Below are 72,089 nucleotides of genomic sequence, written 5' to 3' on the forward strand. Positions count from 1 at the left end.
TTAGATTTGAACCATCAGAGAGAGGCCTTTGAAGGTCTTCAAAGCCTCCGACTATTATACATCAACAATGTTAAAATGACGAGTCTCCCAAGTGGTATACAATCGGCTGCAACTTCTCTTCAATATCTCATTATTGTAGAATGTGGAAGTTTGATGGAGCTTCCAGATTGCTTTCATGGTTTTACCTCTCTCCGAGAAGTTTCAATAGGAGATTGTCCTAATATGTGGAGTTTGCCCCACTCATTTCGCCACCTTACTTCACTACAAAAGCTCTACATCGTTGGTTGTCCAAGCCTATCAGAAAGATGTGCTGTGCCAGACGGTGAAGACTACTCTCTCATATCACATTGTGCCAATTTCGAGCTTGATGGTGTTACTTTTACTCCAAGTCATAGTCGTTGAAAAAAGGTTGTGGTTTCTAAGCCCACTATTTGTGTATTTTGTTTCTTCAGATTATTGGAGTATCATTTTTAGTTTTTTATATGACATGATATAATCATAATTCATAAGCTGCCATTGTTATTATTAAGTTATCTTCAATGTTGACACAAAGAATTGCAGCAACACCTTTAAAAAAAAATTGTAGCCACAATTAAATTTCACATCAATAATGTAGGTAGTATATGTTGATCCTTGTTGACAAAAGATACCAATATGTACGTTGTAAACATTAATTGAAACTTATACTTTCTCCGTATTTTTTAATCACATTATTTAGGATTTTACACTATTTACACAATATTGTTTGACTATTTTTTGTGACTTATCTAAATGAAAAATATAATTATGTGGAATCTAGTTAGGTTCATCTCAACGCAATTTCTATGTTACTCCTGGAGTACCATGCTTAAGGTACTTCAGGTTTATAAAATTTAACTTATTTTGATGTTAATTTCTTATTATTTTAATTTATATATATGTTATTTTGAAATAAGTACATGTTATTTTATACTTGTATATATATATTTTTAATATTCAACATCGATCATTCCAATGTACTTCGACTCTAAAGTTCATAAAATTCATGTTATTTTGATATGAACTTCTTATTATTTTAGTTTTTATATAGGAAGTTTGTAATTATTAATCCCAACTTTGGGCCATTTACTTTCATTAATCCCAAGTTTCCGTTACTATTGAATAATTCCAACTTTGGGGGGCATTTTATTTTATCAGGCCAAATGACCGGTAACTTGTTGAAGGGGTAATTTTTGTTTTTTATTTTTATTTTTATTTTTTTATTAAATGCCACATGTCTTATTATTATTGGTTTAAAAATTATAGGAAAGAAAAACCAAAAAAAAAAAATTCAGAAAAAAAAAAAAAAACACACAGCCACCAATAAGAACCATCTGCCCCCACCGGCCGACCACCACACCGTCGCCCAAGCACACCTCTGCCCTTCTCCGGTGCCCAGGTGCACCTCCAACTTTCAATTCACCATTTTAGGGGTCGAGATTCACGTAGCTGGTTGTTTTGGGGGGTCGAGGTTTGTGGGGAATAGTGGTTTCTAGAGCCGCAGTTGCGCGACTGGTGATTTTGAGGATCAGGATCCGCGCGACTGTTGGTTTTGGGGGTCGAGGTTCGCGCGAGATGGTGGTTTTAGGGGTCGTGGTTGTTAGGCTGGTGATTTTGGGGGTCTGGATTCGCGTTGTTGGTGGTAATGGAGGGGGGGGGGGGTCGAGGTTCGCGCGGGATGGTGGTTCTAGGGGTCACGGTTGCTGGGCTGTTGATTTGGGGGATCGGGATTCGCGCTAATGGTGGTAATGGGGGGCCAAAGTTCGCGTGGACTGGTTGTTTTAGGGGTCGTGGTGGTGCGGCTAGTGGTTTTGGGGGTCGAGGTTCGCCGACCGATTGGTTTTGGTGGCCAAAAGGCGGTGGATGACGAGGTTAGGGGTGGGGGTTTAGGTTTCACGGTGGTAAAAGGGTGGCTAGGATGTCAGGGTGGGGGTTAGGGTACGGTAGTCCGGTGAACGAAAGGGGAGGGGTTGGAGTTTTTTTTTTTTTATTTTCAATTTTTGTAATTTTTTTTGACCAATCAGGGCTTGACACGTGTCAACTTACCTGTTATAATAGGTCATTGACTTTTATTGACCGATCATGTTCTAATAGAAGAAAATGCCCCCAAAAATTGGGATTATTCAATAATAATGGAAAGTTGGGATTAATGAAAGTAAATGGCCCAAAGTTGGGATTAATAATTACAAATTTTCCTTTTATATATGCTATTTTTATATAAGTACTCCAACTCTCCAAGTACATATTATTTTTATATATGTTATTTTTTTTATGTTATTTTTTTATTTTTTATTTATTTATTTTATTCATGTTGAAATAACATACTATTTTAGCAAAATAACACAAGATTGAAGCAAAATACACAAGGTTTAGGCAAAAATAACTCAATCATAATTGATATAGAGTACATGATCTAGGAGTATATAATACTAACTCTCAACTCAAAATCTACTTATTAAATAGAATAATTTGTAATTTTTTTTTGAAACAAAATAGAAAAATGTGTATTTTACCACCTCTTAAAACTCTATATTTTAAACTAAACACCCATTTTGGTATTTATTTAGAAATACCTCGTGGGGGGGGGAAATTTAATTTCACCTTTAATTAATCAGATAACACTTCATATAAAAAAACATTAAATAAAAATATCATTGATTTTCGTGCTGAAACTTATACTATCAATGTTTTGCGGGTCACTTACCAAACGAAACTTGCAATTATCAATGTTTTGTGGGAAGTTGTTGAAAATTGAAATTTCCATGAATTTTCAGTTACTCCATGAATTCAACCACCCAAAACTTCAACCTAGTCAATTTGTTGTACTCTGTATTATTAATAATAATTCAGCGAGTATATATTAAATATCCGTACAATTACTTCTTGTTTATTGATAAATTATGATCAATTTTAATTTGTAGAGGTATGTTTAATAAAATTATTTTTGTCGTTGAAGTTGTAGCCGTTTAGAATAAGGTTAATTGTTTGGCAAAATCGAAAGTGAAACCATGTGCGACATGTCTCCATGCTAGCTATTTGCCTTTACATGAATGTATTGACCCACTAATCTTACTTTAATCTCATGTACAAGAATAAACAAGCCCTTAATTTTTTAAATGGCCACTTGTAATTAATTTATAATTTACAATGTTTACAATTCACAGTTCACACACCTGCAAAATAGCTTGCTCAATTAGCGGAAGCAATCATTTTGCCAGTTGCTAAATCCATACTTGGAAAACTTGCTTCGTTTGCCGGCGATGCTGCCATTAGTCATGTTGCTGAAGAGATCAAAGCAGCCAAGTCTGCTAAGAAAGATCTCAAGATAATAGCTGAGAAAATGGAGGCTATTTGTGTTGTCCTTCATGATGCTGAAGAAAAGCAGTTTACCAACAAGGCCATGAAACTTTGGCTGAGAGATCTCAAGAACGTTGTTTATGATATTGATGATCTCTTCGATGAAGTGTGTATTTGTGTGTTATGAATGCTTATGCAGGAAAGTGAAACTAACTTAAGGGAAGTTAGTAGCGCTGCCTTCAGTTTCCCACACTCGATGAATTGCTTAAGAGGCTGTGGCTAGATGCTCAATAACTTGAAAAACAGGACTTTTTGATAATGCCAAAAGGGGAAAAAGAAGAAGCAAACTTGGAGGCTAAAGTTGTTCTGGGTGCCAGTTGAGAAAGTATCAGAAACTTCTCTGATATGATGCTGTAGTAGTTTACTTTATTTCTGTTTTGTTTGCTTTGTTTATTTTTGCTTTTTTTAATTTATTTTAGTGTGCGTTTCCTTCCTGTCAATAAACCAAAAATACAAAAATACGACCTTCTATTTTGTTTAACTTGTTTCTAAAGTTTGATTAAGTTTGTCATCATCAAAAAGGGGGAAATTGTTGAAGCATAAAGGTTTTGATGATGAGGAACTTAAACTAAAGCAAACTCAACTAATAAAGGTTTTCAAGTGTGTGATTAGTTTAGGTGAAGTTGATCTTGGTGATGGAAGAAGTAACTGGAACTAAGAATACATGAAGAGATCTTTATTGAAGGAGTTAAACAAATCAGAAGAAGAGTTATATAACAAGAACTAAGTTCCTTTACAGGAACTTGAAGACATCAAGCTTAAGTTCTTTGGTGGAACTTAATAAGCTTGGAGCCCAAGTAACCTACCTGATCAAAGGCGCGGCGCGGCAATAATATTTAGTTAAGGTTTTTATCTTCTAAATTATTGTTAATATGTTAAGTAGGTTAATGCACGAAATTTATTAGAAGCGTGACAAGTTTGCTTGGTAAATAAAATAATATGGAAAATTATAAAAGATAGATTTTAAAAAAAGATTTTCTAAAAAGATTATTTTTTTTTGAATCAGTTTGTTAAAAAGATAAATCTTTTTAACAAATATCTTTTTAATCTTATTTTCCGGAAAAGATTTTATTCCACTTAATTTACATAAAACCGTGTTTAAGGATAAGTTAAGTTAACTTATTTATATTTTAGAAATCCTACTTTCTATATGAGTAATACTCGTATAAATAGTAGAGAGCAAAATGGTTTTAGGTTTTTTTTTGTGAGTTTATGCGTGGAGAAATCACAGTGCTATAATTGAGTAAGTTTACCAAGCTTCTAACTTGTCATATTAGTTTCGGATTTCGTGCATTGCTTACCTATCATACTAGGTGTTATACATTTGTATTGGTTGGGTTATTAGGGTGAGTTTATAGTTTGCTTTACATACAATTTGTGTAAGATTCTAGGTGAAGCTGTGAGTTTTGTACTTAGGTGGTACAAGTATTTTGTTCTTTGGCAGTACGTGTAGTACTTTGGTGGTACGAGTGAATTTAAGTGTGGTGCTTAGATTAGGTAGGATAGGTACCTATCAAGTAGCAAGTCCAGTGAGGAACTTGTGAAATAAAGGTCCGTGTCTAATAGGTTGTAACTTGGTGTCTGCCCTATTATAGTGAAGTTTGTGTGTTTGAAATCCCTAAGGTAGGGTCGAGGTTTTACTTTCAGTTGGGCCCTGGAAGGTTTCCTCGTAAAATCCGTGTGTTATTGCAAGTTCCTATATGCATTGTTTTATTATTCCGCAAAAGTAGTCAATAAGAACTCTATACAATTCACCCCCCTCTTGTATTAATAATCTAAACTAACAAGACATCACTATAGTAGTTGTGCTTGGTTAAGTTAAATGTGTGTGTTTAACTAAAGTTAATTTGTGTTAAATTTATTTGCTTCGCTTGTGAATGTTATGGAACCAAATTTAATTGTCTTCTCGTTTTTAGTTTTGAGATGTTTTGGTTTACTTTTTTAGATTTATTTTGTTATTTTTACAGATAACATATGTGAAAATCAAACCTACATCTTCTATGTATTTATTTAGGAAAAATTGAGTTTATAAATCCCAACTTTGGACGGTTTACTATGAAAAATCCCAACTATTCATTATCCCTTAAAAATCCTAACTTTGATACCCATATTCTTTTAAAGATCCCAACACGTCACCAAACCTTTTACTTCAAGTTACAATAATCTATGTGTCAACACGGGATTGGTAAAAAAATAAATAAATTAAAAAAAAAACTACCCCCTCCCGGAAAACACCCTACCCCACCCCCGCCGGAAAATTGGCCCCCCACCCCCGTAAACCCCTCCTCATGATGCCGGGAAACGGCGCCCACCCTCCCCCAACCTCGCAAAACCCTCCCACCCTAAACCCTAAATCGGAAAACACCCCCTCTTAAAACCTCCACCCTCGAAATCGCCCCCCTCCCTTCCGGCACCCCTGAAATCGACCCCCCTTCCCCACCCACGTGGAACCCTCCCGGTGGATCGATTTCAGGGGTGGGGGAAGGGAAGGGGGCGATTTCAAGGGTGGGGGTTTTGGGAGGGGGTGTTTTCCGGTTTAGGGTTTAGGGTGGGATGGTTTTTGCAAGGTTGAGGGGGAGGGAAAGGGGTGGGTTTCGAGGGTGGGGGAGGGGTTTTCGGAAGTGGGGGCCGATTTTCTGGCGGGATGGGCTGGGCGTTTTCCTGGATAGGGTGGGGGTTGGGTTGGATTTTATTTTTTATTATATCGGATTTAAAAACAATTAATTTTATTTTTTGGACCACTAAAATTCTGACAAGTGGTAATTTTTTTTTTTTTAAAAAATAGAGTTAACCTTCTTTTCAGGTAACCGGTCATCTGGGTTCTTTAAAAGAAGATGGGTATCAAAGTTGGGATTTTTACGGGATAATGCATAGTTGGGATTTTTCATTGTAAGCCGCCCAAAGTTGGGATTTATAAACTCAATTTATTTATTTATTTATTTATTTATTTATTTATTTATTTACACAGTGATTTACCATATAAGCTAATATGTTTTATCACACTTGGTGCTAAGAATTTAAAATAATGTAGACCAATATAGCACACAATTCACAATATATACTCTATAAAGCCGCACTAGGAGTTAATTCAAAAGTAATAGCAACCTCCTTATTCATGACAAGTGAAAAGCTAAAATTCTATGTATCACCGCTAGAGCCTACTCTAAAAATAATGGCACAGAGACAAAAATATCTGTGCAGGGTCAATACAAGATTTAAAAGACAAGATATTATAAATTTAGGACTACACTATAAGCTGTGAAGTATTGAGGGCTAAACAACAAATAGTTTTACTTCTTCTAACACATAAACTCCCATATTGTTACAATAAGATCATAAAATAGCATGATTATAATCTCTAGACTACCTATTAGTCAAATAATTAAGCATGTTATTGCTATAGCATAAATTTTAAAGTATGTCTACTATACTATTCAGCTCACTGCACATATCTAGTTTGACTATTTCAGCAACACCATCAAATGCAGCATCTATATTACATGCAATTAACCAAACATTGCGTTATTTACTCAACTATCAAACACATTACACTAATTTTTGCTAAAGAACATGCCCTTAGAGTTTGACCTAAGAAAGTCAAATGACAAAAGTCTATTAAAAGAAAATTTATTAGTAATTAAACAAATAAATTACCACCATTCGCCCATTCGTGAATGAGATGGGGATGGCGAGTGATGATCATTCACAAAATTAAAATCTTAATTAGCATAACCTTGGTCAACTTTGCTTGGTGGTGTACGTCCATGATCATTTGGAAACTTATTCAACCACAAAATAAAATTAAACTAGTTTAGAGATTTTCACAAAATTATACAAATATTAAAATAAGTTTTTTTTTTTTCATGTGTCATTGAAGTATTTAACCTAATCGTAAACATATTTTTGGGCCTCCTTTGGGCTTGAAATGTGAATGCAACACAGGCCCACCCATACCTAGTGCGAATTAATTCCACTTTGAAGGAGGGGCGGATGAGATTCGAACTTATGACCTTTGTGTCACGCTGGCTCCGATACCATATTAGTGGATCAACTCAACCAAAAGCTTAAGTTGATGGTTGAGGCCCAGAAATATGTTTTATACTAATTTTGTCTATCTTATTTTCAAGAAAATAGGTCACAAATTTACAAATCAAAATAGACTTTGCATAAAAAAAAAAAAAAACAAATCAAATAAATTATTAAATTTTTTATTTTTCTAAGATATTATTATTTCAATATAGAAATATAAAGATTGATTAAATTTGCATGCATAAGATATGCAATATATGCATTAATAACTATATTTAAAAGAATTTTTAGCAAAGGTAATCATCATAAATCTATAATATTTGTTTCAATACTTTAATTTAGTACATTGTTATTAATGATTCATAATTATACAAAGTATTTTTTAATTAATCATTTTTTTTGTACAGTAGATATTCCTATTACGTTAATACAAAAGATATGATCATGTAAATAATCAATCAATAACATAATAATAAAAACAGACACCAAAAATGACACATTTCACATCTTGGTGCTGTTTTTTTCCCTCCAAAACCACTTTTTTATTTTTATATTTTTATTCATCAAATCTTCATCAAATATACTTACCATATTCCATATTATTAAAATATAACCTTCCTATTTGTTCACTATATTTTTATCAAACACTAAAAAGGATTTACGCCATTTTCCTGTCAAAAAAATATCTAAAATTATCACCAAAATATTATTGCATACATCGCAAATATAAATTTTCAAATTAAATCTTCATATACACTCAAGTCAATAATTTATCTATAATAATTTTTAGTATTATTAATATGTAAATAATACTAAAGTAATTACCGCTGACATCATAACTATTCTTAGTGTAGTTTTTTCCCTCAAACACCTCTTCCCCCTTTTTGTTAAAACCATCCTTGAGAATTTAAGTATAATATAGCTATCTTAATATATTTCAAATATTTTATAATAAATATATCCCTTTATTGGCTTATAGATATTACTTTGTTGCCCATATCTTTTAATAATACAACAATAAATCATAACAAATATAATTGTGTATGCCTTATTTTTAATACATCTTATTTTATTCAAAATGATGAATCTATTAAATAATAGATTCGTATTGCACAAATTATAATTGTAATTATTACTCTGTATTATTATTTTTTGTTATTATAATTGATTTCTCGCCTATTTCAAATATGAATAACATTATAGACACTTTGGGCGTGTTCGGCGTTAGCTTTTAGGTAGCTTTTAGTGGTTTGACCAAGTCAAATCACTACTTAACAAAAAAAGGTGAGTGTTTGGCAAAGTAGTGGTTAAGGTAACTTTTAGTGGTGGAGGTAGCTTTTGTAAAAAGTTAGAAAGATTAGCTTTTGAAATTAGAGGTAGCTTTTCAGGTAACTGTTGAAAATTTAATCTATAGTTTTAAAAATAAAATATTGATTTTTATATGTAACAGCTAGTCAACCACTACTTTACCGAACACTCATATCTAAATTATTTATCTTCAAAGCTAACATCTTATTGACAGCTAACAACTACCTTCACAGCTACAACTATCTTCACAGTTATATTTTGCCGAACACGCCCTTAATCTATGCATATAATAGTCATGTAAGAAAATTTGATTAAAATATCATTTTTAATTTATTTATGGGACCATTGTCTCAATAGTCTTTCAACGTGGACTTCCATTACATGTGGATTTGTTTATGGGATAACACTTCCACACACTCACATATTATCATGCTAGTTTGTTGGGCCCATATTTTGCAAGCCCATTTCTAAAACGACAATCAAGAATGAACCTAGCTGCAATCTACAAGAATAAAGAATGGCAACAGAATATTCAACCAAGGCAACTTAAGGAAAACCAAACAAAATAAAGGAGATACACAATCAATCAAGATCAATTTGAATTATTTGATCGTCGTAATTTTTTGAACAATGTACAAAGTCCCTAAGATCTCATATGTATAATAGGCTAATACATGTTACATGTAAGATAAACTTTTTAAAACAATCGAGTGTACAATAATTATTGTACATCCATTATAAAGATAGGTTAAAGTGATCAAGAGTTACCCCTAAAATGAATAAAAGTTACTCCAATATGTATAAAAGTAACCCAATACAAATAAAAATTATCTACGCTTTATTAGTAAAGAATCACATTTTAAATGACTAAAAATCAATTATTATTGATTGAACGTAATTAAATTACCATTGTAAAACTTTTCTTGTTGTCTATTTATATAAAAATCGTATTATGTTTAAAGTTACCCAAAAAAAGGCAAAAAGTTTCCCTAAAATTAGGTAAAAGTTACCCTTGTACCGCTCGATATACAATAGTACTAGTGTAAACCGGGTGTATACAAAAGTTTTCCTACATGTAATAGCTTAGCTTCATTCATTCACGCATACAATCACTTATATTCTACTGTATTTTCAATAGAGATCGGTCATTTCTCAGTTTAGTTATGTAAATATATAATCAGATTTGTCCCTTATTGTCTTTGATTTTATCCATTTAATTACTCGTTTATTATTGATCTTAGCATATTATGTCGCGTTAATTGGTTTGTTGTTGAAGTTGCATTTTAATCGTTTTTGGAGATTTGATTATTATATATGTTGGAATTTCTTGATGAAAACAAAGAAAAAAAGTGGTATAAGAGTGAGGTAAATGTCCCACATTAAAGAAAGTGAGTGATCTCCCTTAGCTTGTTTCAATATTGTAGTGCCTTTCCCTCAAAAAAAATTTTAAAAAAGAAAATAAATAAATTTGTAGTGCCTTAAACCTGCTTTGTGTATAATTTATGGTGCAATAGACAATGGTCCATAGCAAAAAGGAATAATGACTATTTGCGAGCATTATTTATGAAAAAAGGCAAGGTTTTTTATAATTAAAAATTAATTAAAATTATAAAAAAAATTGTATTATGAAATTTTATATTGATACCAATCAAATAATTTTTTTTTTATGATAAAATAAATTTTTATTATGTTAGTAAAATATTAAAGTCAAAGTTAATACTACGTATATGAGTAGTGAAAAAAGTGGAATATATCACTTATGATGAGATGTAGGGAGTGTTAATTAAGATTTGAACCTAAATTTGCAAGTTAATAGACGGTGTATGATAATAATAGGTGGCATAAATAGCGTTTCTTCCCATAGTTAATTAGAGGAGAGAAATAAGAAAAATCAAGCATATCAATATTTGACTTATCAACGGCTTTGTCAAAAAAAGACTTATCAAAAAAACCCATTTTCAATTCTTCAACGGAAAAACAAGTCAGAGGGCATTTGTGTCAATATAACGATGACAACATTTTGTACCTTGTACGGATATTTTTATCTTCGGACATGATATTGAAGAAATTGTCAGCAAATTATTTCACTCGTTTTTCTTACTTCACTATGTTTTTTTCCTTTACAATAATTTAGTTCAATTTCTCTTCACTATTTCATTGTTTGCTTCACTCGTTTTCTTCTCTACACTTCACTCTTGTTTACTTCATTTCTCTTTCTTTCTTTGTCAAAAATGGCGGAGGCAATCATATTACCGATTGCCAAATCTATACTTAAGAAGATCGGTTCTTTTACCGGTGATGTTGTCATTTCCTCTGTTTCCAAAGAATTAAAAGCGGCCAAGTCAGCTAAGAAAGATATCAATAAGATAGCCGATAAGCTCACTGCTATTTGTGCTGTCCTCCATGATGCTGAAAACAAGCAATACTCGAACGAAGCCATGAAAGTTTGGCTAAGAGATCTCAAGCGTGTTGTTTATGATATTGATGATCTCTTGGATGAAGTCGCCTTTGACGCTTTACAACGCCGTGTCAATAAAGGTCGTTTTCGCCGCAAGCTTAGGTACTATCTTTCCTCCTCAAACCCCTTCATTTTTTCTTTTCATGTGAGTCACAAATTACGAGAACTCCGTCAACAGCTAGAACACATTGTGGCTAAGAAAAATGATTTTGGTTTGACTGAGAATCCGGTTGACTACTCAACCGCCGACATCAGGGATCCTTTTGATAGAAGCTCATATGTCCATGTACCTGATGTTGTTGGAAGAGATGAGGCTAAGCAAGATGTTATAAAAAGATTGGGTAGTGTCAGTGATGTTAGTGAGCTCTTTGTGCTTCCTATTGCTGGGATGGGTGGGATCGGAAAAACTACATTAGCTAAGTTGGTGTATCATGATGTCCAACACTTTGATCTTAAGTTGTGGGTATGTGTTTCAGACACGTTTCACATACCCAAGATCATAGAGGACACTTTGAAGGATGGTACCGGTGATAGTACTCCAAACCAAGATATGAGTATATTGGTGAAAAAGCTCCATAGTTTGTTGAGAAGGAAGAAATACTTGCTAGTGTTGGATGATGTCTGGGTCGAGGATTTTGCAAGTTGGAAAGAGCTTAAGGATGTGCTAGTTGTTGGTAATTCGGGGAGTGTACTTTTGATCACTACAAGAAACTCCAAGGTTGCTTCTATCACTCAAACATTTGAATCGTCTTATGATTTGGACAGTCTTCCAATGGAAGTTTGCTGGTCAATGTTCAAGCACCTTGCATTCAAAGATGGCGAGGAAGGCAAATATCCGAGACTTTGTGAAATTGGCAGGTCTATTGTTAAAAAATGCCATGGCATCCCACTTGTTGTGAAGACTTTGGGGAGTGTATTAAGAAGTGTGAGGGACGAACAGGAATGGCAACGAATTAACGATATGGAAAGTTTTACAAAATTGAAGCAACATTATGGTAATGTTTTACCACTACTAAAATTAAGTTATGATAAATTACCATCTCACTTAAAACCATGTTTTGCTCACTTGTCCTGTCCTTGTATGTGAAAGATCATAAATTATATTCAAATTTTGTACCATCGATTTGGTTATAGAATGAAACATGTAAGCATGTCCTTTCTAGAGGGTATTATATCCAATCTCAGCTGCTTACGCATCTTGGATCTTGAGGGTCTTTGGTTTGAAGAGCTGCCAAAGTCGATCGGGAACTTGAAGCATTTGAGATATCTTGACTTGTCATTCAATCCCATCATGAAATCACTTCCAAATACAATTTGCAATCTATTGAATTTGGAAACTTTTAATATCAATGGATGTGAGCAATTAAAAGAGCTACCAAGGGATTTATTTTAATTTTTAAATTTTTTTACTTAATTATTTCTATTATACCTAAATATTACTAACAACTAAGGTAATTGGGGAAGAATTATAAATCATGATTTTCATTAGTTCTAAGAGTATACTCTGTAACTATGATGTGTTGTTGACGTTTTTGCAATTATTTGTTTTACAGATTTTGGGACGACTTTTTTTTTGCTATTGGAGAAAGTATTAGTCTGATTGTTAATGGCTCATATCTATTTGAATACTCAAGGCCTTAAGGGCATATATATATATACGTCTAAGTCGTTCTTTTGTATGATATAATGATTGATGCTATGTATCTATCCTTTAAATGCTTTATAGGAGTTATATGGTTTTACCTTACTCTTAAAGTGAGGGTTTTACATGTAACAAACTTTTTTTTTTCATTGTACGTTGTTTATTTGATTGTGGCTGGCCACACGGTGTGGTCAGCCACATATGAAACTTTGTGTTGTTTATTTGATTGTACTTTTAAAAATGTTTGAGTTATTGTGTTAAAATATCATTGTACTGCATAATTTTAGTTATAGCCAATTAAAATAAAGAAGAGATTTATAAATTCGTTTAGAACTTTTCAAATACCACTTAGGCAAAATTAACGAATAATATTTTAAAGCTTCAATTAATTAAATATAAATATTATCTCTTAAGATTAATAATTTTATCTAAATATTATATAACAAATGAGAGGAAATTCACCAAATACATATATATATATATATATATATATATATATATGGGAGGGATCCGGTAAGAACCCCTCTTTATATTAGAACCTTTTCTTATGTAAGAACACCTTATGTTCAAAACTTTTTTCTGTTTATATTCTAAAGTTTTTCGTATATTCTAAACTTTTTTCAATGTTCTAAATTGTTTTTTAAGATAATGTTCTAAATTTGTTCCTATGTTCTAAATTATTTTTTTCAACTTATGTTCTAAATTTTTTATTATGTTCTAAATTATTTTTTAGCTTATGTTCTAAAGTTTTTCTTGTATTCTAAATTTTTTTCTACTGATGTTCCAAATTATTTTCAATGTTCTAAATTGTTTTATAGATTATTACTAAATTTGTTCCTACGTTCTTAATTATTTTTTCAGCTACTGTTCTAAATTTTTTCCTATATTGTAAATTATTTTTTCAGCTTATGTTATTAATGTTTATTTATCCTATAAATTAATTTTTTCAACTTATGTTCTAAATTATTTTTCTTATGTTCTAACATTTTTGGTTGCTTATGTTCTAAATTTTTGCTATCTTCTAAATTATTTTTCTTATGATCTATAATTTTCTGCTTGTGTTCTAAATTTTTTCTGCTTATGTTCTAAAATTTTACCAATGTTCTAAATTTTTTTCTATGTTCTAAATACGAACTTCTCAAAATTACAGATATGCTGAGATTGGTTCTTATATAAGATTGGGTTCTTATATAGAGGAGGGTTCTTACATGAGCCTTCCTATAAATTTTTTTTGGTGTGAATTATTGAAGGTGGATAATTTGATGGTGCAATATATAGACAATGGTCCATCGTAAAAAGGAATAACTTTTTTTTTTTTTTTGTGCACAGGAATAACTTGGTTTTCAATAATTGATTTAATGTTATGAAATATACATTAATGTATGTTCATTATACTTTTGTAACCTATTAAGCTTTATTATTTCCTCATAATGGTTACTTCTTAGTGTCACTAGGAAGTTACAATGATCTCATGTATATATATATGTTGTATGGAAAATGGAATGGACAATGTATATTTGCTATACATCTTCGTCATTTATTCTTTCTTTTCCTCTAATTTATAGCACGTTATCAACACCAACCCTAATCGACTGAGTATGCAAATGTTAAAGGAATATGATATTACTGATATTGAGGTAAGTATCATCGTTAGGCATCATGACCCTTGTATATGTTGGACATACATATGATGGTTGTGTAATTTAAAAGTTGGAGTTAAGAGTACAAGTAGGTACTCAATTCTTCCTTTTTTCACCTTTTAGGTACTCAATTTTTTTTGCTTTGCTTTTGGGTACTCAAAGTGATTTTCAGGTGAACTAACTCACCACTAACTCATCACTAACCATACCTAATTAAAAAATTAATATTTAAAAAAAAATCTTAACTTTGACTCATAAATTAGTCGTTATTACTCTATTTAAAGGGGCATGAACTTGGCCAAAAAATGCCATGAAAACACCTGCAAAACACTAGCACCACACCATTTTTTCTTAACAAAATTCATCCAAAACGATTTTCCCTGATTCAATTTCAATAAAAAAAATAAAAAAAAAACAAAAAACAAAAACAGCAACGCAGAAGCTGAGCAGTACATACACTAGCAACAAATATCATCAAAACAGGTTCATTCACCATGTCTATTTAGGCACAAATTCTTTAACAAGGTTTTCCCAGATTTTTTAGAAATTAAAAAAAAAATAAAAAAAAACAGAAACAGAAGCTGCTACTAGGTTCTTCCCCTGCTGCTGTTAGGTTAAAGTGATATAATGACGTCATAGTTGGGTTTAATGGGGGTTTGGTAGTAATCGTAACATTTTAAAATTTTTTGCGGTAGTAATTCATAACTTTTTTAATTTGCGTTAGTAATTTACAAAGTAGTATTAACTTGTGGTAGTAATTGGCAAATTTTCCAATTTTTTATACTGAAATTGTTAAGTTCTCTAGGTTATATTTATTTTTTACTAAAATAAAATAAAATTTTTGACAAATAATTTTTAATTTTAATGCAATAGTAAAATAAAATTTTACATTTTAGCTACAAAAAAGAGGAATTACATAAATTAATTAAAAGGAGTATTCTCACCATATTTTTTTTTGGTAAATATGGAGAATTTTATTACCAAAATGGTAAGTTACAACTTACAAAAGCTAAGACGTAACAAACACCAAACCCCACAACCCCCACCTAGACTCAGCTGCAAAAGCAACAGAACTAGACAAAAGAGGGAAAACACCAACTCAAGAAACAACCAAGCAAAACACCTGAACAAAATAAACCAAAAACTGACTAAAATCAGCAGTAACAGCAGACCAAAACCAGCAGCAGCAGGCCAGAAAACAGCAACAGCGGCAGCCAGGAACAACAACAACAGAACAAAGCAGCAGCACCAGCATCTGACAGTATGACAGCAGACCAGAACAGCTGCCAGTATTGCCTGCATACCAAGAGCAACCCAAACCACCAGCTGCCACCCTAAACCACCTGCAGCAGATCTGAAACAGCAAGATAGCACTGCAACAGCAACAGAACAGCAACAGCAACAGAACAGCAACAACAACAAAGCAGCAACAACAACCCAAAACAGCAACCAGCTGCCAGAAACCAACAAAACCAGGCTGCTGAAGACTGCAGGCAGCACAAAAGCAAAGAACTGACCAGGAACCAGCTGCCACCCAACCAGAACAGCACCAGAAAACAGCAGACAATTGCAGCACCAGAAATTCAGTGAAGCAAAAGCAGATTTCTGTCTGTTCCTTTACATCTAATAGCAACATGAAAAATAATGTCTTTAAAAACAGTTTCTGCAGGTTTACAGTCACCTGTAAACATCAAACTATTCCTTTGCAGCCATATACTGTGGATAGCCTCAGCAAAACACATAGAGTATACTCTACCCTTGCTGCTAGACTTCCTGCAATTCTTAACTATCCATTGTTGTTCAATGTGAAAAGGTTGAACTGCTTTTTTCACATTAAGAAGCTTCAAAATCTGTTCCCAAATAGTCTTAGAGTAAGGACAGCAGAAGAACAGGTGAGAGACAGTTTCACAAGAGTTCTGGCAGAAAAAACAAATAGGATCACAACTTGCATTCCACTTAACAATTTTGTCCTTAGTGGCAAGTTTGTCAAGCAGAGCTAACCAAGTAATGAAAATACTCTTAGGAGCGGCTTGGTTATTGCAAACTATTCTTTTCCACCCTACTTTAGGAGCCTGTGGTCGAATCCGGGCATAAAGTTTAGCAATACTCATTTTCCCATTTTCCATAATAGAGGACCAGCCACCAATATCATCAATAATATCTCTGCAAGTCAAGATTTTCTTCAAAACCCAAGAGCATTTCTTGGGCATAGTAGCAGTCCAAATATTCCTATTGCTGAAATAATAGGTATGCACCCATTTCACCGACATATTGTCAGATTTGTGAGCAAGATCCCAAAGAACCTTGCAAATAGCAGCTTTATTCCAATCACCAAGAGAGGTAATATTCCAGCCACCACAAACCTTAGGAAGAGTCATATGATGCCAGGAGACAGGGGCCTTTTTTGCATAAGTGTTCTTCCCAGTCCAAAGACAAATCCTGAACTTAGTTTCAATTTCCCTAAGAATCTTCTTAGGAAGAATGAAAATCTGAGCCCAATAAGCCTGAATACCAAAGAGAACACTTTTGATAAGCTGTAACCTGCCAGCATAAGATAAGTGTCTAGAAGTCCAGCATCCAATCTAGCAGTAACCCTTTCAACCAAAGGCCTACACTGAGCAACAGTAAGCTTTTTAAAAGACAAGGGCACCCCAAGATATCTAAAAGGCAAACTACCTTTACTCATACCAAGAACAGTTTGCAACTGATCTTTATCAGAATCAGAGATACCTCCAAAATAAACCTCACTCTTACTTAAATTAGCCATCAGACCAGAAGCACAAGAGAATTTCTGGAAAGCCTGCAAGAGAAGCTAAATAGAGATGGAATCAGCCCTAGAGAAGAGGAGAATATCATCAGCAAACATCATGTGGGTAATACCTAATTTCTCACATCTAGGATGAAAATTGAAATTAGGATTCCCAGTCATTTCCTTAAGTCACCTAGATAGGTACTCCATACATAGAGCAAAGAGAAAAGGAGACATATGATCTCCTTGCCTAAGACCTTTTTTTGCAGAAAAAGGCTTAGCAGGAAAGCCATTAACCATCATAGAGTAAGAAACAGAACAGACACAAGTCATAATCCACTTCACAACAGAATGAGGGAAACCAAGCTCTTCTAAAACAGTCTGCAAAAAGGGCCATTCAACAGAGTCATAGGCCTTCCTCAAGTCAATCTTGATCATGCATCTAGGAGAAACAAACTTATGAGAGTAGCCTTTGATCAATTCAGTAGCCAGGAGAATATTGTCACTAATGTGCTTACCCGGGATAAACCCAGATTGAGCATCATTAATAACAATCCCCATCACTTTAGAAATCCTATTTGTGAGAACTTTAGAGATCAGCTTGTACAACATGGTACAACAAGCAATAGGCTTAAACTCTTTGACATAAGAAGGATGTTAAACCTTAGGCACTAAGGTGATTGTTGTACAATTCCACTACTTAGCAATGACACCAGTCTCAAAGAAAGAGAAGATAGCAGCATAAATATCAGTTTTGATCATAGGCCAAGCCTTTTTGAAGAAAACAGCATTGAAACCATCAATTCCAGGCGCCTTATCATCTCCAATCTGAGCTAGAGCATTATCAATCTCAGAAGTAGTAACCATAGAAGTCAAAATATCAATGGAGCTAGAGTTGAGTTGAGAACCTCTCCTAATAGTGGCCAAGTCAACAGCAGGAAGAGAACTAGCACTAGAACCAAGGAGCCCTTTATAGAACCCCACAATCTCATTTTCAATAAGCACAGGATCTTTCAAAAGGACATCATATTCAGTGAAGATAGAATCAATTCTATTTCTACCTTGCCTGCGCTTCATAACAGAAAAGAAGTAGTGAGAACTGGAGTCCCCCAGCTTAATCCAATCAATCCTAGATTTCTGCTTATAAATGGACTCTTGGGTATACATCCAATGCTTCACCATATTTACAGCTTCAGCCTCTTTAAGATGAAGGTCAAAATTAGAATAATCCACAGCAAGCTGGTCCTGAATGGCTTTCAAAGAGGCAAGAGCCACATCAACTTTCTCATCAACGTTAGCAAAGTACTTAGTGTTTAGATCTTTCAGGTTCTTTTTGACAGATTTTAAATTCTGCCAAATGGTAACCATAGCAGAAGAATATGTAACACTATGCCAGCTGTTTTCCACAATAGAACAAAAGTCAGCATGATCAGTTAGGCAATTAAGAAACCTAAAAAGTCTCCCCTTAGCAACAACAAATCTACACACTTCAACCAAAAGAGGGTTGTGATCAGAGAGGAAAGGGGGAAGATAGATAGATTCAACATGAGAATACTTGTTAAACCAAGCCTGATTCACAAGCCCCCAGTCAATCCTTGTAGCAATTCTAGTAACACCATGACCCTTATTAGACCAAGAGTAAAAAGAACCTTTACTCTTGAGCTCACAAAGATCAAGATTGTCAACAAAACTTCTAAAATGGTTAACCTCATAATCAGTGACAACATCACCATTAATTCTATCATAAGAATTGAGAACAGAATTAAAGTCACCAATAACAAGCCAAGGCCCAGAAACAGCTTCAAGACTAGAAATACCATCCCAAAGAGGTAACCTGTCATGAATAGAATGCAAGCCATACACAAAGGTACAGAAAATCTGATGCTGAAGATCCTTGGAGCTAGTTTGGACATGAATGAACTGCTCATGAGAGGAGAGGACTAAAAGATTAACCTTGTCATGTAACCAGCCAACCCAGAGTCTACCCCTATGTGAAGATGAGTAGTTACAAAACCAAGACCAAGCAGATCTAAATTTCTTCTGAAGCTTAACACTCTTATCACATTTCACCTTAGTTTCCATAATACCAATAACATCCACACAATGTTCAACTAGCAGTTTCTTAACAGAAACTACTTTGCAGGGATCATTAAGACCCCTGATATTCCATGATAGGATAATCATGACCCCAAAGGGGGATTACCATCACCCCCGATAGGAACAAGATCTCCAGCACCATCCCCATACTTAATCAGAGCAACATAGGTATTAGAATTAGGAACACTAGTAAAGACAGGAGGATTACTATGACTTCTATGCTCCCTTCCCACCACTCTCCAATCATCATCATAATTAGCTTGCAAAGTAGTTGGAGCAGGAGTGAAAACACCAGCACTATGAACAGAGCCATTACCCCCAGATTCAGGCACACTAGGCTCAGGTGCAGGAACAGTAGCAGGTTGGGGCTTAGAAACCCACAACTTTTGCTTAGGCAACTCCTTAGAAGCCACTTGCTTCTTTTGAGGTTGAACCTTCCTAAGAATAGCACAGTCATGGCCCACTTTGTTACATTTGCTACAAAAGGGGGGTGTCCATTCAAAAACAACTTTTTGTTCAATCAAAACACCATCTGGACTTTCAAACCAGATAGTCTTGGGTAAAGCCTTTGTTACATAAACTTCAAAGAGCAATCTAGCAAAAGAGACCCTCAATTGCTTTGAAGTACATTCATCAGCACATAAAGAAACTCCTAAGGAACTTCCCAGTCTGCTCAAAGTGTCCACACCCTAGCAATTCAAAGGTAAGTTAGGTAACTTAACCCATATAGGAACAGTTCTCAAAACCTCAGCATGAAAGTCAAATTTCTCAGACCAAGGCTTAACAATAGCCGCCTTACCAAAGAACATATGTGGACTAGCACTAAGAACAGCATTCATATCATCAGAGTTTTGCATTTTAATCAGAAAGTAGCCACCATCATGCCAAAAAACATCAGGTTTAGCTATAACACTCCAATTTTCAACAATATATCTATGAACAGCAGCTATAGTAGGATAATAGCCTATGACATAGAAAATTACAGAATTCTTCCACTTAAGATTACCTTCAGTAATTTCAGCTTGTTGTAACATGGCAACAGACTTGCCATCTTTGAGCACAGGAGCTACGAAAGAGAGGGCGGAACCCTTAGCTGTGAGCTTAGCAATGCCAGGCTTAGTAGCAGGAATAGAATTGGGCTAAGGAGGTACCACATCATTCTCCAAAGGAATCGGGTCAGCAATTGGAGTAGAATCGACCTCAGAAATCAATGGAACAGTAATTTCAGAAACCCTAGGAACTGCTGTCTCTGGAATTCGAGGAACTGATCCAAAATTGAGGACAGGATTACCTTCAGCCATCTTAGAATCACCTGTCGAAGCACAACCTGCATTAAGATCAGACGAGGAAGCTCTGAGATCCAATGGAACAGTAGAACGGGGTACTGTTTTAATCAATCGGACATGGAAATCCTCAAGGGCTTTCAGCTCAGCTCTAGTAATCTTCTCGGTTGAGAATCGACTCAAATGAGAAGGAGGAGTGACAAGTTCATCAGGGTCCTCATCAACTTCTGGAATCGAAGCAGAACCAGAAAATTTAGACACATTCAACCGATTAACACCATCATTCAATAGAGATAAAGAAGATTTGGAAGGATGATTCAAGTTATTTGAGGGTTTAGGAGTAGATTGCTTTTTCTTCTTCGCCATTAAGACTCAACTAAGCTGAAGAAAACCAGCAAATTCAAATCGCCATGGGAGGAAAAAGAAGAGAAAAAAGTCAACGCAAAGTCAAACCCTTAAAAATTATGTGTTTGAACTAAGTTTATTCTCACCATATTTATATACAAGTGTTATATTATGATTAACACATAGCATTCTGTGATTTAATTAATTTAAATATAAAATAGGCCGACGCGTTTTGTGTGTGGCTAGCCATATCATGTGGTTGCTTGTAAAAGAACAAAGTAACCCTCGAATAACCCTGTAATACTAATCAAGTAGACCTTATAACATTGATCGAAATACCTCTATAACATTGACAAAGTAACCCATGTAAAAGTGACCTAGTAGCTCCTACAACACTAATGAAGTAAGTTCCATGATGGTTGGTCACGCCGTGTAGCCAACCACATATAAAAATTAGTGATAAGCATTAAGTATGGTAATTGGAGTATAAAAAAGTTGTAAAGGAAAAAAAGTAGGGTTAATAGTTTATTGAAAAGAATTAATGAATACGACAGAAAATAATAATTATGTAGAAGAAGGTTTGAATCAAAACTATGAAAGAAGAGAAATCATATAACTAATATATAAAGCTAGCCAGGCGACGAGACAACGACACTTGGTGTTTCACCTCTTTGCCAAGTGTCGTGCCACGTAGGATAGAGTTGTTGGCAAAAATCCTGTTGATTCCAATAACAAAAAATAGAGAAGATGAAAGTGAAAATACTTGATTGAAGATCTCAAACTAACAGTCGCGCCGTGGAACAATAATCCACTGCCTTAGAAGCGAAATACGCCACCACCGGTACAGGTTTCCTGATGACGCACGCCCCCCAAGTTTAACGCAACTCTCCCCATAATTCGTGCACCCGAACCCGAAGAGTGGAATTGCTCAAGAACTGTTCAGATCTCAAAGGGTAGGTTTTTGTTTATGTGTTTAGGGTTCAATAATATCAAAATTATGAATACAGGAAAGGTAATGCTCGTATTTATATGTGTCCCGAAATTAGGAAACAAATAAACAAAGCGACCTAAGAAAAAAAAAGGCGGGCCCGATCGGGCGCGAGATGAAGTTTTCCAGACCTGGTGTCGCGCCCGGTCGGGCGAACCACCGCCCGATCGGGGCGATCTAGAAAACCCACCACAGGCGAGCAATCGAGCGAGAGCCGCCCGATCAGGCTCGTCAAAACTCGACTCCGTTGCCCGGTCGGGCGCGAGAGCCCTCCTATTTTCCTTAGCCAACTCCGCCCGGTCGGGCGAACCACAGCCCGATCGGGCGCGAGAATTTTTTTGCATTACCATTTCCAACTAGAGTTATATAGAATTCAATTTGTAGGATAAAAAAAATTAGTACATAATTATAAATAATCAAATTTGGATAGAATTTTAGAATATATTTTTCATTTATATTATTATTAGTCATTACATGTCTATTACATAGTTTAAATCGTCACAAAAATACATCAATTCCTAACTAATTTTGTATCAATGATATATTTATAAAAATTACATATAGATTAAAATTTATCTTAATTTTATATAAACAACCCGGGCATTGCACGGACACAAAACTAGTATAATAATAAGAATATATGGAGTAAATTTTTACCAAAAAAAAGTGCAACATCCAAAAATTAACGGCTGCACTTAAAGAAGTGTAACTAGAGCTTGCAAAGTTGACATACGGACACAAATCAGACACAAAAATATTGGATTTTTGTTAAGGGTTTTCGAGACATCCAATCAAACGGGACAGTACGATAAGACATTTTTACTTAAATAGATTATATTAGTGTTGAATTTCCCTTTAATCGATTTTTGAAACTTAAGTGTTTTGAAAATATATCATAATTTCCTGTGAAAAAGAAAGAGAAAAACATCCTAATTCAATCATGAGAATTGAAGAGCACAAATGAAACTGCCTCCACCTACACAATATCACCTCCCACTCTCCATTTGTCATATCACATGGCGGAAGCAATAATATTACCGATTGCAAAATCCATACTTGATAAGATCGCTTCCTTTACCGGTGATCTTGTCATTTCCTCTGTTTCCCGAGATTTAAAAGCGGCCAAGTCAGCTAAGAAAGATCTCAACAAGATAGCTGATAAGCTCACTGCTATTTGTGTTGTCCTCCACGATGCTGAAAACAAGCAATACTCGAACGAAGCAATGAAAGTTTGGCTAAGAGATCTCAAGCGTGTTGTTTATGATATTGATGATCTCTTGGATGAAGTTGCCTTTGACGCTTTACAACGTAGTGCCAACGAAGGTCATTTTCTCAAACCCCTTCATTTTCTCATTTCATGTGAGTCACAAAATACAAGATCTCTATGAGCAACTAGAGCACATTGTAGCTAAGAAAAAAGATTTCGGTTTGACTGAAAATCTAGTTGAGTACTCAACTGTTGACATCAAGAATCCTTTATATGGAAGTTCATACATCCATGTACCTAATATCATTGGAAGGGATGATGCTAAGCATGACATTATAAGAATATTGACAAATGTCAATGATGTTAGTCAGCTATCAATGCTTCCTATTGTGGGGATGGGTGGGATCGGAAAAACAACATTAGCTAAGTTAGTGTATCATGATGTCCAACACTTTGATCTAAAATTGTGGGTATGTGTTTCAGACAAGTTTCACATACCCAAGATCATAGAGGACATTCTGCATAACGGTGGAGTCGGGAGTGGTAACAACACATCCAATCAACAGTTGGATGATCAATTAATAAATAAACTCCATTGTTTGTTAAGTGGGAAGAAGTTCTTGCTTGTGTTGGATGATATTAGGGTAGAAGACTTTGCAATGTGGAATGAGCTAAAGAACGTGCTAGCTGTTGGTAATCCACGCTTGCGCGACCCCCTTGAGAGTGGTGGGAAAATACTTGCACCAGGTCGCTTCGGACCTGGGGCAAAGATGCATGTGCCCCTCGTAAGAAGCAATATGGTCCTTCAGATCCGAAGTTCCATCGTATGTAATGTGCGACGGAATTTTAACCGTCGGCACGTGCTCTTCCAGAATCCATTGCTCGAATGGAGAACTGGTAGGAAGCATCACGGCCTTGCCCTTATTCCTGGCCGAAGGGACCGCGCTCTGCCCTCTTAGAGAGGTAGGAGTGGTTTTCGTCCCTAGCTGGGAAGTTCGGGCCTCGGCTGCAGGGAATGAGAGGCGACTATGCACACTCGGCTCCCTGCCGCCGAGTCTGTCGAGGGCGCTGCGGCGAACAGTCTCTGGTCGCCCTCGGTGAACAGTTTCTGGCCGAGAGGCAGAGCTGCTGCTTTTGAGAGTTTCTGGCCGAGAGGTAGAAGATCCTTTGAAGAAGTGAGGGTTCTTTTTCCTCTCTCTTTCGGTCCTCCAGGTGTCCTCTTCCCACTCTTCCAGCTCCCTGAAGGAGGGAGGTTTCTCCCCTCTTGGTCGAGCTTCCTCCGCTGATGCCTGGTATGCGGAGGAGTTCGGTCACGAGGTGGAGGCATATTTTGTGCCCTCATTACTTCTATGAGCAACGCCAACGCTCTTGCCACTTCTTCCGAGCTGGGCCCCGTTAAAGTGGTCCTCGGCTGAGTGTGAGAGTGAGAGCGGATGGTCAAAGGTTGGCTTTGGGGCACTGATTGAGTCCTATGATCGGACTGGCTTCTGTTAGACCGAGGGGGACTCGGTCTATGATGAGATTGGCGAATTATGGGAGAAAGGGAATCCTCCCGGTATGATCCTCCCCCCGAACTGGCACCCTTAGAAGAGTTCCGGTCCCGCGAAGGTGATGGTGTAGGAGTCTTAGGCCTTTCGCCCGCTCCTTGACTAAGTCTCTTGTTCTTGCGGTTCTTAGCTATTGCTACCAAGATTTTTGCAAGATGATTTTGGTTGGCTTAAAGATTTTTTAAAAGTCTTCCCCACAAACGGCGCCAAATTGTTTCGGGTAAAAACAATGGGACCTTGTCGAAGTTCCAATTAGGTGGATGAGGACTAATCCGGTCCAAATGATGTTGGGCCGAAGGTTTCCTGCACAACAAACACACGTAAACTGGCCTCGGGGGTGGATCCGAGGAATACCCCTCCGATGCCGAAGTCAAACAGTGTTTAGAGAGAGAAAGCTATGCAAGAAAGTTAGGGCTGGCAAATGGATCAGGTCGGGTTGGGTTCGTGTTCGGGTCAACTGATTTCGGGTCAGCTACCCCTCAACCCGAACCTGATCCATTTAAGTTTTCGGGTTGAGAACCCCAACCTGAACCTGGTATTTTCGGGTTCGGGTCAACCCGAAAGTAACCTGAATTGACTTGATTTTTTTATTTGGGTTTAAATCAGGTCATTTTGACCTGAAAATGACCTGATAGTAGCCGGGTTTGGTTCAACCCGAATATAACCTGATTTTTAAATTAAGTTATTTAGCAAGTCTAATTAAAGATTAGATACAAAAATATAGTATACTAAATAAATAACAAATCAGCATTCAAAATCAATCAATGTTTTTGATTTTTTTTTTTACAAACTTTATACAACATAGTTCTCAAATAATGTACAATGTTGAAGCAAGCTGAAGCAAGTTGAAGCAGAGACTTGAAGAAAGCTGAAGCAGAGGCTATGTTTGTGGCGTGTAAGGATCCAAATCTGATAAAAACAATTTAAGCAAATATCAATAATAAAGTACTCAATCCCAACAATACAATAATATAACAAACACAAACATCAATTAAAATAAAAAATACAATACCATATAATTAAATTATGGTTTGAATAACAACTAAAACAACAAACAACATTAAAATTAGGCTTTGAATAGCAAAGAAAAACAACAACAACAGACATGCAAGATTCGTATCTAAACAACCAAAAAATCGTATAAAAGCAAAATTCAAAATAGCAATTACCTTGAAGGTTGAAGTGGTGAATCTTTAAACACTTAAATTATGAAGGAGAGGAAGATCTAAGGATGGGAAAAACCGAGAATAATTTATTTGGATTGGAGGTTTCAACTTTCAAGAGTTTAGAGTTGAAGAGAGAGAGGAGGAGGAGGAGAGAGCCTAAACGGTTGATTGTGTGAGGAGGAGGCATTAAGGATTTTAGGGTTTTAGATACTAGTTACATATTTGGGCTTGGGCTGAATTTTAATCCATCAGGGTTTTTTTTTTTTTTTATTTTTATTTTTATTTTTATTTTTTTTTATACCGTATAATGTTCGAGTTTATCAGGTCGGGTTCGGGTTGACCCGACCTGATTTTGACCTGAAATTTATTTCGGGTTAAGTGGGTCGTTTTCGGGTTGAGATTTTCAACCTTAACCTAACCCATTTAATTTTGGGTTCGGGTTCGTGTCGACCCATTTAAGTTTTCGGGTCGAAAAACTCAACCCTAACCCACTTTTTCGGGTCGGGTTCGGGTCGGGTTTTTGGATCGGGTCAGTTTTTGCCAGCCCTAAAGAAAGTTAATGCTTGAGGCTTTAATATGAATGAATGATAAATGAGGCCATTGAAGGCTTTTATACCTTGGCATGACAAAGGGAGGAGGATAATTGGACCGGAAATAGTCATGGGCTGACCATAACAATTTGGACCACTTGACCTCATGCTGACTTGGCTTAATGGAGGCTTGGGCCTTGACTTTGGAACATTGGATCATTTAATGACTAGGCCCAATTAGCTAAATTGGACCCAAACAACAAGTATTCGAAACTTTGTGAGATTGGCAGGTCTATTGTTAAAAAATGTCATGGCATTCCACTTGTTGTGAAGACTTTGGCGAGTTTATTAAGAAGTGTGAGGAACGAACAAGAATGGCAACGAATTAATGATATGGAAAGTTTTGCCGAATTGAAGCGACTTAATGTGTTACCACTATTAAAATTAAGTTATGATAAACTACTACCTCGCTTAAAACAATGTTTTGTTTACTTGTCATTGTACGTGAAGGATGCTTATTTGGATTCCCTTGATGTACCATATTTGTGGAGCGCACTTGGATTGTTGCCATTAGATAAGAGAAAGAAGGATTTTAATGGCTTGGGATACTCCTACTTAAGGGAACTGACATCAAAGTTCTTAGTTGAAGAATCAGGTCTACATTTGGTGGGTTTATGTTGCGAGAGTAAAATGCATGATCTAGCAGTAAACATTATGGCCGAAGAGTTAGCTGTTGTAACTTTGGATAATATGAAGGATTTAGACTTTGCTAGGCATATCGTATGGGCTATGAGGAAACTGAGAGTTTAAAAGAGGAACAATTTCCAAAAGAGCTTCTCAGAGCAAAGAAAGCCCGAACATTTCAATTTGGTTATGAAATGAAACAGCATGTAAGTATGTCCTTTCTAGAGGATATTATATCAAATCTCAGCTGCTTACGCATCTTGGAGGTCTTTGGTTTGAAGAGTTGCCGAAGTTGATCGGGAATCTGAAGCATTTGAGATATTTTGAGTTGTCATATAATCCAATCATTATATCACTTCCAAATACAATATGCAATTTATTGAATTTGGAAAGTTTTTACATCAATGGATGTGAGCAATTAAAAGAGCTACCAAGGGGCATACATCAATTGCAAAGCTTAAAGAATTTCACAATGACAACATGCCAAGAGAGCTTAGTTGACACCAAACTCAATAAATTAAGTTCCCTCCAATACTTTTCTATTCATTCATGTAAGAGCCTGATGTCGTTGTGGGACAATGATATTATCGGGCAGCTCACCTCCCTTAGATGCTTGAGCATCAAGGGTTGTCCAAATTTGACAAGTCTTCCAAACAATATGAAGTACCTTGTTGGCCTTCAAATGTTAGAAATAGTAAATTGTGAAAAGTTAGATATGAACGAGGGAGAGACCCTTCAAGACCTTCAAAGCCTCCAACAATGTGCACCAAATGGCATACAATGTGCTGGCAGCTTCTCTTCAATATCTCTGGATTGTAAATTGTCAAGGTATGGTAGAGCTTCCTGATTGGTTTCATTGTTTTACATCTCTTCAAGAAATTAAAATAGTAGATTGTCCAAATGTGTTGGGTTTGCCCAAATCATTTTGCCTTCTCAATTCTCTACAATATCTCAAAATTTCGGGATGCCCAAACTTATCAAAAAGATGTGCACCAAACGGAGAAGACTACTCTCTCATACAACACATTCCCACATTCAAGCTTGAAGGCGTTACTTTTACTCCAAATCAAAGCCACTGAAAAAGGTCTGATCTTTGTATAGTCTTTGATTTTCTCCAGATACATTTAAATTTTTTTACATAATAGCTTCTTTTCTTCCTAAATATAACCAACAACAAGGAGAAGGGAGGAGAATTACAAATTAATGAATTTACTTCAAGAGTATACACTATAACCATCATGTATTGATTTTTTTTTTTTTTTTTTTTTTGCAATTATCTTTCATACAGATTTTAGGACCACAGTTTTTCAACCTATTGGAACAACATTCTGGTCTGAATATTCAAGGCCTCTTAAATTGAGGGTTTTACATGTATCATTTTTTTTTCCCCATTGTACTTTGTTTACTTTGATTGTTTGTTGTAATCTTATCAACATTTGAGTTAATTGTTTTATACTGATAAAGTTGGAGTGTGAAACATGATTATACGGAGTATCTACCTATGTTTTATTAGAATAATTACACAAATAACCCATTAACTTGATAACTACCATCACATCAGGTTTTCAATCAAAATAAAAATTGTAAATCATTCATATACAAATCACTTGGCTACTCTGGTTTCCATAAATCAATTCTTATTTTATGTTTCTATAGTTCAGATTTTCAATACAAAGAGTAAAGAAGGCAACATTCATTATTCAAGTATCATTCTCGATTCTCAAACAATCAATCCACCCTCCTTGGAAATTGGAAGAGTTGAGAGGGACAACAAAACGATATATTGTGAGATTTGTGACATACCTTGTTACATCTAGGCAATAGAATCACAACTTCTGTTCACAAAATCACAGCTTGCTAGGCTATTGTCTCAGCAGATAGTATCGGTTCTACACAAGCATTTAATCAACAATTTGACATATCTACTCGCAGATACTGCTTTGCCCTGCATCAAGCTGATCTGGTTTTCAGACTCTGCATCAGTAAAATAGAAGCACGGGACGTTGGGGCAGTCTGATTCATAGAATACTGCACAAGAGAACAGCAGTTGGAATCAATTACTTGAGAGCAACTACTGTTCAAATTGCAGCTTAACTAATGTGGCAGCAAACAATACAAGTCATATAACAACTATATGTAGCTAACAAATATAAGTATATCATATCAGTGCAGCGGATGCAATTTTTTTTTTTTTTTTTGTCATGCATATTCAATAAGCAAGCAACAATGCAACATAAAACTAAGCATATTCCTTGATTGAGTATAACTTTTGTAGTGTTAAAATTAACCAACAATAAATTGAAATAGGTATAAGACCTTATTACAAGATGTTACAATCCTCAATGTCACTGCTGATCACTAAAATGGGTTCGAGATGATCATTAAATGACAGTTTTTCTAATTCTTCAATCATATCAAAATGGTTTCGAGATGGTTCATAGTTTTTGGGAAGATAGAAGGTAGTGATGCACCGACTTCATATGGTTTGTAGGGAATAAGGGATCCTTTATGTTCAGTAACGGATCTTGAAAAATAACTACAGAGTCGAATGTTTTGTCTCTCTTTTATGGTCTTATTAAAGTTCATAACATGGATGTTGTGTATATCATCCAAAGCAATGAGATCGGTTGCTCCTCCTCTAGGAACTAGTCAAGGCTTCCTAACCTGATTTTAAAAATTACAATAATCCAATGGTCATTTCTAAGAAAACCTAGTTCTTTGAACCAAGACTTGAATCTGTAAACAAAAAGGAAAATATTTACCAACTTGTATACCACTTGAGCATTAGATAAGTATTTTGCAGCTTTGCTCATGGGTAGTCACTTTGGTGAAATAATAATCAATAATTAAGGTAACTATACATTCAATCATGATTAGGACTATCATTTATTATATTCTAAGTGACAAATAATTGAGCATTATACAATACAAGATACAGGACCTGCAAGAGAACACGAAAGCAGTACACATTCAATCATGATTAGGACTATCATATATCTTGCTATTTAGTCAATGACTAAAGAGAACACGGAAGCACTAATCTAGCTTTATGTGCCACTATAAGATAATTTAATCTAATCATAAGCCTAATAGTGCTAAACCTCACACACAAAAGCCTAATTATTTATGCCACAATAGATAAAATGAAATCCAGTCTTCACATTCCATCTAAAAAGTTATAGGTAGGTAGGTACACCGTACACCCATCCCCAAAATAGGCAAGTGATGAGCATTTGCAAAAAAGAGCAAAAAAAGTTGCTCCCAATTAGAAGCAAAAAAAAAGCAATACGAAACTAACAATGCAAAATTATCAACTCTAGATTGCAATAAACAAAATTGTATTTCACCCAAAAGCATGTACTCCGTACTACACAAGTTGTGCATACGCCGCTTGTCTAGGTAAGTTTATATAATGTGAAGGGCTGGACTGCTGGAGGCTGTTCATATTCATATAGCTAAATCTTCCAGCCTAAGAATTTATCAAAATGGCACACCAAATTTACAATCAAAATGATCAACCAAAACACCTCAAAGATTCTTCAGTTGCAGCAGTCATGGTACCATTCCCAATGCAAGGCCATCTCAATGAAACTCTCCATCTATCCAACCTCATAGCCTCATATGGTATACCAGTTCATTTTGTTGGATCCACAACACACAATCACCAAGCTAAACTGCGCCTCCACGGTTGGGATCCCGAAAATACAAGTAAAATTCAGTTTCATGACTTGCAGCTCCCTCCTTTAACCTCAGTTACTCCCAAATTTGATCCCCACACCACATTCCCTGGGCATCTCCAACCACTTTTTGATGCTTCCTTTCATCTCCGTCAACCTGTATTCCAACTTCTACAAGAGCTCTCAACTAAGTTTAGGAGGATCATCATTATTCATGATACTTTAATTGCTACAGTTGTTCAAGATGTGAAATTAATCCCAAATGCTGAGTCATATGCCCTCCATAGTGTCTCTGCCTTCGCTATCTTTTTCTACATTTGGGAGTCGATAACTAACAAACCATTTCAGCTAGATTCTGATATCCCAAATAACATTCCCTCAAGTGAAGGCTGCTTTACACCAGAGTTTGCAGACTATGCAGCAAAGCAATACAAAGTATTAAACTTCGAGAGTGGAAGAATCTACAACACATGCAGACCAATAGAAGGTAGATATATGGACTTACTGGAAAAGCTACCCACAAACGCTAACAAGAAGCTTTTTGCGATCGGACCTTTAAATCCAGTGGAAGTAAAGGGTAGATACACTTACAACCGACATCAATGTCTCGAGTGGCTAGACAAACAAGAGAAGGATTCTGTAATATACATCTCTTTCGGAACATCAACATCAATGACAAAGGAGCAGATTATTGAGTTGGCAGTTGGGTTGGAAAGAAGTAGGCAAAAGTTTTTATGGGTTGTTAGAAGTGCTGATGAAGTAGAACTTTCTGCAGAAGGTGATGTGAAAAGGCCTCAACTACCAGAAGGTTATGAAAGCAGAATACAGGACAGGGGAATGGTGGTGAGAGACTGGGCACCTCAGCTTGAAGTTCTAGCGCACCCATCAACGGGAGGATTCATGAGTCACTGCGGCTGGAACTCATGCATGGAGAGCATCAGCATGGGAGTGCCGATTGCAGCATGGCCAATGCATTCTGATCAACCAAGGAACACAATTTTGGTAACACAAGTACAAAAATTTGGTATAGAAGTCAGAGATTGGGCACAAAGAAATGAGCTTGTAACATCAACTACAATAGAAAATGCAGTGAGAAAATTAATGATATCAAAGGAAGGTGAGGAGATGAGGAAACAAGCTGCAGAGCTCGGAGGCATTGTTCGAGGATCAAATGCTACAGGTGGATCTTCTCGCCTAGAAATGGATTCTTTCATCGCTCACATAACCAGATAATGGTGTAAAAAAGAGGATACATCCTAAGAAAATCTTGGATAGCTGGAAACATAATTGAAGATATGATCGCAAACAAATCAATCAGTGAAATGTACTAAAATAATAAATGAACTTTGCCTAGCTAGGATCTAGAGTTACTGATGTATAAGTTTGTATGATACAAAAAACATGATATCATTAGTCTCAGGTATGATACCAATCTTGAAATTCATGGAGATGTGAGTACTAAGAATTGACCAATAATCAGGCCTCTGAGCCTTTCTGCTATTACAATTAACAAGGCAACCTGCAACAACCTTCTGAGTCTCCCTTGGGATGATATAGATCACAACCCTAAATTTTTATTTTGGTCACTTTCCTAGTATAAACCCCCTTGCTAGTTCTGGTGATTAAGATTGCCTGTGCTAACATAGATACTAGAGAAAGCCTAGAGACAATGATGATCCCTACCATAATTTTATATGATGAAAAGCAATTTTATGTAGCACTTTCATATAAAGTTCTGTTTATGTATGTAAATACTTGTTAACTTGGTTCCAAGCTACCATACTTCTGTCATTTTAAGTTACATTTGACTGGTCAAATCAATCACAACGGAAACAAAACACAATCCACATCGAAAGCATTAAAAATTCATCCTTCACAAGTCAGAAAGTTTGGCTTTCCTTTCTACAGAGCTAACAAGTGTATTTCACTATATTATTCCAGGACTACCCAATCTATTTGTTATACTCCTGCTCAATAGTCAATATAATGGTCTCCTTGTATCTCCATTATCTTCATAGCCTAAAAGTTGTCATGGACTATAACTACTTTGTAATTTAGATATCAGGGGAAAAAAAAAATCTCCTTGTTAAGGCATTGGACCACAATATTTGTATCTCCAGTCCTCATCTTACCCACAATTTGTCAAAAACAAGATAAATACAGAACAACCCTACACAAAAAGGGTCAGCTTCCACAAGAAATCCCAAAGATTCCAAAATAGAATAAGTATCTTATGATACTTATATATACACTAGAAACCAGACTTTTTCTCATATAAATTTAGTACCTTTAAAAAATAAAATAATGTAAAAACAAAATAATAAATAAATAAATGGAAGAAAAAAAAAATCTACACACAAACACATACACATGCAGACACAATATATCACATACCAGATACCACATTTTAAGGAGAGAAACTTTACCTTGTTTTCATCCCAATAGACTAGTGGAACAAGCATTTTTAGATAAGCCATACAAGGTCCTGTCCCCAAAATATATAAACAAACATATATTTAAACAAAGGATTTTTTTCCCCCTTATATCTTTAAGGTTTTAATGGCTATCAAGATCCATCTAAAGACATCCTAAAATTTATGCAATGGAAAGACAAAAAGGCTGTCAAACTGGCCTTAAACAACCTCAAATAGTTGTGGTGATGGTTCCCTTCCCAGCTCATGGCCATATCAATCAGCTCCTCCACCTCTCCCGTCTTATAGCCTCCTATGGCATACCGGTTCACTTTGCTGGATCAACTGTGCACAATAGCCAAGTGAAGCTCCGTGTCCATGGTTGGGACTTGGAAAGTTCAGGTAACATCTATTTCCATGACTTCCAACTTCCTACCCTCAGCTCATTTTCCCCTAAAAACAATGCCTGAATCAAATTTCCAAAGCATCTCCAACCACTTTCTGATGCTTGTTCACATCTCCGTCAACCTGTGTTTCAACTTTTACAAGAACTTTCATCTAAGTTTAGGAGAATAATTATCATTCATGATAACCTGATGGCCTCCGTAGTGCAAGATGTTAAATTGATCCCAAATGCCGAATCTTATACTTTTCTATCAGTATCTGCTTTTACCATCTTCTTTAATAAATGGGAGTCCATTATAGAAAAACCTTTTGAATTAGATTCTGATGTTCCAAGATACATCCCTTCTAGAGAAGGGAGCTTCACACCAGAGTTTGAGAAATTTATAATAAATCAACACAAGCTTTTGGAATTTGAATCTGGAAGACTTTTTAATACATGCAGATTGATAGAAGGTAGATACATGGAACTATTGTCAAAACTATCAACGAATGTTAACAAGAAACTGTTTTCTATTGGACCTTTCAATCCGGTGGAAGCAAAAGAAAAAACGAACACTTGTAGGCCTGGATGCCTTGAGTGGCTAGACAAGCAGGAGATAGAATCTGTGGTATATGTTTCTTTTGGAACATTAACATCTATGGCTGATGAGCAGGTCAAAGAGTTGGCAACAGGATTGGAAAGAAGTGGGCAAAAGTTTATATGGGTCCTTAGAGATGCTGATAAAGGCGATTTATTTGAAGAAGATGAGGCAAAAACACTTCAGCTGCCAGAAGGATATGAAAAAACAGTGATAAATAGGGGAATTATTGTGAGAGGCTGGGCACCTCAGCTTGAGATCCTAGCCCATCCAGCAACAGGTGGGTTCCTCACTGTGGGTGGAACTCATGCTTGGAGAGCATAACCATGGGAGTGCCAATTGCAGCATGGCCAATGCATTCTGACCAACCCAGAAACAGCATTTTGATAACAGAAGTCCTACGGATTGGTTTGTTAATCAGGGCTTGGGAGCACAGAGCTGAGCTAGTAACATCAACTGTAGTTGAGAACACAGTAAGAAAATTGATGAAATCGGAAGAAGGAAAAGAGATGAGGGAAAGGGCTGCAGAACTAGGCAGAGCTGTTCGAGCCTCAGTAGCAGATGATGGAAGTTCTCAATTGGAAATGGATTCTTTCATTGCTCATATTAGCAGATGAAAAAAAAAAATTCACAGCACAAAGGCACAAGTAGGGTAAGCACCCTATAATCATTGTTCCTTTCGGTATTATGGTCTTGTTGTGTATTGAACACTATCAAATCAATACACCAGAGCATAAGTTGCACATTCATCTTGCACAAAACTGCAATTGTAGTACTGGCATATTCAAGTCTAAGAAGGTCTAATAGGATTAAAAGAGCCTAATTGACATAGACTTCTTATGACCAGAGAATTGGTCAGAAACAAGCACAGTATCAGACTAAAATAATTCCTCGTATTATACATATGACACCTTTGCACATGGAATTCCCATGTGCGTGTATCCCCTACCCCTGGCAAGCTACCTATTTCAAGTTTGCAATCGCAGGGAAGCAAACATGTCAATAGATCAATAAGCGTTTACTTATGTTTCCACAAAGTTTACAACCCAACAACATCATTCTTTCAGGAATAGAAATCACAAGATAAAACTTCAAAAACAATTATGGTAAATAACATGAGTAGAGAGCTTACTTATCTTCCAGCTACATTTTGTTACTCAAACTCAGCTACCAAAATGTAGAGCACTGAAACATGTCCAAGTGTCATACTCAAAGATTCTATGAAGATGTTGCATTTTCATCTCGAAATTTCAAGGGCCCTCCATAGTCATGTCAAAGTGTCTAGTATCAGAAACAAGCAAATAATGTAACTCTTGCGTACCTGTATAAGAACAGCTACTGACTTAGATCGTGAAGTATCACTAGCTGTCAATATCATCAAGAAGGGCAGGAAGCAGCAATTTTACAGCATGTTTCTTCTGAAGCAATATTACGATTTGGCTTTACAGAAATGAGAGAAGTTTAGTAACAAATGCAAACCTCCTAAACTATCATTCAAGAAGATAAGGTGCCCTGTAGGCTGTCAATTGTAGGTATCTCCACTTCTAATGAATTGAGAGAGATGCTATAATTGAAATTCTCATGTAGTGATTGGTTTTTAGTAAAATTTACTAAATGCCCAAAAATAACAATTACTACTTTCTGTTAGATCGAAGATTTTAGTTATTTTAATTCTGAGGCACAACCAGCAAATTAACTATTAGAACTCTCAACATCAAAGACACTTGCTAAGCTGTTTACAATTTTCTTCTATATCAACATGTTCTAACTATTTTCATCCTATTAGACATAGGAACAACTTCCTGATTCGCGTTTCTGCACCAAAACAGTCACCATGTGGTCCATATCAGACAGCTTAGTAGCTCCTAACAAGCTCATCTTTGTTACACATAGTACATTGCTCAAAAACATTCTTTCACAACCAAACTTGACAGCTATATACATTATTATTACTTGTATTAGTCTAAAATCCTATACCTTTACCTTCGATAATTACATCAAGCATTCAAGCACAATAATGGTAACAGGCTAAAACTGAATTTAGCAGATGACCGCGTAAATGATGGATGAATTTATGCAGGAAATAACAACAAACTGCTCTAACACATCTCCATTGCTATAATCTCAACAATTGTTCATACAATACCAAGTAATCATTGAAAAACGCCCAATTAACTTAATCTTGTCCCATTACTAGATTACCCTACAACTCAATAGTCAATACATAGTGAATCAGTAATTGATGTATACCTAGATCATCAAATTATAAATTTACGTAATCAGCTATATTAAGCAATTCAATATCCCATTTTAAAAAAGAAAAAATGGGTAATGCTTGATTTCAATTGTATGAATGATTTCTTAACAATTTCTTCAAAATATTAATTTCAGGCTGTAGAATTCTGTAATTTTATTACCTCATAAAATTCTCAAAATTACAAACTCAAACAACTTCTAATCTCAAATCATTTTAATAATAATTGAACTTATATGAAAACAACAATTGAATAAGAAAATCATAAATGTTCAAGGAAATGCAATTAAATAAAGAAGAAATTACGGAAACTGTAAGACTTACATTTCATTGAAACTTCCTAAAAGTGCAGAAAATAAAATTAATGTGGTCAAAGGACAAAAGCTGGCGTTATTGGACTGAGATCCAGTTAGTTTGTGTACAGTACAGTATTTGATGTGGATCTGTCTCTACACTTCTACAATATTGCCACCCGATTCAAGTTTTTTTTTTTTTTAAAAAGCCACAAGGACGGAAATGAGAATCAATCATAGGATCTACTAAAATCAAGAAAGCTCTAATCACTTAAGTTATCCGTCACTATCATGATTCACGTTAATTTATTTTAGACTACTAATATTAGGGCCACTATATTAAGATCTTATTTGACAATTGGTTAATTGGTTGCTGGCGATTTAATTTGGCTTGTTTGACTAGTTGTTAACATTGTTGTTTGTACGGACGGTTGATCATTGGTTGTATCTAAATGTGTTCGGTAAAATCAGTTGTTAGTCGTTGGCTGTAAATGACCCGTAAAATTGTGTTGATATTATTCTTGGGTCAAGTCCAATATTTTGAGGAAATAATTTAGATATAGTGTTTAATGGTACTCAACTCCATCTATCTTCTCATTTTAGTTGACTTTATTAATTATCTTATTTCATATGCTACTCTGTATATATGATTGCACAAGATATAATAATTATATAATCAATTATCTTGGATCATTACTTATCACTGCAATATGAGACTTACATTTACGAGATCAATTTATTACTAAATTTATTGATATATGATCTTAATTTTAAGTAATTTTTGGGTCATTAGTTCATCACTTATCAGTTATCACTACGATATGAGACTTACGTAAACGATATTAGTTTATTACTAAATTAATTAATATACAATCTTAATTTTAAGTAATTTGATATTTTGATAGTATTACAACACGGCTTGAGATAAATATATAATTTTATTAACAGAATAATTGTATGATGAATAATTAGAAGTAAGGTTTTATTAGAGGTTGTTACTAATCTATCACTTTTTTTTTTTAATTTTATTGTAGTAGTTGATGCATGCTTTCCGGATAATATGTCGTTAACAACACTGCATACTAACAGGCACACATAATCCAACAAAATAAAGGTTGCATAATGACTCTTGGTGTTATTACTCAAAATGATACACTAATTAACTAGATACGAGGGAATATTTCCATGTGCTTATTGTCATGCGGTATTTGATTTGTATTTGTAGCGTAAAAGGCTACACATACAATTGTTGTATTAAAATATATTGATGATCAAATGCGTGCACTATATTTAGGGCGTGTTCAGCGCTAGCTTTTGAGTAGCTTTTAGTGGTTTGACCAAGTCAAACCACTACTCAATAAAAAATGTGAGTGTTTGGTAAAGTAATGGTTCCAGTAGCTTTTAGTGGTGGAGGTAGCTTTTATTAAAAGCTAGGATTATTAGCTTTTGAAGTTAGAGGTAGCTTTTGAAGTAGCTTTTGAAAATTTAATGTATAGTTTTAAAAATAAAATATTGATTCTTAAATGTAACAGCTAGTCAACCACTACTTTACCGAACAATCATACCTAAATTATCTTTTTTCACAGCTAACAGCTTGTTGACAGCTAACAGCTATCTCCACAGCTACAGCTACCTTCACAGCTATATTTTGCCGAACATGCCCTTAAGGTCTTGTAAAGCTGATTTTCAAAAAACAATGTAGTTACAATATTACATTAAGAAGATATTTAATTAAATGAGTCAAAGTTTACTCATTTCTTTTGATGTATTAAAATCAAAAGATTTAAAACATTAGCTTTTTATTTGTTTTTAAGACGTGCGAATCGATTAACCAACTTAATGCATGTTCCCATGAGGACCATGACGCAGCAAGTGATTACACAAATACAAATTATTAGAATTTACAACAATCACGTATTCACGTACCAATAAAAAAAACACAAATTAAACAACTTGCATCTTCACAATTATCATGATTTTGTAACATTATAAAAACCAGCATTATTAATTCTACAAAATTAAACATCTTAACAAAAAAATATAATGGAAGGCCTAAACAACCACAATGAACAACACCCCAAAGTGGTAGTAGTAATGGTGCCAACACCGGCACAAGGCCATCTAAACCAACTCCTCCACCTCTCTCACCTCATCACCACCTATGGAATCCCGGTCCATTACGCCGGCTCCTCCACCCACAACCGCCAAGCAAAGGCCCGACTCCAAGGTTGGGACCCCAAAACTCTAACAAAAATCCAATTTCATGACTTCCATCTCCCTCTTTATAACCCATCCCCTCCAAACATTGACCTCAATGACACTAGCTCTTTCCCTCAACACCTCGTACCCCTTTTCGAGGCCTCGACTCATCTCCGCCACCCCGTTCTCAACTCCTACAACAACTCTCGAAAGATTTCGATAGAGTCGTAGTCATACATGACATTATCATGGCTTATGTAATACAAGATGTTAAACATCTCCCAAATGCGGAACTCTACACTTTCAACCCAATATCCGCCTTTGCAACATTCCTACAAACTTGGGGAACCATACCAGAAGAGCATAAGCCGTTTCGGCTACATTCGAGTGATGTTCCGGATCATATACCTGAAGATGAATACATGTTTATGTCACCAGAAATGATAGAGTTTATAGGAAAACAGTTTAAGCTCTTGGGGTTGAAGTCGGGTTGGATCTACAACACGTCGAGAGTGATCGAGGGAAGGTATGTTGAATTAATAGAGACTTTACATTCGATGAAGGAAGATGTAAAACATTTTGCCTTAGGACCTTTTAATCCGGTGGAAATCGAAACAAAAAGCGTCGAAAAAAGACATTACTCCTTAGAATGGTTGGATGAACAAGTGAAAAACTCGGTGATTTACGTGTCTTTTGGTTCGACAGTGTCAATGAAGGATGATCAGATTGATGAGCTTGCAAAAGGGTTGGAAAAATCTGGTGTAAAGTTCATATGGGTGCTAAGAGGGGCCGATCCGAACGATGTTTTTAAGGAAGGTGATGAAGTTATAAGGCCTAATCTTTTAGAAGGGTATGAAGAAAGAGTTAAAGGTAGGGGAATGGTGGTTAGAGATTGGGCGCCGCAGCTAGAAATCTTGGCTCATTCATCAGTTGGCGGGTTCATGAGTCATTGTGGTTGGAATTCATGTATGGAAAGTATTAGTATGGGTGTGCCAATTGCGGCCTGGCCTATGCACTCGGATCAACCAAGGAATGCGGTTTTGATAAGCGAGGTGCTAAGAATTGGTTTGGTAGTGAGGAAATGGTCACGCGGTAGTGAGCTTGTGATGTCGAGTACGATAGAGAATGTAATGAAAACATTGATGACTTCGGAGAAAGGAAAAGAGATGAAGGAAAGGGCTGCAAAATTAAGTGAAGAAGTTAAAGGATCAGTTGCTAAAAGTGGTGTTTCTTGTTTAGAAAGGGATGTTTTCATAGCATATATTACCCGATGATACCAACTCTTTTTAATCAATCTCACTACAAAGACACAATTAATGAGTCGGGTTTAAGTCGGGTCATTTTAAATTAAATTCAAAACAAGTTAATTTTTCATATATTTCAGTTTGGGTCTTTTTGAGGCCGAGTTTGATTCAATTTTACAATATACTATTTCATGTCAATTCAAAGGTCAAATTAAAACGGAAACGATTATTAGTTATAAGAACGTTGAATTTTCAATTTGGGATTTGATATGGTTTTGTATGATACTGTGTTGAGCTGGTTAATTGCACATTGAATTAAAACAACTTGAACTATTTGTGTAAGTGCAAAGTAAATTTATGTATCATTCACAAGTAGTATTGATGTGATTGATTATTTCTAAATCATAAAATGTACATTTACATTTAAATTTATATTATTTGAATCATTCAACAGCTAGTGATTTGTTAATATAAGCCTAACAATAATAATAATTATAGGTCCCTTAGTCTCTAAAATAAAATAAAGTAACAAAAATCATTTCGTCAGGAATTGACGGAGCTGAAATTTCATTGTAACACTTATTCTACATCTCTAATTGATTTTCATATCAAAAGATATTTTGGTATATGGGAGGAAAGGAATATTAATTTAAAAGTTAGACTATAATTTAAATCGTAAAACACAATCAATCTCATTATTGTATTAAAAAATATTCAGATAAGTCATTATCTCAAATACATACCCGGCTGTGGCTCCGTGGCTTAAGGATCCACAATCAAAACTTAATAAAAAATATATATTGCTATTAAATGGGGAATATATACTTGGCATATGACTAAATCATCAAAATGTTATTATTGAAATGAGCTTGAATCTAATTTGACATTTATACATGAACAAAGTATAATCAGGATCTATCAGGAATGACTAACGTAACGTAACATAGCAAACACAACTACACAAGGATCATTGAATTTTTTATGATATTTTTTATGATACTAAATTGACAGGAAACTAATTAAGTAGAGTTCTTTAATATCGACATCAATGATGAAATGAGCTTGAATCTAATTTGACATTTATACATGAACAAAGTATAATCAAGAATATGTTTAAAACTCTATCAGGAATTACTAACGTAACGTAACAAAGCAAACACAACTACACAAGGATCATTGAATTTTTTATGATATTTTTTATGATACTAAATTGACAGGAAACTAATTAAGTAGACTTCTTTAATATCGACATCAATGAAAATCGAACATATAAATTTGATTAAGTGATTAGTTCATGTTGCACATTTTAGTCAAAAACAGTTAAAACACCAAGCTATTGCATATAGTTTTTTGAAGTCCGTAGTAATTTAGTTTGATTAGTTATTAGAGAATTGCTAAATACCGCCAACATTTTTTATCAAACCGCCAACAAAAGTGATGAAGGGACAAAACTACCCTTACTCATCCTCACTTTGCTTTCTCTCTCTTAAGTGCATCAATCCTCAAACTCCACCGTCAACCACCACAAAAGCATCCATCATTGCCACCATCACTCACGCCTCCACAACCACCACCATGCCACCATGACCACAACCACCACCATCACTGCCCGCAACCTCCAAGGGGTACCAGTTTTTTTGTTTAATTTTTTTTTTTGTTGCCGAAATTCCCAAAGAACCAGCAGCAACAACCATTGAAGAAACAACCCACCACCTACCCTCGTCGGTAGGAAGGTGGTGGTTTCCTTTTAAATTCAGCAACCATCACAACCGACACGCAAAACCGGTCACCCGGGAAGGTAACCGATTTCCAGAGTCGGTTGACCATGGTAACCGGCGTGCAAAACCGGTCACCCATGACGGTAACCGGTTTCGAACGCCGGTTACCATGGTCAACCGACTCTGGAATTCGGTTACCCTCCCGGGTGACCGGTTGTGTTGGTCGCCGGGAATTGTTAAAAAAATCGAGTGAGATGACAAACTGGTATTTCCGACCACCATGATGCCATTTAATCACCTCCAATCCTTGCTGCCGCTGTCATTCTATCTCCGACGAACAACCGCTGCTTCCCTTCACCTCCGATGTACAGCCACTGTTGTGGTTGGGAAGTGGTGGTTGACTTGCGCCCCTAATAGGTGATGAGAGAGAAACAATAAAAGAGGAAGATGGAGGTGGGAATATAGTAAGGGCATTGGTGTCCATTCACCTTAAATGTTGGCGGTTTTGATAAATATTGTTGGCGGTATTTAACACCATGAGCACATAGTTCAAGGATCAGACACTAAAATCGTCACTTTCGCCCATCATCAAATTACAAAATTGGTTTGCATGTACCCAAGAGACTAGACTCACTTCGAGTCCTCGGCAATTTTCATACTCAGCCATTAACCAAAAATCATCACAACAAGCTTGATTCCTTAATTGCTTCCAAGAACTTTTTATGAATCAAATTGAGCATCACTCAACTAAATCAATAAGTGAAGCATTATTATGTACTAACACTTTATTAGTGCAACATTTCTTCCACATTTGTCAATTGGTAACTTCCATCATAAAAAAAAATTATTATTTTTGTAAAAAAAATTTTTAAAAAAATAAATTTTAATGAAGTAAACATTGAGAGTTTGAGACGGATCTAACGTTATCCCACATTACGACCAAATTATAGCTTATCACAATGATAAACTTAAAATGTTTATCAATGGGTATAAACGTACTTTAAGTTGTTTATTTAGGGGGTAAAAATGACATTGACACTAACAGTTTGTTTGGATAAAGAAAAGGAAAGGAAAGGAAAAGAAGGGGAGGGAGGAGAAGAGGAGGGGAGGTAAAAATGGTGAGTTTTCCTTCCAAATCTCTCCATTGTTGGAGGGATTAATTTTCTACTATATAATCCTTCCATTTATCTTCCCTTCAATTCCCTCCCTTCCTCATTTGCTATTCAAATGAAAGATACTCCATCTCTCCATTTCTCTTCTCTTCCTTTCCCTCCATTTCCTTCAATCCAAACACACCGTAACTTTCATATGATTCAAACAGGAGATCTTTTATAACATTTTCTCTCTTGCTCATTTATCTTTCTTCTTCCTTTCATACCCTTTTAAAGGTTCCAATGGAGAAATTGAAGCTCACAAGTAGATTTAATGGAGGAGTACGACAAAAAACCATGCACTTGAGTTCTCTATTTTTTTTAGAGTTTTAGTTTCATTTGGTGGCGAAGCCCCTGAAATTCGATGGAGAAAATGGTAGTTGTCCATTGATAAAATTTACTAATTCCTCCGTTGAAGCTCACTATTGACTGAGCTTAGAAACTAAATTTCGGCTGCACCTCCTTGCTTCAATGGAGAAAGCTCTCTAACATCGTCAATGTTTGTCCGACAATGACACGTGGTAAAAAGGAGCGAAATTATTTGTTTAATACACAACACAATTTTCAAAATCAGATATTTACTACTCCCTGCGTCTCATAATATAATTCTTGTTTGTGTTTTTTCACGATATTTAAGAAATAGGAGGAAAAGTGGAAGTAATATATTAATAAGAGTGAAAAGTACAATTATAGACAAAATTTATAGAGAGAAAGTGGATAAAAGTGTAAAACATGTTCAAAATTTAAGGATAATTTAAAAAGTATAATAAATAAAGTTAAAAAATTGAGAGTATAATTGTCTTTATATGCTATATGTTTAGGGTATTTTTACCCTAGACACGTGGACCAATGAGAGGTCGCCACGTGTCAAGGTCAGGATAGCCCATGTGGCTCAACATCCTCTTGACACTTGGTGCCCTCAGATATGTTTCTGAATTGGCAGCTTTCTGAAGGCCCAAACTCCTAGGAGCGCCGTAAAACGGCGCAGCCCACTAAAATCTAGGTCAAGTGACCTAGATAGGGGCGCATTTTCCAACGACCCTATAAATAGGGAGATATTTCCCCACCTTGAGGGACACATTGAATCATTAATTACACCCTTATTCTCTCACATCAGAGAAAGACCTGAGCTTGGAATCCGAGCAGATACCTACCTAAATTTTCGTTCTCTCTATTCCGTTTCAAGTTACTGACTTGTGCGTCGGAGGCGGAGCACCACCCAACCGGTGTCTCCGTTTGTTTTGCAGGTACAGCTCACTGCGGATCAGTCTTCGTGTTGTAACTCTCCCAAGGGACAAAAACACCCAAAACATTTGGCGCCGTCTGTGGGGAGAGTACCTCGAAGATGGTTCAAGAGTCTGTACCACCCCCTAACCGTCTGGGTGAAGACCCAGAAGTTTTTACAGACCATGAGGATGAAGATCCTCAGGTCGAAACTTTTACAGCCGGAGACGGCTCTCTCAGAACTAAACGCATCCGGCCCAGAGACACTCTGGAGCGGGGTGCTTCCCAGGCGGGTCTAAGCAGACCCCCTGGGCATTCGGAAGGGGCAACCCAAACGGCAGCTGGATCAACCCCTGTCACCCGAGACGAACTCATGAGGTTCATGACGAGTTTCAAGGGTGAAATTACAGAACTGATCACCAAAAGCAGGACTGGCCCAAGTAAAGGTCAGTCGGCGAAGAAGACTCCTCCAGAGAAGGGGAAGTCAGTCAGAAACCGGCAGCCCACTCCCCATCCAAAGGAGAAGGCAGCCAGGACCATTGATTGGTCAAAAATTCTCCTTCCTGGAGGGAACACCAGTAACACTCGCCGGCCTCAGTAGCCGGTGAGAAGTAAGAAATCAACTCTTGATGCCCGGGAGATTATTAACCGGAAGAGAAACCAATCGTTGTCTGAGTCGGCTTCAACGTTGAACTTTCCAGACAGCTTCAACAACATCTCTGCAGGGAGTTCACCCTCCTTTCATGAGATCCAGACAGGCGGTAATACCGTCCATTCTGGTCCTCATATGATTGGAGCCGTCCCGTATGTGCCTACTCAGGCTTACGGGCAGTATCCTCCTCACTTCATGCAGCCGGCCTTCTTTGGGGGTCAGGCGGCGTATCCAAATGTCCAGCCATTGGACTGGCAGCTTCGCCTGCTACGCCTGGGTGAACAACCTTCTGCGTTCACTCGGGAGATAACCGAGGCGGCTCAGCCGGCCAAGGTTAAGAATGTGTTGGTTGGTACCTATGATGGTACCACCAATCCGGAAGATCACCTCATGGCTTACACCAACCTTATGTATCTGCAGGGGTTGGATGATGCCACCTGGTGTCGATGCTTCCCGGCTACATTGAAGGGCATTGCCCATCAATGGTTTGGAAACCTGCCAGCCGGGTCTATAGACAGCTTCAAGAAGCTTGCCTTCCTGTTTGCTTCCAACTTCTCAATGAACATCCCTGCTAAGAAAACAAGCCTTGATTTGAGCACTGTTAAGCAGGGAGAGAGAGAAGGGCTGCGCTCATATGTCAGGCGGTTCAACCTGATCAGAATTCAGATTCATGGACTGTCTGATGAGGTAGCTTTTACAGACTTTTTTAAAGGTCTGAGAGACGGGTCTACCTTTAAGTTCGACCTAGTCAGAAAAGGGGCTTTCACCCTACAGGCGGCCCTGAGAGAGGCGGAAAGCTACATTCAAGCAATCGACCTCTGCTCGCCTGGTAGCCAGTCGGACTTTAAGAAGTCTGACAAGCAGAGAGATAACCGGCCTGCTCAGCCGGCAAAAAAGAAAGAAGAGAGCAAGAAGAGAAAAGAGGTATGGGCGGTTAGTGACTCTGACCAGCCATCCCAGAAGAAGAAGAAAGAATTTAAACCGTACGTCCCAAAGTACGAGTTTAACAAGGACTGCAACTCCATCCTCATGGAGATAAAGGACCGGCTGTCCCTTGAGAAGCCGAATCCAATGAAAAGTTCCGTTCAATCCAGGAACAAAAATAAATTTTGCCAATATCATGAGGAAGTTGTCCATGACACCAACGTCTGCTTCAGCCTACAGAGGACGTTGGACCGTCTTGCTGACAAGGGGATGTTGAAGTCCTATATTTCCAAGTCCCCAGCCGGGGCAAAAAAGAAAAACAAGGGTCAGTCCTCCAAGACTACCCCCCAGCCTGCTAGTAGTTCGGATACCGACAAGGATCCGGTCTACACTATAGCAGGCGGGTTTTCATGTGGTGGCCCTACCATCAGGGGCACCAAGAGCCATCTTCGAAAGATGGACAAAGATGATGATGAGCAGGCGGAAACCAGCTCCTCCTTCCCAGATGTCTTAATCATTGAGAAGGACAGGGGTAGCGTCCGCCGCCCGCATGATGACCCGGTGGTCATTGAATGTAAGGTTGCCAACTAGCTGTTGGACGAATCCTTATTGACACCGGCAGCTCATCAGACATCATCAGCCTCCAGTGCTTGCAGAAGCTGAAATACAATATCAGCAGCATGCATCCGGTCACCCACCCCTTGGTTGGTTTTGGGGGTGGGATGGTCTATCCTGCCGGAAGAATTGATTTACCCATCTGGCTGGGGGAGAAAGGCCAGGGACGACATATTGTCGTCAGATTCTTGGTCGTTGAGGAGCTGACCGCCTACAACATTATTTTAGGCCGGCCAATCCTCAACGTGGCCAAGGCAGTAATCATCTCATCTCTCATGCTCATCAAGTATGAGAAGGATGATGGCTCTGTTGGTTCCCTGAATGGGGATCAGAAGACGACTCGGGAGTGCTACCTCTCAGCCGTCAGGGATACTGTAACCCCAAGTGTCCAGGAACCAATAGACCTTGACAATGTCAAGGATGCCGATTCAGCACCCGCCCCACCAGCAGCCGGTAAGAAAAGAAAGGCACCTCTACTGGTGGAGGTGAAGAAGGAGAAAAAATAGCAATCACTGACCGGTGAGCAGTCAGATGAGCTTCGTCCCCAACCGGCTGGAGAAAGCATTGATCTCGTTCTGGATAACAGCCGTCCAGAACGTACTGTCAAGGTTGGGAATGTTGCTCATGCTACTTTGGGTGCAAACTTGCACCTTCTGCTGAAGGAATTCAAAGACATCTTTGCCTTCGAAGTGAAAGAGATTCCAGGTGTCAGCCCGGATCTCGCTATCCACAAACTCGCCGTGGACCCCAAAAAGAAGCCCATCCGGCAAAAGAAAAGAAACCACGGCGAGGAAAGAAGTCAGGCGGCAGCTTCCGAAGTCAAAAAGCTGCTAGACGCCAGGTTCATTCGGCCTTGTAATTTTCCCGACTGGGTGGCCAATGTGGTCCTTGTTAAGAAACCGAATGGGACCTGGCGCATGTGTGTTGATTATACAGATCTCAACAAGGCGTGTCCAAAGGACAGTTATCCGCTTCCAAAGATCGACAGTCTGGTCGACTCTACAGCCGGTCACGCCTTGATGAGTTTCATGGATGCCTACTCCGGCTTCCATCAGATACCCCTGTGGAAGAAAGATCAAGAAAAGACGGCCTTCGTCACTGATCAGGGGCTATTCTGTTACACGGTGATACCGTTTGGCTTGAAAAATGCGCCGGCTACATTCCAACGGATGATTAACACTGTCTTTGTTAATCAAATTGGGAGGAATGTAGAGGCATACATTGATGACATGATAGTCAAATCCAAACAGCAGACGGATCACCTTGCTGATCTCCGAGAAACCTTCACCACACTCAGGCGGTATAAGGTCATGTTAAATCCTAAGAAATGCGTCTTTGGTGTTGAGTCTGGGAAGTTTCTCGGATTCCTGATTGATCAAAGGGGGATAAAGGCTAACCCTGAGAAGATACAGGCGGTGATTGACATGAAGTCACCCCGCACTGTCAAGAAGCACAGAGACTAACCGGTTGCCTGGCCGCTCTAGGGAGATTCCTCAGCCGGTCAGGTGACAAATGCCTTTACTTCTTCCAGGCAATCAGGAAGAAAACCAGATTTGAATGGGGGGATGAGGCTGAGGCGGCCTTTCAACGGCTGAAAGAACACCTCCACTCTTTGCCAAGACTTGTTAGTCCATTGCCTAGGGAGGTGTTATACATGTACTTAGTTGTCTCAGATCATGCCCTCAGTGTCGTTCTCCTTGCTGAGAGAGACGATGTTCAGCTTCTGGTCTATTTCATTAGCCATGTCTTAAAAAATGCTGAGCTTCAGTATCCCATGGTAGAAAAATTTGGCCTTGCCCTGTATATGGCTTTCAAGAAATTGAAGCCATACTTCCTGGCCCATCCGGTGGTAATCTACACCGACCAACCCCTCAAGCGGCCAATGTCTACCCTGGAGTCATCCGGAAGAATGTTGAAATGGGCTATTGAAATGCAAAGTCTTGAAATCACTTTTGAACCTAGGAAAGCAGTGAAAGGTCAGGCGTTTGCCAACTTCATTGTTGAAATGACCCGACCGGTGCAACCGAAAAATCTTGAACGGGTTTGGAAAGTGTATGTAGACGGAAGCTCAACAAAGAACGGCTGTGGTGCAGGAATTATATATGAGTCTCCAGAGGGGGACAAATTTGAATATGCACTACGGTTTAAGTTTCAAACCTCAAATAATGAGGCAGAATATGAAGCCCTGCTAGCTGGAATCCGCATGTGTAAGGCGGCAGGGGCAATGAAGATTGACGCCTATTCTGATTCACAGTTGGTCGTTAGCCAGTATGAGGAAACATATGAGGCAACTCATACGGCTATGATAAAATATCTTCAGGCAGTTAAGGAAGAGACTGGGGCACTTGAGGAATTCCGTCTGAATCAAGTGCCCAGGTCAGATAACAACCAGGCGGATACCTTGTCCAAATTAGCTTCATCCGCCTGTTGTGATACTCCTCGGTCGGTTTTTTGGGAAGTTCTTGAAAAAAGAAGCATACATGAAGAGCCCATTGGAACCTTAGACCGAGGCTCCACTTGGATGGATGCCATCCGGGCTTACCTTTCAGACGGCACGCTCCCTGATTCACCACAGGAAGCAGCCGTCCTGAAAAAGCGAGCCGCAAGCTTCGAGTTGAAAAATGGAGAACTCTTAAACCCCTGTTGAAGTGTGTCACCCCAGAAAAGGGGAAGGAAGTTCTCGAAAACTTACACTCGGGATTCTGCGCCTCTCATATAGGCGGCAGGTCTCTAGCCGTCAGAGCCAGACGACATTACTTTTGGCCCACTCTTGAGGCAGATGCCAAAGAGTTGGTGAAGAAATGTGACAAGTGCAAAAAATTTGGCAAACTTATTCACCGACCGGCTACTAATCAGACGGCCATCCACAGCCCAATCCCGTTTGCGAAATGGGGAATGGACATTCTAGGTCCTTACACGCCTGCTCCAGGTGGAAAGCGCTACATCTTGGTGGCTGTGGATTACTTCACCAAGTGGGTGGAGGCTGAGGCGGTCAAAAACATCAAGACCTCAGACGTAATTTCCTTCATTTGGAAAAACATTATCACCCGGTACGGGGTACCTATGTCTATGGTGTTTGATAATGGTCCTCAGTTTGAGACGCCTCAGCTAAAAACTTGGTTGGGAGATCAGGGGATCTCAAGCTATTTTGCATCTGTTGGCCGGCCCCAAGCAAACGGCCAAGTTGAAGCCTTCAACAAACTCATCTCAGACGGCATCAAAAAGAAAATAGAAAGAGCCGGTGGCTTATGGGCAGAAGAATTAATCCATGTCCTGTGGGCCATCCGGACAACAGCGAAGGGGGCAACCGGCGAAACCCCATTTCTCATGGTATACGGTGCTGAAGCCGTTTTGCCTATTGAGCATTATGAGCCGACTCTTAGAGTTTTTCTCTATGATGAAGAGGCAAATTGGGAGGCCATGCGACTGGCATTGGACTCCCTCCCGGAGCGTAGGGGCAATGCTGTCCTGCGCCATGAGATATACCGTCGGAGGATGACCAGAGCCTATAACAAGAGAGTGCACAAGCGTCCTTTGAAAGTTGACGACTTAGTGTTACGGAAAATGGAGGCAACTGGTAGGGCCAATGAGCTGGGAAAGCTAACCCCAAATTAGGAAGGCCCCTACCGGATCTATGAAGAAGTAAGGGACGACACCTACCGCCTGGAAACTCCAGAAGGCAGGCGCCTGCCTAGAACTTGGAATGTAGACAATCTAAAAAAGTACTACTTCTGAGAATGTAAACTTTTTGTAAAAAGTGAGTCAATTAATGAAGATTCAGACTTTGTTTGCAAAATTAAGTAATCGTTTGATTATCCTTCCGGGTAATATCCAGGCGGATTCCCCATCTACCTAACTAAGTTAGACACTTAGTGAAGGTTACATTTGTTTATCCGCCTGGGTAATACTCGGATCTCTTGTTTATTTAAGTTTAATACTTTGTTTATTCATCTACCTGGCTATCCGCCTGGGTAATACTCAGACGGATTCTCTATTTATCTAACTAAGTTTGATACTTAGTATGATCAAATATTTGCCAGTCCGTCTGGGTAATACCCAGACAGACTCGTTTGCTTTAAAAACTAAGTTCAATACTTAGTGTAAATTCAATACTCTGACTAAAAACTAAGCGCAAAAACGTTTAGTGGCTATACAACCGGTCTCAAACAAGGTCAGAGGCCAAAATGGCCGGATGGTTGCTCATTTTATAAAATCGCCTGTCCCAACATGGACAAAGGCGTCCGGCGACACCCCTCCGGGTGCAATCGTCGCAGAGAACGGACTATTTGTCGGTTCTACCCATGCAGACGGCAAAAATTGAACGACCAAATTGGTCAACTCATAGCCGTCTGACCAAAATAACCTAGGAAGAACGAATAAGTTTCCAGATACCGGATGCCCATAGGCATCAGTCGGTCATTGATAGAGATTCTTGGGTTATTTATTCCAAAGTTGCACTCACTTCCCCTATTGGGGCAAAGGATTGTGTAATGGCTACGCATTAACCCCAGACGGAATATAATCGTCTGGGTAAGAAGCTCGAAGCACCCGCTTTTATGGCCGGCTGTGCACTTGGTTTGGGGCAATCACCATTGTGATTGATTGGCCTAAAAACACTCCATACTTCTCCAAGTATCAAGTGTTTTCAAGCCAATCAATCAGCCTGACATAAAACCAACCACAAAGCCGCCCAGGGGCAAGAGCACCCGGATTGCAAATTGCCGCATGCTTTTTTAAGTTAGGAAAAATACTATAGAATTGCAAACATAGGAATAAAAATTCAAATCGAAAAAACTCAAGACATATATAAAATCCGACTGAGTCGGAATACTTCATTCATATAAAATGGCACAAAGGCCAGAATAATTGTTAACCGGAGACATCCGGTGAAGAAAGAAAGTAAAAATGTTAACCCAACCCCATGGTTGGTAAAAAGATACAACAAAACACGGCATGCAAGCCGGTAAATAACATTGATTGGCATACTGCCGCAGAAAGGTGGGAGACTCGCCTAAGGCTGAGGCGGAGTCTTCTCCGGCTGAGTTTGGCTGGCTTGACCCTCTTGATGATCATCCGCTGGCTCCTCATCATCCGAGACTTCATATCCCTGCTCAGCAGCCCAGTCTTGGAAGCGAGGTGGAGGAGCATCACCCAGTTGCTGGGCATCATATACCTCAGTGGCATAATCATACCTCAGCTTATAGACCTCAAAGTCTATTTCTGGGTAGAGGAGGCCCCAGGTGATCTTCAGCTGGGCCAAGTTGTCCCGCTCATTCTCCTCGGTCAGCCGGGTTTGCTCCTTGGCCAGCTCATCCGCCTGCTTGTTGCGCAGGGTCATGAGCTCGAGCTTCAGGCGGTCATTGTCAGTCCGGAGTTGGGCATTCTCTTTGTCAGCATCCTCTAATGCCTTGAGATCAGAATTGGCATCCTTCAGCTGCTTGTCAAGGTCATTAGCCCGGTTGTTAGCTTCATCGTTTGCAGCCGTTAAACTCCGGATCAGCTCCTCCTATTTCAACTCTACTGCTTTAATCTTTAAATTACACATATAATCAGAATGTTCAGCAAAGTTGAGGTTTTCTAGGGCCCTCCGTTTGGCGTCATTTACCTCTTCCTGTTTCCGCCTGAAGGGGCCCCGGAGACTGTCCACTCTCACCATGGCCTGAATCAATAACAGCCGGTTTATGAGTTAGTCAGAATAAAGATTAAAGACATCAAGGTAGAGGAATCATGTACCTCAGCCAGAGAGCCCATTATCCGGTCAAAATCCACGACCTGCAGATCAGGTATGGAGGCCTTCTCAGACCGGGTGAGGGTCCTCACCATCCGCTTCGCGAAGCCGGCGAGATCCGGCGGGTTAGGAAGCAGATCTGCATCAAAAGTAGTTCTTTGTGAGATAGATGCAGCGTAGCTGGCATTCATCTGTTGCCGGCTGCTGGCTGACCCTTTTGAAGAATCAACCTTAGTCTTAATTCTCATAAAATTAAGTGGCCAAGGTATTTCATTTCGCTCCTTACCGTGAACTTCCGGATGGGTCTCCGGCTTGTCCTCCCCCCCAGCGGTTGCCGCACCGCCTGCAACCTTAGGTGGCTCGCCACCCTTCGAAGCCGTAGAGGCCTCTGGCGCTTTCTGCTGTTCTGAGCTTTCACTCAGTTTCTTCAGAACAACAGGGGATTTGTCCCCAGTCGTTGGACGACCAGATTGGGCAGAACTTTGCTTCTGGGGGGGATCCTTCCTTGCGACTTTAGCAGCCGGAGCCTTCTCCAGATCATCCCCCTGCCTTTTGAGAAGCTTGGAGAATGATCGAGGTATTTTCTTGGCGGACTCCTGAGAAAGAAGCAAAATATAAGTATACCCAACCGGTATATATATAAAAAAAAATGCAAACATAAAGTCAGGCGGTCTTACCCCGCCTTTCTTCGTAGCCTCGACGGCTGCCTTTTTGACAAGGGCCGCCTCCTTGCGCAGTAGCGCCGCAGACTTAGCAGGGGTCTTATTCTGGTCAACCATCCTCAGGGCTTCTTCTGCAAAAACAAGAAGGTCAAGTTAGAAAGAATTAAGGCAAGTTTGCAATAAAAAAAAATATATATATATAATGACAATCATTCCGGATGAGAAGTATTCTACCCCTGGAAAACATCGTACTCAGTCCGCAGGCGGACAAGAAGCACTCATCTTTGAAGAAGTCCGGATGGGGGATCCAGTTCTTGGGAACTATGATGTGAGTCCCATCCCCCATGGGCTCAGTTGTTGTCTCAAAAAATCCCGGCTCCATGATTTGCTCCCGGGCTTTAGTAGATAGTTCCGGGAGAGGGCATTTACGTCCAAGAAGAGCCGGCTCAGTGTTGTACCGGCGTAGTGTCCGGTTGTGTCTTAGGGTTGGAGAGGAAATCAAATAGAACTTGTCCTTCCACCCGGACCACTTGGACACTTTGTCCAAAGTCATTAGATATTGGGGCAGGGTAGTCAGCGTATACCATGCCCCATGGCCGCTTGGAGCCTTGCTCAAGTAGTGCATATGAGCGAAGGCAGAGAAGCTGGGGTTCAAGTTTTGGAACTCGCAGGCGGCAATGTAACTTAATATGTTCACCCACGAATTAGGGGTGAGCTGCCAAACCCCCAGATCAGGGGTGGAGGGGGAACCGGAGGCCGGCTTCTATTACCGCTTCATAGCAGATGAAGTAGTCATCTGCATGGTCAATGTCATCCCCCCAGGCCATCACAGCATCAGCTGGAGGGACAATAACTTCCCAACCTTTTCCAAATGGATGTTTATCTTTAAAAGCCCTGAACCCGCTATTAAGAAGGGCAATGTTACTCGGCAACATCCGGGTTCTTTTGGGGTTGGGATGGTCAGCAACTTTGGGCGGCTGCTGATAGTCAGCCGCAAAATCTCCTTGGTCAGAGCCGGAGGATTCCGCTCTTGATCCCTGGCCGGCTTCAGCGTCGCCGGCTTCATTTGAGGAGGCGGCTCCTTCGCCGTCCACCTCTCTTACTCCCGAGCTCCCAGAGGTAGAGGGAGCCTCCTCGTCAGATCCGCTCTCCTCCAAATTCCTCGGATCCCCTTCCGGGAAAACCTCATCGGCAGGCACTCTCATGGTGCGCCGGCTCTTAGACCGCCTGGCCGTTTGTTTCGTTCTGGCCATTGTGTCCTGCACAGACACAGAGAGGGAGGAATTCGGAGATGAGCATATTGGTTCCGACAGTCCAGAAGAGGCACCCCCTGTTCTAGACTCAGCCGTTCCTGGGGATCGGCTGAGTGTCCTAGGCAGTGCCGAGTGGGTGGATTGGGAACTCATTTATGTTCTATTAAGAAAGCCGGGTATACAGGCGAAAAACGGTATGCAAATTGAAAGGGAGAAAAGCTAAAATGGTACAGGCGGTTACCTTGCTTTAACTCTGGAAAATCTGAAAACCGCTATAGCCGGTGAGCCGGGTGATGAACTTCTAGCACTCGGAAGCTTGAAACTTGCTGTTATGCAGGCGGGAGCGGAGAAAATTCTCTCTCTAGAAATCTCTCTTTTTCTCTCTCTAAAAAGTCAATATGAACGATAAGAGTGAAAAGGAGGGGGGGTAACTTTCTATTTATAGAAAGTAAAAGTGGGGGGAAATTTTGATTTGAAATTCAAAATTTTACCCGTTACTGTTCACCTATGAAAGGTGGACACGTGTCACAGGCCCCACGTGACATGCGCGTGCGACCTGTGAGGGGCAAATGTTTAGGGTATTTTTACCCTAGACACGTGGACCAATGAGAGGTCGCCACGTGTCAAGGTCAGGATAGCCCATGTGGCTCAACATCCTCTTGACACTTGGTGCCCTCAAATATGTTTCTGAATTGGCAGCTTTCTGAAGGCCCAAACTCCTAGGAGCGCCGTAAAACGGCGCAGCCCACTAAAATCTAGGTCAAGTGACCAAGATAGGGGCGCATTTTCCAACGACCCTATAAATAGGGAGATATTTCCCCACCTTGAGGGACACATTGAATCATTAATTACACCCTTATTCTCTCACATCAGAGAAAGACCTGAGCTTGGAATCCGAGCAGATACCTACCTAAATTTCCGTTCTCTTTATTCCGTTTCAAGTTACTGACTTGTGCGTCGGAGGCGGAGCACCACCCAACCGGTGTCTCCGTTTGTTTTGCAGGTACAACTCACTGCGGATCAGTCTTCGTGTTGTAACTCTCCCAAGGGACAAAAACACCCAAAACACTATACAAAAATAAAATAAGAAAAACATTTTAGAACCTCAAAATAGAAAAAAAAAAAAAAAAAAAAAAAAAAAAAAAAAAAAAAACTATATGAGGAGACGTAGGAGTAAAAATATCATTAGGAGCAACTTGGACTTTCTCCCACGTTACTATGATTTTGTCTAAGTATAATAAACCACAAAAATGTGCTAATATTGTACAATACTACAATACATTGAAGAAACGTTGAAAGTTAAAAAAAAAAAAAAAAAAAAAAAAAAAAAAAAAAAAAAAAAAAAAAAAAAAAAGGAGGGGGGAGAAGTGTCACGTGGGACGTTGGTCGTTTACTAGTTTTTTTTTTTTTTTTTGTTTGAATAGTGGTCGTTTACTAGTTGATTGAGTGAGAAAAAGTAATAAGTACACAACTTGAGGAGCAAATCAGAGAACATGTAGAGTTTCAGTCCTTGTTTGTTTTGAAAACTACTGTACAAAGATTTGTGGAGATCATCCACCATGACTCCACTGTCTACCCCACTATATTATTGACTAATACTATGTGTAAAATTCCAGCAATCTCACAATATATGTAAGGCAACAAAAACAGCCAACAAAATAATCTTGTAAAGTTCCAGCAATCTCACCCAAAAATGGAAGGCCACAATTCTAGTGAAGGCAGGGAGCAAAGTTGCCTCAATCGCACACTAGCCGAAGTGGTGGTTGTGATGGTACCCTTTCCGGCGCAAGGCCATCTTAACCAACTCCTCCACCTCTCTCACCTCATGACCTCTTACGGATTAGCAGTACATTATGCAGGATCCTCCACTCATAACCGACAAGCCAAACTCCGCATCCAAGGTTGGGACGCGGATAGTTTGAGCAAAATCCATTTCCATGACCTTGAACTCCCGTCTTACGACTCCCTTCCTCCCAACCCGGACAACTCCAACCATTTTCCTAGGCACCTGCAACCACTTTTCGACGCTTCTTTACATCTACGTCAACCTGTTTGCCAACTCTTACAGCAACTTAAAACCAAGTTCAGTAGAGTTGTTGTGGTTCATGATAGTTTGATGGCTACTGTTGTCCAAGACGTACATTCCATCCCAAATGCTGAAACCTACTCCTTCATTTCAATATCAGCATTTACTTTTTTCTTCAATTCGTGGGAAAAATTACAGCAGAAACCTTTTCCCTTAGACTCAGATATTCCGAAATTTCTTCCCTCCAATGACGGGTGCTTCACACCTGAGATTTTAAACATAATGATCCAAAACCGAAAAATGTTAGGATTAGAGTCAGGAAGACTCTACAACACGTCTAAGGTTGTAGAAGGTAAATACATCCAACTGTTGGCGAAGCTATCAACAAATAATAAGATGAAGCACTTTGCAATTGGACCTTTGAATCCAGTGCAAATGAAAAGCAAAAACGGAAAATATAGACATACATGCCTGGAATGGCTAGACAAACAGGAGACAGCTTCGGTGATATACATCTCTTTTGGATCGACAACATCAATGACAGATGAGCAGATCATGGAGTTGGCATTAGGATTGGAAAGAAGCGGACAAAAGTTCATATGGGTGCTTAGAAGGGCGGACACTGGAGATATTTTCACAGGTGGTGAAGTTGGGAAGCCTCAGCTGCCCGAAGGGTACGAAGATAGAGTGAAAAACAGAGGAATTGTAGTAAAAGACTGGGCACCTCAGCTAGAGATTTTAGCACATCCGTCAACAGGTGGGTTCATGAGTTATTGTGGGTGGAACTCATCTATGGAGAGCATCAGCATGGGAGTGCCAGTCGCAGCGTGGCCTATGCATTCTGACCAACCAAGGAATGCCTTTTTCATGACTGATGTTCTAAGAATAGGTGTGCTGGTGAGGGATTGGACACGCCGTGCTGAGCTGGTGCCATTCACTACTATAGACACCGTGTTGAGAACATTGATGGCATCAAAGGAAGGAGAGGAAATGCGGAAAAGGGCTGCAGAACTAGGTGATGCTGTTCAGGCATCAGTTGCTAAAGATGGTGCTTCTCGGTTAGAAATGGACTCCTTCATATCCCATATCACAAGATGAGTATCATGAACTGATTTGTTCAATGCAGGATTCTCGATTACAGAGGATCTGTTCATAGTTTTAATGCAGCACTTAGTTGATTTGGGCAGTCTCTATGAGATAATCGTGCATTTGTGCCATGTCTTCCTAAATTTCAATTTTCAGAAATTCACCAGATTTGCAAATGTTTACTGTTGTAACTTGTAAGCAATCAAACAGACTTTGTTAACTCAGTACATCATATTCAGTCCTATCTCTTTAATATTTGATCCCCAAAATATTGAGTTCCAATAGAATATATATATATATATATATATATATATATATATATATATAGGGGAGGGATCCGGTGAGAATAGGTCCATATGTGAGAATTCATACTTATATGAGAACTGATTTAAAATTTAAAACATGTGGATAAAAATTTAGAACATACGAGTTAAAATTTAGAACATGTGACTCAAATTAAAATTTTGAACATATGAGTAATAATTTAGAACATTTGTGTGAGTAATATGTTAGAACATCTGATTTAAGAATTAGAACAAGTGATTAAAAATTTATAAAATTTGCTTTATGAAATTTTAAACATATGAGTAACATTTAGAACACTTGATTTAAGATGATGAACATGTGAATAAAAATTTAGAACAAACTAATATTCAATATAGAAAGTGTGAGTAAAGAATTTAGAACATACGAGTAAAAAAAATAGAATATACGCTTTAAAATCTGGAACATATAATTTAAAAATCTTAGAAAATCTAGAACATATAATTAAAAATCTTAGAACACACGTTTTAAAATTTAGAACATATAAAATTTAGAACATAAAAGTTAAAAGTTTGGAACAAGTTATTTAAAATTTATGACATCAAGCTTAACTAATTTATGGTTTAGAACATGTGAGTAATAAATTAGAACATTTGATTTAATTTAGAACACCTAAAAAAAAGTTTAAAACATCATATTTAAAATTTAGAACATACGAGTAAAAATTTAGAACATAAAGAGTGTTCTCACATAAGAAAAATTCTCACGAGAGTCTTCCCCTATATATATATATATATATATATATATATATATATAGATATAGTCTTTTTCTTTTTTTTAAAGCACTAAAATACTGATAATTAAGAAACAACCAATAAGAAATCCTTTGTGCTGTCACAATGCTTAAATTTCTTCCATTCCAAAATAAATGCATTGGTTTGACTAACACACTTACTAATGCACAAGATTGATCATTAATGTCTACTTATCTATCACGGAGTAGTAAAAATTATGAAAGTAGATATGTTATACAATAAGATGAATCTATAGCGAATTTAAAATAATATTCGCATTTTGACTTTTTGCATTATTTATATACAGAGTACTAATTTTGACTAAAGTTTTTTTATTATTTTTTTATACTTCTAATAATCAATTATATACAAAATATACTAAGGAACAAACTAATGCGTTGACATACGTACTAAGTTTGACTGTATCAGTTTTCAAAAGGAGGTAGGATTTATTTATATACATTAGTAAAAAAATTATATTGAAGCATGCATTGAAAGAGTATTTATTAATGCATTTATTTTAGAATGAAGGGGTATGTTGATATAGGATATTGCTCAGAAGGAGAAACTCCAGCACATGCAAGAGCAGCTAGCATGTAATACAATATTACAAACCCAACCCCAGCAGACGGGGGTAACATGGCCAAGCGAGAATTGTCAGCAAATAAACAACCACATATAGACCGAAGCCTATGACCCAACTTTTTATCAACCCCAGCTACCATGTTAGACTTAACTCCAAGGTTTATCATGATAGGTTTATAAAACAAGATACTCCCTCCATCTCTTAATACAAAACCTCTTTCTCTTTATTACGTGAGTAATAAATGCTACAAAGAGGCTTTGTATTAAGGGATGGAGGGAGTAATAAACTAATTAAGATATTACAACCGACAAAAGTCACAACCATATATTATAAAACTAGATTTCCAAAAGATAACAAGCACATGGAATTATTGGTTTATGTTTGTCCACATGGCTCTGCTTTTATCATTAATCATTATAATAAGATCTTAAATGTCCTAATTAGAATTAGTTTAGACATATGTGACAAAATCACACATCAATCGGTGCAATTAATGTTTGATTTAACTTAATATTTCCACTTTCAGCTCATTATATACATCTCTATCAACATATATCATATATCAATATTAATTTATTACTCGTATATTATATGACCTATGATCCAAGATATCTTCTCTAGAGCATCAAGTTTTGTCCAATGAGAAATTGAAAAGACACCGACACAAAAACTTAGGGTCTGTTCCGATTGACTGAACTCAGCTGAACTGAACTTAACTGAACTGAGGTGAACTGAACTGAACTGAACTTATTAATTAGTGATTTTTAACTACAGATTAGTGATCTTTGATTATTTATTGATTATTTATTACTATACATATTTGTATATACAAATGTACACATTAAAATATTTACGAAAACTATACTATATAATTATAATTATAAAATGTATGGAAAATATATTAAAAACTTGAAACCTCTAAACATTTTAAACACATATACTATTTATTATTATTATTATTTATTGATGATTATTATTAGTATTATTATTTAAATTATTATTGTTATTATTATTATTATTATTATTATTGTTAATAATAATAATAATAATAATATTATTATTATTATTATTATTGTTGTTGTTGTTGTTGTTGTTTTTGTTGATGTTGTCGTTGTAATAAGAGCTTAAAAGAATGAAATTTGGCTTTATATCATTAGCAATATCATTAGACATAAATTAAGAGTTGAGCTGAACTGAACTGAAATGAGCTGAACTGAACTGAACTGAATTTCAACGGAACAGAACAGGCCCTTAATGTGTAGAAATTTCACAATAATCGGCGACTTGAAACAAAAGCACATACAAATTCACTTGTATAACTAATGGATGATTACTAGAGGTAAAATAATTTATTAATCAATCAAGTTTCAATAATTGATGAATTATTTCATATTAGGATTAGCGCATTAAAAAAGATGACTAAATTGGTGAGATAAAAAAAAGAAAGCGACTATCAATTTTTTTCACATGTATAAATTATGATAACAACTACCAAAATAAAATTATAAAACACAATGTTAAACCTTCTTACCTGCATTTTGGACTCATTAAGACCGCGTAATTGCTGTCTGCTGGCTGCTGTTGAACACATCAAGACAAACCACTTTGTGTGCTGTCCAAGTTGTAAACACTATAAAACTACATTCCTCCAACTCCAAGTTCAGCCACCCAAAATTTGAGCCAAAATGGATAACCAAAATAACCCAAAACAACTTTCTCAAGTTGCAGTGGTGATGATACCACTTCCAGCACAAAGCCATCTCAACCAACTCCTTCATCTCTCTCAAGTCATTACCTCCAATGGAATACAAGTCCACTTTGCTGGATCGGCGAGCCACAATCGCCAAGCAAAGCTCCGTCTCCATGGTTGGGACAAACAAAGTTTAGCTAAAATCACTTTCCAGGACTTCCAACTCCCTCCTTATGAAACCTCACCTCCTGTTCCTTCAAACATCGGCCATGCTATTCCTTTTCCAACACATTTTTATCCCCTTTTCGAAGCTGCTACGCATCTTCATGAACCTGTTTCTCAACTCTTACAGCAACTCTCAACTATGTTCAGGAGAATCATTGTTATTCATGATATAATGATGGCTTCTGTGGTCCAAGATGTAAAATCCATCCCAAATGCTGAGTCCTACAGTTTGCTTCCCATTTCTTCTTTTTCCTATTTCTTAAGTGTCTGGAAAAGAATAGCTGACAAACCTTTTCAGTTAGATTTAGAAGATATCCCAAATTGCATTCCCTCCAGTGAAGGGTTCACTACACCAGAGATTGATAGATTTGTTGCTAAGCAATTCGAATATTTGGGAATAGAGTCCGGAATTATCTACAACACTTCAAGAGCAATAGAAGGCAGATATGTCGAACTGTTGGAGAAGTTATCATCAAATTCTGAGAAAAAACATTTTGTACTTGGACCTTTTAATCCAGTGGAATTGAAAAACGATAGTGGATCACAGAGACATCAATGCTTAGAATGGCTGGATGAACAAGAGAAAGATTCTGTGATATACATATCTTTTGGATCATCAACATCACTGAGCTACGAGCAAATCATGGAATTGGCAATAGGGTTGGAAAGGAGCGGGCAGAAGTTTGTTTGGGTACTTAGAAACTCGGATACAGGTAACATCTTTGCAGAAGGTGAAGTAAGGAGGCCTCAACTACCCGAAGGATTTGAAGACAGAATGAAAAACAGAGGAATCGTGGTAAGAGACTGGGCACCCCAGCTAGAAATTCTAGCCCATCCGTCAACAGGTGGATTCATGAGCCACTGCGGGTGGAACTCAATCATTGAGAGTATCAGCATGGGGGTGCCCCTCGCGGCATGGCCTATGCACTCTGAGCAGCCTATGAACGCTCTATTGGTAACAGATGTTTTAAAAGCAGGTACATTAGTGAGGGATTGGGAACAGCGTGCTCAGTTAGTAACATCAACCACGATAGAGAATGCTGTCAAAACATTGATGGCTACGAAGGAAGGAGAAAAAATGAGAGAAAGAGCTGTAAAACTGGGTGAAGCTGTTCAAGAATCACTTGCTAAAGGTGGGGCAACTCAGTTAGAAATGGATTCTTTCATTGCTCATATTACAAGATGACCTATCTATGAATAAACTTACATTGCTTGATAGGTTTCAATTCACATTAGTACTCTTTAAGGAAATTGTATCAATTTTTTCATGCAATAACTTTCTCGTGTTTCTAGGGAACTTTACTTCGATTGTAAGATCTGAAACTAAAATGAGAAATTCAGTGTTGTAGCCTCAAAATAAAATGAGAAAGCCAATTTTACAAGGGAAGCAACAAGTCAATAACCAACCACACAACCTAGATCACCAACAACAGAAACAAGAACATAAAATCAGCCACTCATCCATGGCAAACAACATTAAGAGGGTATTTAAATGAAATGGTATTTATAACGTAAGGTATGATATATCCATCAAAAGACAAATATAATCAACTATATTTTTTGTTTATTCATGAACAACTAGCTATTTTTGTTGGGTTATTCTCTCCAAATCAAAGTTAAGTAATACTCTCTCCGTCTCCGAAAGAATGACCCATTTGGGTTGATTACGCGAGTATTAAGAAAGTTAAATAAAAAGAAGTAAAAGTATATTGAAAAGATAAATTTACATGGGGTTTGTAAAAAAATAGAGAGAGAAAGTAATAAAATTATATGGAAAATCAAATTTTTATATGGGGAAGTTAATTTTGCACAAATATTGTTGCAAATTGGTGGGTGTTTTAATGCAAATGGGTCATTTTTTTGGGGACTATAAAATTAGGTCAAATGGGTCGTTCTTTCGGAAACGGAGGTAGTATTATTATTGTACTAATAATATTTGTAGTTGTAAGAAAGGAAAAGAAAATGAAAAAAAAAAAATGAAGAAGAATGAATGCATATTGCATTTGGACAGTTGGAAGATATTTGTGGACTAAAGTCCAATGTGGTTGAAGCCATTAAATGGTAAGTATGACTTTAGACATAATATGTCTAGTGTGGGGGAACAAGCTCTTCCAAGTAGGGGTGGCAATTCGGGTCAGCAGGTTGGGTTCGGGTCAGATTTCGGGTCGATTTCGGGTTATGCTTAGAAACTATTAAAAATAGTGTAAAACTTAATATTATTACGAAATATGAAATTTGGGTCAAATTGGGTCAAATTCGGGTTGTTCGGGTTCGGTTCAGGTTGGGTTCGGGTCTCTCTCAGTAACTTCGGGTCGGGTTCGAGTCGGGTCAGGGTTTTCCAGCCCTACTTCCAAGTGTTGACTTGGTTGCTTGTGTACGTGAGAAGCTTGGTGAGGAGTGTTGAAGAAGCCAAGGAGGACGGCATGTGGTAGAAAGCTATGTGAGAAGCTTTACACATATCTGTGTATATATATGTGATGTGCCGTGTGTTGATGTGTGTGTGTGGGTAGATACACCACCAAAGTGGAGCTAGTAAGATGTAGTAGCTAGCAATTGAGGGTAGAAACAGTGAGTGCATCTCAATGTGAAGGAGATCGGCACAATAGCTGTAGTAGTGATGGAGGAACAAACGAGAGACAAACACAATATTAGTGTGAGGGGTATTTTAGGATTAGTATAAGTACCAATGTTAAAGGGTACTTAGTGTAGATTATTCTAAAATACATTGTATCTAACATTGTAATTGTAGTGGTGGTCATTGTACTCCCTTAATTATTGCTAGTGAAGTTGTTTCGTCTGTGGAGATTCGGACCGTGGTTTTTCCCTTTATTGAGGAGGGGTTTTCCATGTAAAAATATTGTGTCGTTATTTTTTTTTTGTTCCGTATTTTATTATTCTTCCGATATTGTGTTTATCTGTTGCTTCGTCCCCAACAATTTTGACATATGAAGAAATCAAGGACCCCATTTGAGAATCAATTCCCTCTTTCAAGGTTGGAAGGAGAGCCTCTAACCAATTAGGCCAACCTTGATTCTCGATGTTGTAATTTAACGACCGTATTCCATCTAAATTTCTGTTAAGTGGGTTCAACATTCACACTTTCCTATTTTTTTTTTCCCTTCTCCCTCTAAAGTCTCCCCATTTTCTTAAGGGGCTGATTGGAAAGTGGGATTATGAGGTGGGAATAGGATTATTTAATCCCAAGCTCCATAATCCCATGTTTGTTTGATGGGAATTAGTTTAGGGAGTGGGAATAAGCTTGGAAATATTTACCCTCTATTCCCACCATTTTATTACCTACCCTACCTAGGGGGTAGGTAATAAAATGGTGGGAGTTCTCTAGCTATGTAAAAGACATAATTGCCCTCAACTTAATAATACATACGGAGTATTAAATTTGAGTCTTTGAGATTCTCAACTTAATAATACATATCAAATTTGAGTCTTTGAGATTTAAGACAGTAAGGATAAAATTGCAATTTCATCCTTTAATCCTAATTTTATTCCAAGTTATGTGCCAAACAAGAGATTGAGAATATTTGACAAACTCCCACTAAACCTGGGCACGGGCCGGGTTGGCCCGCGTGCCGCCCGGCACGGCCCGCCGTTCGGCGCAGCCCGGCACGACCCGAATTCAAGCACGGCACGGCACGAAGTTCAACTCCCGTGCCACGGGCCGTGTCACGGACAGGGTTGAGAATTCCCAAGCACGGCCCGGCACGAGCACGGGCATGGCCCGTCGTGCCGGCCCGCGGGCCAACGGTAATGTTACCGTTTATTCTAGCTCCTTAATAAGCCAAAAAAAACGGCTAAAAAACGGCTAGTTTTTTGCCAATTTGCTCCCCAAAAATTCTATAAATACTCACCTCCATTTCATTCCCAAATTACAAAATCACAATCTCTTCTTCTTATCTCTTATATTCTCTAAATCTCTAATAATCCTTATTTTCTTAAATTCTCTAATTATTCTCTTAAATTCTCTAATTATTTTCCTAATATCGGAAAAAATTAAAAAGTTCGTAATCGTAATTAGTGGAGCGTTGAAGCACGGTTGTAAGATCTAAACTAATCTTAAATTTATTATTGTTTTATTGTTATTATTAGAATAATCTTGTTTAATTATTATTGTTGTTAATTGTTATTGTTGTTGTTATAATTGTTGTTATTAATTATTATTATTGTTACAATTGTTGTTATTATTTATTTTTGTTGTTATTGTTATTGTTATAGTTGTTGTTATTAATTAATATTATTGATATTTTTATTGTTAAAATTGTTGTTATTAATTATTATTATTATAGTTACCACTTTTTATTAAAAAATTAATTGTTAATTATGGCATCGAACAACCCATCATCTAGGTCTAGGGGGAAAGGCCGACTTATCCGTAGTAGTAGTTCTAGGGAACCACCAAATACAACGAGCCCCCAAATTACGAGTCAAACCAATGACCCCATTTACTTCCCCCCGGGCTATGAGCCATATAATACGTCGGGATTTCCAGCACCACCACTAAACCAATTTCCACTACCACCATACCGATTTCCACCTAATTATATCGGTGATCAACAAAACTATTGTTCTAGCCAAGGTAGCCAAGAAAGTACTCGAATTCCCTCCGGTTCTACCCCTTCTACTGCCACTCCCACTAGTCCCACTACTAACCATCACACACATCATGAATGGTTAACCGAAACTGAGATGCTACTTTTGAAAAACCGAAGGAGTGAGGTATGGCGTTATTTTGTCCTAAGTAAAGATGGTGAACAATGGGCAAAATGTAAAACATGTAATAGTGTATTCACGGCAGTTACCAAAAACGGGATGGGACACTTATCTAGACACATGAAAGCTTGTGCAAAACCAGCTAGTGATCCAACCCAGCCCAAAATTTCCCAATTCCATCCATACGGCTTTACATACAACTATGAGAGGGATAGGGATGAACTAGGAAAAATGATAGTACACGCCGAACAACCTTTTCTTTTCTCGGAAAGTGACGCATTCAACACCTACATTAACAAAGCACTACAACCCCAACATAAAAGAATCTCTAGGAAAACTGTTCGTTCCGCCGCAATGAAAAATTTCCTAGAAGTACAAAGTCCGGTTACAAGCCGAATTGAGTAACCTTAACTGTAGAGTATCTTTAACAGCCGATTCTTGGGATAGTGGTTATAAATATCACTATTTATGTGTGACTTGCCATTGGATAGATGATCAATGGATGTTACAAAAAAGAATAATACATTTCAAAATGCTGGAATACCCACACACCGGCATTAACATTGCTCACCATTTAATGCAAGCAATAGACGAATACAACCTTCGAGATAAAATGATGTCTATGACTTTTGATAATGCAACTTCTATGACATACACAGCTAATCTTATCAAACAAAACTTAACCGATGTACTATTAGACGGTGAAGCTCTTCATACTAGATGTGTTTTCCATGTACTTAACTAATGTGTACAGGATGGAGTTCGGGCAATTGACCCATACTACAGCAAAATCAGAGATGCTATTATGTCTATTAATAGCTCTAACATGAGATACCAAGAATGGAAGAGTTTTCTAAAACAACAAAAGATAAGGGTAATAAAAATTAGAACCGATTGCCCAACTAGGTGGAATTCCACCTATGACATGTTAACAAAGGCAATTGAGTACAAGGGCCCGTTAACATTATTTTACAACCAAAAATTTCCACAAAATGCTTTGTATGATGATGATTGGAATAACTGTGAAAGATATATGCAATTTTTACAGTTATTATATAACATGACGTATTGTTTTTACTGTTTACAATCCTTGTGCTCAAAACTTTCTTTCTAATGCATGCTTACTCGCCCAACTTTTCGCTGATCATCGCCATCAAAGTGATTATGATCAGTATCTTCCAGCAATGGAAAAAAAGTGGCGTAAATATTATAGTGAGATTCCTTTGATTTATATTTTTGCTTCCATATTAGATCCTAGGCAAAAGTATGAAAACACATTTATGTTAGTTGACATTTACTTTCAATGCATGTTTCTTGACGATGATGTAGAAAACTATAAGACTAATGTGAAGGATCAGTTTTTTGCTTTATATAGAGTCTATGAAGCCAAATATGGCACCGTTCCTCGCTCAGGGCCTTCCCAACCATCCAAAAACGTAAGTAAGAAGGCCAAACATTTATTTTCACAAGCTACTAACTTGATTTCAAGGTTTTCAGGTGATTCATCAATCAGGAGAACGCAAAGCGACGTCTCGGAGTTGCAGATGTACCTGAGTTACGACTTCACCAAAGGCATGGACGACGATGAGATAAACAGCCTCGACCTCCTTGCATGGTGGAAACAACAAAGCTCGAAGCATCCAACTTTGGCGGCAATGGCACGAGACATTCTTGCTATCCAAGTTTCCTTCGTCGCCTCCGAACGAGCTTCCAGCGCATTTTAGACGATAGAAGAACAAGTCTAAAACCCGAAACACTAGAAATGTGCGTGTGTTTCAAAGATTGGTTGGATGCGGAAAATCGCTCACAAGACCGTTCTTACGACCACAACGACAACGAAGAAGGAACCTCCGCTTCCGGTTCGGGTTCGGCTAGTTCCCAATCTATGCAACTAGCCGATGGCCTTGAAGGCGAAGACGAAGACGAAGACGAGCAAGAAGAAGGAGAAGAAGAATAGACAATTATTGTATATTGTACGATTTTAAAAATATCAATTTTATCATTTTCCAATTTTTGTTTAATACCATCATTGTATGATTTTTATCATTGTTATCATTGTACAATTTTCTCAACTCAAGTAATAATAATATAAACTACGCATTATTCACATCCAAAGTCCAATTTGCCTTTTTTCCCCGTTTTGTTACAATTTGTAAATTCATATTAAAAAAAAATAAAATTATACCAATTACTAATAAATCATAAACATTAAATTTTAAAGTAATAGTATAAAGTAAATATATAAATATAAATATTGAATATACAAATTATAAAACATAAATATTCAACTTATAATTATAAAATTCATAACTTAATAACTTATAACTTATAAGTTATAAACTTATAAGTTATAACCTTATAAAACTTATAATTATAATTTTATAACTTATATACATTATAAACTTATTAATTTATAATGTTGTCATATAAAAAAAAAAATAAAAAAAAAAATAAAAATTATTTGAAAACTGCACCAGCCCGCTGCCAGCCCGCAGGCCGGCACGTGGCCGGCACGGCACGAGCCCGCCAGGCACGAGGGTCGTGTCGTGCCGTGGGCTGGCCTGTGAAAATGGCCGGCACGGCACGAAATCCTGGGCCCGCCGGCATGACGGGCACGGCACGAACCAGCCCGTGGCCCGCTAGGCACGGCCCGCGGCGGCCCGGCCCGGCACGGTGCCCAGGATTAACTCCCACTTACCAATTCCCATTCCCACTTCCACTTTATATTTCCCAAATTCTCATTCCCACTTGCCAAACGCCCCGTAAAAGAAACACCATGAAATCAAAATTAAATCACGCAAATTGCGCCAATTATCAATAATAAAAAAAATTATACTCATACTAAATACTAATGTAACACAAAATTATCAAACTACAACCATTAAATAGCAACAGAAATTAGCAAACGAACCTAAAGCCCATAACACCTTAAGGTCACGGCAATAACAAACTGATGAAAACTTCAACTCCACTTCCTATAAAAATGGTAAATAACTATTAACTCAACACTTAATAAAAATGGAAATATTTCTTAAATCACGGAATAACCTGAATTTAACTCTGAATTTCTTGATTTTCTTCAAATCACCATTTTTCAATCATCTTCGCCCCTTAAAAATACAGAAACCTTAGAAATTAACGAGTACCATGCCCAATTCCATAATTGAAATTCTTGTAATGGTATGCGTCGTTTTGAGTTCAAATGTTAGTGAAGCGCTGCGTTTTGAGGTGTCATCGGGAGCAACAAAATGTATATCGGAAGAGATAAAGCACGACGCCATGACAGTTGGAAAGTATAAGGTTATAAGCCCCATTGATGATGGTCACCCTGTTCCCGACAATCACCGTATTACTGCTCGCGTAATTACCATCCCCTTCTTTTGCTTTGTCTCTCCTAACTACTTGTCGTAGTAATTTTTTTTTCCGTAATTACCCCTCAATTTTCCAAGTGATATGCACCTAAATATATATACTTCGTCCTCTTTTCTTATTTTAAAGATATAAAATGTTGTTTTTGTTTCTAATTTTTGAATATTACGTAAAGACTATTATACCATCATTTTGTAATTTTATTCATTATACTTTCTAAATTACCCTTGAATTTTGCACATGTGAGGTACTTTTTTCCACTTTTGTGTGTAGTTTTATTTTTTACTTTTATTAATGTATTTAGGGGTGTCCATAATTCGGATAAAAACCGAAATCCAATCCAATCCAAACCGAATTATCAATTCGGATCGGATCCGAACTTTAAATCGGATCAGACCGGATTGAGATTTTTTGGAAATTCGGATTTTCGAATTGGATCGGATTAACCCTAATTGGATCCAATCCAAACCGAAAACCGAATTGTAAAATTAAGCTTGTATAAATATGGATTTCTGTATATTTTGAAGTTTAACTCAAATACTTAATACTACATAAAATAAAGTAGAGACTTTGTATTAATTAATTAATGACTTGACGTTGAACTATGTATTTTAATCATGATTTTGAAAACTTTTATTTATAGTAAAGCTTTATTTTTATAATTGTATTAGGCGCTAAAAAAATAATGTATTATAATTCGGATTTTCGGATCGGATCCAAATAACCGAATTGTAATTCGGATTGGATCGGATTGGATCAAGAGAGAAATTCGGATCGGATCGGATTGGAAAATTGAAAACCGAATTATATTTCGGATTGGATCGGATTTGGACTAAACCGAAAACCGAACGGACACCCTTAAATGTATTGCATCTACCTAATCTTCTTATTTCTTAAATACCATGAAGAAACACAAACATGAACCATATTAAGGGACTAGGGATGTCAATGGGGCAGGGTGGGATAGTCGGACGGATGTTGGCATCCCCATCCCCGCGGCGGGTCTAAAATTCATCCTCATCTCCGCCCCAGCGGGTGCAATTTCAAAACCATTCTCGTCCCGCCCTCCACTTGGATATTCACCCCCACCTAATCCCCGCCAAAGACATGTCTTATCCCCACCCAAAACCCACCTAACCTCCACCTTTCAAACACACAATCCTATATTATTAATATAGATTACTTTTTAAAAAAAAATCATTCTTAATATTACATATTTTTTTGTTTATAATATAAGTGTATTACGTATTATAATTAATATTTTATTTTACATAAATATTTTATAAAATAGTATAAAAGTATAGAATTTTGTTTTAAAAAGATATATAGATGTGGATATAAGGTGGGGATGGGCGCGGGTACGAAGTGGGGCGGAGCGGGGATGGGGCGGGTACAACCTAAAATCCACCCCCGCCCCATCACCCATGGCAGGTATGGTTTTCATCCCCATCCCCGCCCACTACCCGCCAAACCGAGACCCATCCCCGCCCCAAGTGGGTCTCCTACTTGACCCACCCCACTGACATCCCTATAAGGGACGAAGGAAGTACAAGTACAAAGTTTTATCAAAATGATAGGGTAAGATATATTATATTCTTGTCTTCTTGATAACTATTTCTTCCGTTCATAATACTTGGGACGTTAGGGTGGACACGTAGTTTAAGAAAACTACAAGTGGATTCATTAAAATATTTAATTAGGGTCTGTTCTCATACGTTTATTTTCACTTCAGTTCAATTCAGCTCCTAATTTCCTTCTCTTATAAAATATTCAGTTCAGTTCAGTTCGGTTCAGTTCAGTTCAGTTCAACTCCTAATTTCCTTCTCTTATAAAATATTCATTTCATTTCAGTTCAGTTCGGCTCACTTTAGTTCAGTTCAGCTAAGTTTAGTTTATGAGAACAGACCCTTACTATATAAAGGATTTTCTTTTACACTTTTATAATGTAAGAAAATAAAAAGTGGAGGAGGTGGAGGTAGTGAGGATAGTGAAAATGTAGGATTTAATTGGGTTTGGGGATTTGTGGTCCCAAAGAGAGTTTAGGAAACTATTTTTTTTTAATTAATGATTCCATTTCATATTTAGTAATGTGTCAAGTATTTTGGGATGGACGAAAATAGAAAATGTGTCAAATATTATGGGACGGGAGGAGTAAAATAAAATAGGCCCAAAAATAGATAATTAAAAAAGTTAAATTATATGAAGTGACTTTAGTGAGTAATAGTCCTTGCTTGTATGTTGTATCACTAATATTTATTTTACACAAGACCTTTTTAAAAATATTTTATATACACTCCGATATATTGTACATCCAACTAACTAAAAGTTACGTAATATTATTTGCTTTTCATTTGATGCTTTAATGAAAAACATTCATTTCAATGAGAACAAAATGTCCATGGGTGTATCGTGCACCCGGATTTATATAACATCTCCCTTTATTGTTGAATTATTTGCAAAACTTCTTAGTTCAAACATTTCACTTCAATTTAGTTTACTAAAGTTTATTTTTGTTCAGTTCAATTCATTTTTTATTAGAAATTTTTGTTAGAAACTACCTAATAAAACACAAATTTTGTAAAGAAACTAACTAATGAACAAAATCTTATAAGAAATTAACTAATAAAAGGTATAATGTTGTAAAATACTAAACCTGGTCGAATTTTCAGCGTTGAGCTAGCTAATTTTTTTCGAAGTTGACCTACGCTAAAACACCGATAAATTAAATTTGATGCAGGTAACATCACCACGAGGTAACCATTACCATTACAAAGATGTAGTAGAATCGGGCATCTTTGCGTTCACAGCAGCCGAAACTGGGGATTATATGACTTGCTTTTGGGCTCCATATAATAATCCTCCATCCAAAATTTTAATTGATTTTGAATGGAAAACAGGGATTGATGCTAGGGATTGGTACAATGTAGCACGTAAAGGTCAAATTGATGTAAGTTTCCCCCTTTCATTTCCTACATGAGTTTGCTTGTATAATTATCATATGCTTAAACAATTTTACCATTGATTTGACATTTATGGGAGTGTAAACTTTTTTTGTTATTTAAACAAAAAAAAAAAAAAAAAAGCCAACATACATATGAATGTATATGACTATTTTTTTCGTGATTAATTAACAATTTGTGACGTACTTTACTTATTTTAATTAACAATTTGTGACGTACTTTACTTATTTATTGGAACTCACTAAAAGCCATAATTTATTAACCATTATTATAGTTTCTTGTAAAATAAACAAATTTGTAAGTGCAATAAGGACCTTATAGGTGTTTT

At 37.4% G+C, this 72,089-nt stretch overlaps 6 protein-coding genes, 1 long non-coding RNA gene and 2 pseudogenes across 8 annotated transcripts in view; 8 read left to right on the plus strand and 1 right to left on the minus strand.

Moving 5' to 3' along the window:
• Positions 1–525, plus strand: part of LOC110691529 (putative disease resistance protein RGA3) — a 2,803-nt gene extending 2,278 nt beyond the window's left edge. Inside the window, exon 1 of the mRNA XM_021868467.1 lies at positions 1–525. This exon is cut by the window's left edge and continues 2,278 nt beyond it. Coding sequence (XP_021724159.1) covers positions 1–402 — 402 coding nt within the window. The 3' untranslated portion in view covers positions 403–525.
• A 10,418-nt stretch (positions 526–10,943) lies between these two features.
• Positions 10,944–12,257, plus strand: LOC110691604 (putative disease resistance protein RGA3). The gene has a single exon (XM_021868559.1). The coding sequence runs from the start codon at positions 10,944–10,946 to the stop codon at positions 12,255–12,257; it is 1,314 nt and encodes a 437-aa protein (XP_021724251.1).
• A 13,122-nt stretch (positions 12,258–25,379) lies between these two features.
• LOC110691533 lies at positions 25,380–36,796 on the minus strand. 2 transcript variants are annotated; one of them, XR_002505317.1, is made up of 5 exons: positions 36,698–36,796; positions 35,252–35,440; positions 28,852–29,076; positions 25,838–28,205; positions 25,380–25,577 (listed from the first exon to the last, which is right to left on the minus strand). It is a non-coding gene; the product is annotated as an uncharacterized LOC110691533 (long non-coding RNA). The 2 variants fall into 2 exon arrangements; XR_002505316.1 differs by having other exon boundaries at positions 25,838–29,076.
• LOC110691530 (zeatin O-glucosyltransferase-like) lies at positions 30,176–32,225 on the plus strand. The gene has a single exon (XM_021868468.1). The coding sequence runs from the start codon at positions 30,534–30,536 to the stop codon at positions 31,956–31,958; it is 1,425 nt and encodes a 474-aa protein (XP_021724160.1). The 5' UTR covers positions 30,176–30,533; the 3' UTR covers positions 31,959–32,225.
• On the plus strand, positions 32,563–35,148 carry LOC110691531 (annotated as a pseudogene).
• A 1,735-nt stretch (positions 36,797–38,531) lies between the features above and the next one.
• Positions 38,532–40,279, plus strand: LOC110691657 (annotated as a pseudogene).
• Positions 40,280–55,374: 15,095 nt separating this feature from the next.
• Positions 55,375–57,316, plus strand: LOC110691534 (zeatin O-glucosyltransferase-like). Its single transcript, XM_021868469.1, has one exon. It carries the CDS (start codon positions 55,730–55,732, stop codon positions 57,158–57,160), a length of 1,431 nt encoding a protein of 476 aa, XP_021724161.1. The 5' UTR covers positions 55,375–55,729; the 3' UTR covers positions 57,161–57,316.
• Positions 57,317–60,434: 3,118 nt separating this feature from the next.
• Positions 60,435–62,089, plus strand: LOC110691535 (zeatin O-glucosyltransferase-like). Its single transcript, XM_021868470.1, has one exon. The coding sequence runs from the start codon at positions 60,478–60,480 to the stop codon at positions 61,891–61,893; it is 1,416 nt and encodes a 471-aa protein (XP_021724162.1). The 5' UTR covers positions 60,435–60,477; the 3' UTR covers positions 61,894–62,089.
• Positions 62,090–68,210: 6,121 nt separating this feature from the next.
• LOC110691536 (transmembrane emp24 domain-containing protein p24delta7-like) overlaps positions 68,211–72,089 on the plus strand; it is a 5,242-nt gene continuing 1,363 nt past the window's right edge. The window contains exons 1-2 of the mRNA XM_021868472.1: positions 68,211–68,792; positions 71,539–71,748. Of these exons, the coding sequence (XP_021724164.1) occupies positions 68,580–68,792; positions 71,539–71,748 (423 nt within the window). The 5' untranslated portion in view covers positions 68,211–68,579. The remainder of the gene's footprint in view (positions 68,793–71,538; positions 71,749–72,089) is intronic.

The sequence above is a fragment of the Chenopodium quinoa genome, unplaced genomic scaffold, assembly GCF_001683475.1.
Source record: "Chenopodium quinoa cultivar QQ74 unplaced genomic scaffold, ASM168347v1, whole genome shotgun sequence".
NCBI classification, from domain to species: domain Eukaryota; kingdom Viridiplantae; phylum Streptophyta; class Magnoliopsida; order Caryophyllales; family Amaranthaceae; genus Chenopodium; species Chenopodium quinoa.

Coding starts and splice junctions, on each gene's coding strand:
- LOC110691530 (XM_021868468.1), top strand. CDS start 30,534: ATGGCACACCAAATTTACAATCAAAATGATCAACCAAAACACCTCAAA.
- LOC110691535 (XM_021868470.1), top strand. CDS start 60,478: ATGGATAACCAAAATAACCCAAAACAACTTTCTCAAGTTGCAGTGGTG.
- LOC110691534 (XM_021868469.1), top strand. CDS start 55,730: ATGGAAGGCCACAATTCTAGTGAAGGCAGGGAGCAAAGTTGCCTCAAT.
- LOC110691604 (XM_021868559.1), top strand. CDS start 10,944: ATGGCGGAGGCAATCATATTACCGATTGCCAAATCTATACTTAAGAAG.